Consider the following 72089-nt stretch of genomic DNA (forward strand, 5'->3'; position numbering starts at 1 on the left):
AATGATGTGCCAATCAAGTTGAATGATAGTTTGCGTGTTGCTTTAATCAAGCACACGCAAGAGAAGAGAATTAAAGCAAACATTGAATAAAAATTGAAAATATTTTTAATATAAAAAGCGCTTTGATTAATACGCTGAATAATATTTTCCAAACACATATCTGTTCAACTTTTTCCGATCGTACGTGTTCAGCTTGATGTATAATATTATACGATCAGCAATACAACCACGTCCGATACGATTTACTCGATACGCTGTATATGGCTCTACATATATCGTCGGGACTGATATCAAGGGGCATTAGGCAAGTTTCGAAATTGGTTAGGTAGTTATTGGTCACCGAGTAGTGGCTGTTCTCAAGCATCTCCGAGTTCGCTATAGGTGTATGAAATATTGTTAGCGTGCCGTTCATCGATCGTACAGGTCGCTTTATTCGGTCGGGCAAACGCGTTCTCAGAATTTTCGTTGCGGATGTTTTTCTCGCGCGCGAGAACGAGAAGAACCGATGTAACGCAAGAATGATTAAGCAATTTTATTCTGCCTGCGTTACCCCTATAGAAATCGTGCTATCGTGTCGATGTACTATTCGCTCTCAGTTTTCTTGGTTCGTGGATACAAGCAATATCTCCCAGAGGTCTTGTTCCAGCTTAGGGCGCATAAACCTTCACGTCTCGCTCAATATAGCCGATTGTTGCCCGCAAATGCCAAAATGTCAATATAATTTAACCCTTGCTCTTGAATGCATAACACGTTATTGATACAGTCCTAAAGTGATACTTAAGTAGATTGATTAAAATTTATATGTGTACACCGTTTCTTGATTTTTGTCACGTGTCTAATTATTGTATTAATATTGATATCTATTACAGTGGTTGCCTAGTGGGACGCATTACATCGATCATTCTATAGAACTTAGCTTGCGTAGGGAGCCCCTGTGGAGCCCTTAATGCACATCGCAATGTACGTTTCGTTGTACGTCAAATGTATTACGCACATATATATCGTAGTTAGTTACCCTCTGACCTCTTTTACGCAAACATATAGGCTCCTTAACGATCATTTACATATCCATTTACATATATCCCAATGTTACTGCAATTTCGTCGCTTGAATAATTCCATTTTGGACGGATCTGTATATAATTTCGCATCCTTACGTAATTGCTGTCTTAGGAAGATATCGAAAGCAAAACACACGAATCCTTCGCATAATTAATATACCATTTGACGCAATTACATTCCTTCCCGTGCAAAATTAATCCTCGCGGTTGATCAGTAAAATGATTGATTTCGTTATTCCGAATCTATTTTTTTGCTTGAGATTCTAAATTTATCAAAACATTTTTTGTGTATTAAATTCACTGTTAATTTTTATTCGTATAAAATCCTAGATAAAAGACATGAACATTTAAATTTATTCGATGTTTAGTTTGTACCTCTTGTATAATATTATTGTTTTGCGTTCGGGATATACAACAAATAAAATTTAAGCTTAACAAATTCTCTTAGACCAAAATATTCCTCTCCACCACTCTCCGCCAACCTAAAGCTTCTATATCGCGAACGCTTTACACGTCCCAGATTTATGGATGCCAGCCTGTCGACGTACATACAAGAAAAAAACCATTGAAGCTGCGAGGCACATGTATTTTTTTGTTTAGAAAATTGAAAATACTATAGTTTTAGTTGCAAACAATTGCAATACAATTTTTTACGTATAAATTTATAAATTGCTCAATTAAAAGTGAAAAAATCTGTAGGATTAAATTTTTTCTTACGCTTTTTTCTTCCCTCTTTATCTTCTACAAGAAATATATCTGTACTTGATCACAATAACGTAAAAGAAGTAAATTTATAGTTATTAATTAATTATTATTAATTTTTGACGAGTATTTTAAATAATATATTTATATATTGGTATTTTCAAAATCAACAATTTTTGAAATATGATTTAATGCAAACAAAGAATGCTAGTTTCTGTTATGCTCTCTTTTCTTCCTACATTTAGAAAAATCTGCCGCGAGCAGGCATCGAAGTATTATTATTCCGAATCGATTAAGGACGACGCATTAATCATACCGATGGCGATGAAGCGAATCGTAAAGAGTGCGTGCTTCATGAATAATATATAACTATTTTTCGCCTGCGTCGCAACAAAAACGCAAAATTACCTTTGGTTGATGTCATAAGAATTTCCTCGAATTAATATCTTGATGATGTATCTTGATGAGCATTCCCACACTCTTTTCACGCATATCCTTCTGTCTAACTAGTATATTCTTTTTCTCAGGAAAAAAGTGCGTAAAGTCGTGTATTTTTTGCTCTGAGTAATGTACGATGCCATTAAATAGATATACAACAGGCACTCTGAAGGGTAAATCTGCTCTTAGCTTTTAGGCGCGAAAAACAGCCGAGAGAGCGCTGACTCATCCTTTTCTCTGTACACAGTTTAAAAATATTAATTGTTCAAATTTAATTCTCCTGACACGTAAAGTACATAAATCTTTACAACTCTTTTAAATCTTTTAAACAAGAGAAGCGAGCCGGGAATTTTATTAAACATTTATGCTTGATAGTTGTTATGTTTTTATTAAAAAATTAAAATATAAAGTACTATCAACGACACTAAAATGATAAAGCAGCGACATATCGTAGCAACGTGCTCCTGAAACGAAAAAAATGACAAAACACAGCGTTTTCAAGATCATTGCATCAGCATAAGGATTATATGTGATCTTTTTGATATCTAAGTGGGACCTAAGAAGAAATCACCACGTTCCGACGACGACGGTCGAGCATTGGTCGAGCAAAGTGGGAATGAAAAGAGCGTTATAGATCATGTTTAAACAGGACTTAGTATTCAAGGTATCAACATTTTTTCCCGTCATCCCTCAGGATAATGTTTTTCTTAGGAAGCTTCAGGATAATACCTCCTTTCTAGGAATTCTCAAGACAGCGGCCATTCATCTTGTCCGTCGAGGTCGCCACTTCTTTCTCGTCGATTCTTACTTCTAGACAGGCAATCGGAAAATAATCCTTCCGAGAGATACAAAAGACGGGACAAGCACAATAAATTCGTTCAGCAGACCCAGCTCTTGAATCACTGAAATTAATACAGCTTATGGCGCAATAGAGGACATTGTATGTGTGTAGATTTTTTCTCAATATATATTTTACGCATTATTTGCAAAATAAAAGAGATATCAAATTTCATTTATACACATTTTTGCTCTGTAATTATTGATGCAGTCATCTGACCATCAATGCTGCAATATCAATAACGACGTCAGTCGAAATTGGGCACGAACTTGTGCATTCACCCACAATAGTTTGCCTACATACTCGCAATTTCAACAGCCGGTGTGAGCAATAGTTTGTATTTCATTTTAACAAACAAGCTATTCCACTATTTTATAAAACACATTTTATTAAACGATAAAATGGCATAAAATATATTTCGGCGTACGAGATCGATGCTGTGTAACATCTATTGACTTTGAGCGATCCTGATTAGCTCAAACTCGTGAAATAGTAAATCGATTGACGTCGGCGATTTTTAAAGCACGCTCTTTTCCCGGTAAAGCTATTACGCAAATTTGTGAGACAAATATCGAATTTGAATATTTTGCAAGCTGCCGCTGAAGAGGCGGTCATCGTTATTAATTCATCCGAAAACTGATTACGATTAACGCGATTATAGTTAATCGACATAAAATTATCGGTATTCATGCAACTGTGTGCATGCCAGAGGCATTTATTTACTTATTACATCACTACATTAATTTCTATTTTAATTTATTATTTATCTAGCTTCATCGATATATTAATCTCAAATATTAACGAGAAATACACTATAACGTGGGCGTTAGTTGCATCTTCGACGCGTGCACCTCATCGAGTCGATAACGTCCACCCTTTCCGTGTGGAAATTACAGGATGCATACCCCAGGAAATCGAATGACCTCGCTCTGCAGCTCGGCTTTGAAGGAACGTCGAGGTGAAGCGAGGAAATTACGGGTGCATTCACGGGTCACGGTGCGAACTTAAGGGCGATACCGCCGTGTACCGGCCTCATAATGTCCCTTTTTGCTAAACGTGATGCCGGCGTAAAAAGGAACTGGTCTCACTGATGATCGGAAATACGGAAATTCGTGTTTTGCAGCGGAACTTTAATCCGAGAAAACAGGCCAGTCAGTTGACTTAAATTTTTGCATTAACGATTTAGATTAACAAGCTTTGAATTAGCAATTCAGTATTTCTCTTTGAAAATTAAATTGCTATGATCATAAAAAATATATTTAAAAAAACATTGAAATTTAAGATAGCGTCGATGTCAACGCAACCGACATTTGCTTCACTTTAATTTTTATTTTTAACTATACGGAAAACAATCTGGTACATGAAACTAAAGCTTTACAAATGTTAAAAAGTTTTTTGTTCTTGTGAAATAACAGTTCCGATAAAGTTAGTTATGAAAACCATACAGTTGTGGGAAAAATCATATACAATCTAGTCTATAGTTTGTATTATCGTGCAATATGGTTGCTTTCTTAATACGTGAGGGAAAAACTGACATGAGAAATGCAATGTATTGTATGTCTTTTTAACCGAAAAAAAACAAAAAAAAAGTGAAAAATAGAGAAAGACAGAAAGTAGTTTTGTTATCGCTTAATTCAATTTGTAGAAAGACTCCATCGTTTCGTTCTCCGTCAGGTTCGCGTGCAATAGTCAGCTTGTCGCAAATTCGGAAAATGTGTCGGTGCGGACTGTCACCGCGGGCGATTCGCAAATCTCACAATTCATACGCGAAACAACCACTGGGAATTTCGCGGCAAGAATAACGCGAAATTTTGCTCGTTGCGTCATGGTACGGCGAGACTTGCTCAAGTCAACCGAATACTCGGGTACCGACTACCGTCGATATCGTCGCAGTGGTAGCAGGCGTTTCTTCTTGTTTATTTTACACTATGAAGTTTATTACGCAGGGAAAATATACACGCGTATGTTTACATTGAATTACACGCATTATCTACAGTAAACGAATAAGATAGTTCAATGTGTACCCAATTTTGAGTGACTTTTAGTGAGCTTTGATATTAATATTTGAATCATTAAATTAAATTAAATTAAATTAAGTTTAATAGTATAAGAGTTCTCCCTTAATAATAGAATAAGCTTATTTTCTAAAATAATTATGTTGCAATATAATAAGAGCTTTAAAATTAAAAAATCTTTAGAGAGAAAAGGATTTTTTCTTCTAAAAAGATCTTTAAAAATTTAGTACATTTAAAAATTTAGTACATTTAAAAAATAATAATGTAGAAGAAAATCATTTATTTTGCCATTTAATTAATTATTTAAAAGTCGAACTAAATATAGCAATAGTGGTCTGGAGACTCGGTAGACCAGTAAACGTTGCCAAGCTTCTAGATATTTACTCTCGTTAATTAATTTATACTCATAATCATCGCTCGGTATGTTCGGACATTTAAAATTCTATTTGCACAGTTGAGACGCGTTTGCAGAAACATACAGAGCGCGGAAGTACAGTCGCTGAGAAATCCCAAGAACGTGTCGCGGTCGAAATCGTCTACACAGGCGACGAACCTTAACGTCGGTAAATCTCACTGCTCTTGTACGGTACGAAACACCGTCCACAGAATCCTGGTGGGCGATGGTGAGCACGGGAGTGCGAAATTTCGGTCGCGACGTGATGCGCATAAAAAGGAGTCCCGTGACACCCTTAACTCCCGGGTTCGAGAGAATGAGAGAGGAGCAACAACCGGGCAGGACTAGGTTCTGGTTGCTTGGCGAATATTTATTTCGTTACGGGTGAAAAGCGAGCGACGTGAAGGAAAACACCGCGTAAATTACAAAGTCAACTGGCGCGAGATCCGTCTTTCTTGCCTCCTTCTTTCGAGAAGTGACATCACCGGAAGCCGTCACTGCAACCAGACCCGGGTGCGCGAACTGAAAACTTCAACCACATGCGGTAAATTACCTGCAGCTTGCTGATATGGCTAGCGAATTGCATTTTCACAGGCTTCTATATATCGTATGAATTGTATCTTTTAATAAAAAAAAATAGTAATAACAGAAAGAACACACATCATATATTTATAGGCGCAATAATTTTACGAAAAATTACCATTAAATAGTAAAACTAATGAAGAAACACAATAAAAAACGGGCAGACTAGTAATTTTCTTTATAGCTAATTTTCATATCAAAAACTTTGATAAAGTTTCAAACATCATGCTGTAATATTATTTTGAGATTCTTAAAGTAAAGCGCGTAATAATGCAGTTAAAATCCAACACTGATGAGATGTGCCGAGCGTGAGTATTATTGATTATGTCGTGGTGTTAAATGCTAGCTCTCGAAGACATACGGTATATGCGTGCGATATTGTGCAAACCGTGCTTCGCGAATAATTTCAACAAATTCTAGTAGTTCGATCTCCTTAAAACACACTCCAACAAGTTTGATTAAGTTAAATTTGCCGTCACTTACGTCTTACCGCTATTTAGAGACTTCGCTCATTCTAAACGTTTCGTTGATAGTTTCCTCCATTCCTCCGAATTCTATTCATTCAATACACATTTGTGTGCGCCAATTTAAAAACAAATATTTTATTGACGTACAAGTTATTCTAGTCGCGTGCTTCATCAAGTCACGATGAAATACCCATTTACACGTAAATATTTAAATTTTGCACAATAAATACCTGTTATTCTATGTAGTCGTACATCGTATTTAACGTGATTGTTTCATATTCAAACTATCGCGTAGCGACCATGTATATCGCACTACCATTCTCTTTCATGTAATACAACGCATAGATATTTTTTAAAATAAAATCGTGTCGGCCTATTTATTGGCTGGCAGTCGATAAACCGATGCAATTCGAAACGGAAAAACCATATGGGATGCCTTTTAAAACAACGCATAGTACGGAAGGAAAACCGGATGGTTACATGCGAGACATCGTGTACAAAAATATGATAGCGAATCGAAATTTTAGTATGTAATCGCTCTTGCGAAATTTTTCCGGGTTCTTATCAGAGAATGAGCTGAACTTTTTGATTTAACATCATCTCACGCAGTTACTGATGAGCTGGCAGAGATCCAGTCGCTTGAATGCTTTCTGGAGCAGCTTGTCGCTATTGTACTAACCTGGAAGCAATTTCAATAACTTTATATCATTTCTCTCAGCAATTCTCAAGTATTGGAATTTGTAGAGATTACTCGCACATTATACTAGATGCATGAAATGTATTTGTTGTTTGAGCCAAAAAATTTAGTTCTCTTTGAGAGAAACGGCATTATTTTTAATTTAACAAGAAAACAAAGTGAAATTAGAGTACGTCAAAGTATCGGTTCACGATTACAGAAATAAAATTAGCGCTTGGCTTTGTGTTCGACGTGCAGAGAAATCAGACGCGCTCGGTTTAACACACACGAGGGACAGTCTTTCGTATTGATTCCAGACTATATCCCACAATGAGAAAGGTCCTTTAATTGAGGGATTATTTACTTATCCGCACTTCTATAGTTTTTTATTTGAACCTTGGAAAGCTCAATGTTCCACGGAAAAAACTTTGTGAAAAAAGATAAATGCCTTGAAATAGACAAATGTGTGATCAATGATACTTTTGATATAAAAGTATTATCATCCATCATGAAAGAAAGCAATCCATTAATGCTACAACTGATCTATCGTGTAAATAACAAAATATTTAATGCTAGACATTAAAAATACAAACGCAATACTTTGTTTCAACATTTACGCTAACATGAGACAAAAAAATTATTAACTAAATAAATCAAATAGATAAAAAAAATAAATAAATAGAGAGAGAGAGAGAGAGAGAGAGAAAGAGAGATCAAAATTTAATTAAAATATTTGATTTACTTATGCTAACTTGATATTTTATTCAGTAATAGCGGAATGAAATAAGTATTTATTAAGAGAACTTGTTCTCTCTGTCTCAGCCTCAGGCAGTTGAAAAGTTTCAAGCCAGAAACCCCTTCGCATTTCGAAGGAGTGGATCGCGATGTAGCGAATTTTTTGCCTTTTCGCCGCATTTACGTTTAAAAGGACCAAGGGTTTCCAATTTCCATGCTTTTTGCCTGTCTAACCCGCACCCAAATATCCCGAGCGATCCGACTTTAAGCGATCCATTTGAACGATCGACCGGGCTACGTTATACGTGTAGATTCCGATTGTAGGGCGACGGATGATAAACGATGCCGTAATGTCCTCGGCAGGCCAGGTCGTGGCCACTGCTCACTCGATGTCGGACGTTTCGCTACGTTCTTTAATTTAATCCAACTGGCGCCATTATATTACGCTTACAATATATCGTGTCTTATTATTAAAAGCCGCACTGCTGGCGGTTGGACGAATTTCCCTGGGCGTTTCTGACAAGATGGAAATGTATGGAGTTACGTCCGCGTACCTCTGCGTCATTCCTTGCTTGGTAAAGACCACTTTTAAGTTCTTCTCTCTATGGGTGTTAAAGAGATCACTTAATAATCTTTAAATAATTGTTGTTAATATATTTTCATTTTTTTATCTTTAAAAATCTTTTTATAAATATTAGTTTTTTTATAAAAATAAAATAGAATTTAATTAATGTTTGTAAAAAACTTTACGGAAATCAATACTATAATAAAAAACAAACGCTTGATGTATTTATAATATTCATAAAAAATATTGCACGATCGTAATTTCGCATGAGACCGTATGACATTAATAATTTTTGGATATTGATATATCAATTGATCAACTGATTGTTTGCAATTTGATAAGTTTTATAGGTGGTCTATAAAATATATCATATATGTCTAAAAAAGCTGCAATAAAAACATTAAGTATGAGAGATATTATCTAAAAAAACCGATAAATATTATGATGATGATTATTCATGTCACAAAGAAAATTAAACGTCGATCAGTTCAATCGTCAATTGATAAAATGATTAAGGAGAGAGAGAAAGAGAGAGAGTAGAGTCAAATGCGTAGCCCTATATTTTAACGGACCATTAAATATAACGAACTCATTCTCAGAATGTCTAATCAGCGTAACTTTGTTCTGTTTTTTATGAAGGCCCCCGAGCTCTCTTACCGGACGAAACTAAGCAACGCCTCTTTATTTCGCCGCCGTCACGTAGATAAGAACGCCGCGAAATAACGGCCCTTTATTATATACGGTAATAGGCGAAGTTCAAGCCCGGAACTTAACCGCGACGTACATTTTCCTGAGGATAAGATGTTTCCTTTTGCTCTCTACCTACCATCATGACAACCCTTAGTTAGAAATGGATGGTGACTTTCCAAAGCTTCAAAATAATAACTTTTAAGAATTCTCAACAGCAGCATAATCAAGCAGTTATATCGAATATAACTTGAAAAATAAGAAAAAGAAAAATTATCTATATCCGTACAAAGAAAATTTATCTATAAACATTTAACAAAATTCTATAAACATTTTATAAATAAATATATTACTTGTAAAAAAATTTGATTTATTTTAGCGTTTGCCTCTTCATCGCAATCTCAGTCTTCAGCTAAAAATGTTTCTATGACGCGTATGTTGCTCCATCCAGATTCGACGGGCACGTTTACGAACACCCGTTGCTTGAGCACGTGCTCACGGACACGACCCGGACGCCACACAAATCCAATCCAGTTTAAGGTAGGGATTTACGTAGATTACCGTTTCCGCATTGAATCGTGGGATTAAATCGAAAAAAGGTCCATAAGGGTAGCGCCGATCTTGACTCGGAGAATTAAGTGCCTCTGCACGTTGATAGAATAAGGATACGTGCCGTCAATCGAAACATAATAGCGTACGCAAGCGACTATCACCTGTACGACTAGAATTTCGTAATAATAAACGAATTTTATTTTTCTCTCCCTCGTCATTATTAATAATAATCTGGGAAATTCTCTTCTTATTGAATGTTTCGTTCTGTACGAATCTGTTTCGGGAAATTTTTATAAATATGTTTGATATGTATGTGTATCTCTCTTATATTTAGTATTTTATCTTTTTTTCTATAATATTACATTTCCATGATATTTGAAACATTGATACATTTTCATTTTTATTGCTATTAATTGTACCACATAATATTAAGCAATATCATTATTTAGATATGTATATTAATAAAATTGCGAGATAAATGTAATATAAATTTTTCTGCTATTGCCACGAGTTATTTTATCTTTCTTATTCGCGTAACAAGATGCAAAGGGACTAACCTAGAACATGTAAGCTCTATTCTACTTCAGTGTCTTCTTTTCTTCATTTCCATTTTCGTCTTCGCTTTCCAACACGTAGCTTCGAATTCCGTGTGTTTCTTGCGCGGTGAGATATTCTACCGGGTAAACACACAATATAAAATCTCCGGGAAAACCGGCTTGAAAAGCGTCGGCATGTTTCGCGGCGCGCGAGACACGTTCTTCAAATAGAATCAACGCGAATAGACGACACCGCTCTCACCGCGAACACGCTCGAGCCAGCTTTGCGGTTCTACGGATGGCAAGTGGTATCGGTTATGCGGCACAACTCCCATGTCCTAAGCGATCGATCGATCGATCGATCGATCGATTGTAAGCCTATTATAAACTGCCGATGTACAGTAATGTAACTAGGTAGCCGCTTATTCGAAATATAATGACCATACGCGGTATATACATTTGTACATTATGTGTCATTGACTTATTGTATATGACTAGCTAATATATCTGCTAAAGATTTCATTCTTCTTATGTCAGGTTGCTTCGTCAATCATCTGATCTGATATAGTCCTTATTCGTAAGCGACAGAATATTTATACAGATTATTTTTAACGAATATCTTAAACGGACAAAATTAAATAACAAATTATGTGCTAATTATTAATAAGAAGTATTTTAGATTACAGATTAAATAAGAATATTTTGTTAATAAGCAATAACGTTGCTTATATAAATAATGTTGCTATATTCAATTTCCTTCTTACTTTAGACATTAGGTATAGATAAACGTTAAAGAGTGGAAAGCAAAATTAAACGATGATAAATTATATACTCAAACTATTAATAACAGGTTTTTTTGCTGATTAGTTAATAATTGACTGAATGTATAATTGTGGCGATAAATTAAAAGATAGATTCATCACATAATTTTCTTCAGACGATGAAAATAAAGCGATAATTAAATTAATTTACATAAATAGTATTTTGATCAAAATGAGACAAATTCTATTTGTCAAGTATAAATATTAGATTTTATACATCCTATTCATAAAATTAATTAATTAAAAATACAAATTACAGAATAGTTAGCGTAAACTTATATTTAAAAATTTCTATTATAAAACATTAAATATATTTTAGAGTGTCAATGAAATATTTCTCACACGGAGGAAGAATTTTGATCTGGTCAAATCGTTGAGCCAATTATCCATTGAATATGACAATAACGCGATTATTTTAAACGAGTATTAAATTCTGCATCCGCATTTAATTCATAAATGCACATTATGTTTGCAGACACAATCGTGAAAAGCGCTCTAAATGTCCATCGGAGCAAACATTTTTATTGTTGCATTAAACTATGAAAATTATATCATACATTATTTTGATTTTAGAAATTATGCATATCGCAATCGAGTATCGCGATTATCGTCAATTTATTTATTCGTCGCTTTTGTTCACGAATTTTAAACCGCGATTTATCTTCTGATTTAATTGTTGGTTTGTATTGAAGCTTTGCTGCGTATTAAAAGTTAAAGCGATGAATCGATTACTTCAAAAAAAGACAAAAATAAGGTTATAGAAAAATAATCATCATTGCACTTTTATTATTTTTTTCATTCAACTTTTATTATTTTATAAATAATTGGGAATAAGTAGGCATCGAGAGCTTACTTAATCCTAATTATTTATTAATTTATGAAGAACTTAATTAATATACTCATTTCATCATTTCTTTTTCTATTGTCAATAGTTCTCGAAAAAATGACAATGGATGATCTTCCTGGATCTGTATATGTGTAGCATTTAGAGTCCTAATGATAATTGAGATTTCGCACAAACTATCGCTTATTTTCATCTTTGTGTCTTAAACTAAAAGATTGAGATTGAAAAACACTGCTATCTCAATCACAATATTCGTTTTATATCGCGTTAATTAACCGACATAATTCACAATTTAACCTAAACGATTACCGTGAAGCTCTCCGATCAGATTTAATTCGGCGTTTCACGTGTAACAAGCTTAATTGTCCGACGAAAAATGCTTTCATCTCCAAAAAGAAACTTCTGAATCGTGACCCGATGGAAAAGCGGCCCAACAGCGCAAGTTTGTTAACTCTATCCGCTGTTCTGGCCAAGTATCTTTCGCAAACTTTTTTAAAGGACCACCCGGCCTTATCATGAACGTCGCGGAATTACCGTCCGGATCTCTGTAGTGCACGTCGCCCGGGACGATGTACGCGTCGGTGTCTTGAATTTAAATTGAACGCATCACGTACACGCGGTTGCTCGTGCATACCTATCTGCTTTTCGACATGAGGACTGTACATCGCGTGCAGGAACTCTCGATACATGCGCACCCTCGTCGTCTTTGAAACAGAGGGTGCAGCCTGCGTTAACTGGCGTATTTTCACCGATTTTTTTCCTTTTTAAGCAGCTCACTGTGCCGCTTGTCGAGAGCGCGATCGATGATAGTTTTCGCCTCGTGACTTTTCGCCCTCGCTTCTCGTTTTAGTCCACGCGTTTTGTCACAATGGATGGAGACTGCGGATTAGTTTGCGCGACATTCAGCGGAAGCGAGTGTATCAGTTTGTGCACGACGCTGATAAGAAAAATGAATGATCTATATGGCGGGAGTATACGGTAACTCTTGCGAAACGATTCAAGAGATTTCGGTGCCAACAGTCTGAAATAGATCAAGTCACTTGTGAATTTTTGGAGATATTAATACTCAAGCGGAGTATTAACTCAATTGAGTAATGGATGTGCATCTATTACATAAAAAAAAAATCGCACAGTTTTTATAATGACGGTAAAGTGTATAATAATGTTATAAAATACTAATTAAAATGTCGATGAAAAATTATCGTGAAAAAATATTATCATAGAAAACTGACACATTGATTCACGTAAATAATCAAGAAAATGAATATTTTTAATAGATTCTTTTTTACTTCAATGCTTTTTTTATTTGCAATCCGTTATTAATTGGCAAGCAAATATTAAAGATACATGGCAAAATATATTTCTTGACTATCTGTACGAATAATAATTTTATTTTTCTTACCTAAGACGTCATAAGACTTATTCTATTTTAACTTAAAAATAATCTATATTGTATTTATTTGTATTAATTTATATTGTATTTAATGTATAAATTTATTTAAATAAATAACTTCAAGGAGATCAGTGTCGCCAGAATGAAATTCCAAATAATAAACTCAACACTTTACTCTCGACCAAACTGGCATATATTACATCAAAATTACACTTCACAACGTTTCGACCTTCATTCAGGTCCTTATCAAGTGATCTACAATGTTGTTAATTTATAATTAGTACAAGAACATTTATTTAACAAAAAGAATTGGTTTATTATGTAAAAATAATAGGAATTAATATTTCACATAAGTCGATAATTAGCGAGTTAAATTTAATGGGAATCAATGTTACAAAATTTTAAAGAATATCGATATTTACTGATTAGATTAGATGTAACATGATAAACACTATTTTTCGTGTCAGTTAGACAGCACGTCTTATAAATGCAAATGTTTTAGAGAGACTAGAGGACATTCAATATTTTGTCATATATGATGTTTAGGTTATCCGTGTCCTTTTGTAAATTGATAGTGTTGTTGTTTATTTTTATAAAGAACATTTCAGCAATTTTTCTTTTTCTGACATGTTTTTCATTATGTAAAATTGTAGGTAATGTTCTTGTACTAATTATAAATTAACAACATTGTAGATCACTTGATAAGGACCTGAATGAAGGTCGAAACGTTGTGAAGTGTAATTTTGATGTAATATATGCCAGTTTGGTCGAGAGTAAAGTGTTGAGTTTATTATTTAAATAAACTTTATTTTTCCTTTAATTATCTTTAATTCAGCTGACACTAATGTGTCGCGTCATATGAGATATTTGAAAGATATAACGTTGTAGGCGGCAGCCAAATTTACTATACATAAATGAATAATTACATACGAAACAAAATATTTCTTCTAAAATAGATCATTACATGAACACACACCCGAATTCCTTGATAGCGAAACTTGCGGTTGACCTTGCGGTTTTCGTACGTGCTCTATATCTAGTTTCGGTTTAGCTACTGGCACGTACACGTACACGGACATACCAATAAGGTATTTCGTCCCACATAAAAGCCTTTAGACCTCGATTTACGCGATTTGACGTACACGTATATATATATATATATATATATATATATATATATATATATATTTCTTGTGCACTTCTAGTCCTAAAAATAAAAATATTCCCGAGCAAGTAAGAAGGTAATCAGAGGTACAAGATGTTTGCACGTCTCTAGAGTGTGCAAAATCTGTCCAAAATTAACCGGGAGCACATTGCACTGCCATATGTAGACATCTCCGAGATATTCCATTAACATTCCCCGAGAGCGACCAAAATCATCCTTAAATGTCCCAGATGGCCCGATGTGATAGCTGTAGGATACAACTGACACACCTAGATGCGAGAAGCTTGTTCGTGTAGGATTCACGTGCTCGTATTTTGCAATAATTAAGGATTTACATACGCAAAAAATAAAGATAATTTTAATTATATTGTTTAATTTATAAAATATTTATGAAAAATTTATTTTATTTTATTTTAAAAAATACTCACATAAACTATAAACACATTTATGTCTCATAAATCAAATAAAAAAATACTTAAGATAACGCAACACATTAAAGATAATTCAATGATGGCTCATATATTTCCATTATACAAACAGATCAAGATTATAAGCCTGAATCGATGAATAGCTTATAATTCTACGTTGTCAGCATCGACGAAGAGGCAGCTAAAGCATTAGGAGCCGCATTAAAATTGACGATAATAATCCGAAATCGGTGGCAAGAGGTTCTGTCTGCAATTCGAAGCCGGCAGACGCTCCCCTGACGAGCCCACTTCAGAGAAACAGAGAGAAACAGAGAGAGAGAGAGAGAGAGAGAGAGAGAGAGAGAGAGAGAGAGAGAAAGAGCAGAGAACGGCACGGCTGTCCGGAACATTCACGGAATCTGGAACACACACGGATGTGCGCTGTCTATTGATCTCTCTTTACGACCGCGCCATCGTAACTCGCCAGTCTATCGCAGGGATCCTTGACCAGAAGTCCGTATGAAAGTTACGGAAGGAACGATCGTACATCGCCGCGACTTCGACTAGTCGTATTCTTGGAAATGCGAGATAAATGCTTATTGAATTGGACGGATAGCGCAACATCGTCGTGAATTCCAAACAGATTGGCATTCCATACTGGACTGGCGGTCCTTTGCAAGGGATGTGAAAATTATATCTTAAAGTCACGATTGTCAATGCTTTCTTCAAACGACAACTTCAAAGTTCGTCCGTCAGTTGACATTTACGCGTTGCGGATCCGAATTTTCATTTCTCTACTGCGAGTATTGGTTTTTTACAGTGTAATGCGCACGAAATGATGTAATGACACGCACGCCTATAGATTTAATATCGCAAGTATTTCGTACGTTCGAACGAGTTGGTTTGGTTATCGCGTGTCAGATAATAAATCGTGATGAACGTTTTTAAAATTCACGTGCGTGGAAATATAACTATCGATCTGTCTGTATGGTTTGTCGTGCTTTTGTCAACGATAAGCTCCACTATTGACAACAATCGAGCCGTGTGAGCTGTAAAAGCCATACACAAAATTCACGAAAAAATCCATCACAAAGCTATCATATTTTTTTATTTAAGTTTATCTGCCTATATATTATATAATCTCAAAATTTATATTATTTATAACTAAATGTGAAAGATTAATATAAGCACGATGTAAAGAGATATGCAGTAATATATAAAAACGTACAAATTTATTAAAATGTATTAGACTTTTTTATAGTTTCAAAATCTATGAAGATAAAGCGAAATAAATTTTTGTTTTATGATAGAAACTAAAAAAATGACACCTCTCTTGAAATTTAAATTATTTGTTTGCAATAATAAAGTAAAAAAAAAATAACTATCTTTTTAATATATACTGAAAAATTATAAAAGTTATAAAGATTATATCGTCTTTAAATTACTTATACTTCTTTAATGGGCTAAAACTGATCTATCTCTTTAACAGCGATAAAACATGGTTTAATCATGATCAGTTCAGGAGCATAATTAAAACAATGACTCAATTGAAACAAAGCAATGAAATTACTCGTAAGATATGAGAGGAAACGATTGAAGTAGAAAGGTGGTACATCCACTTGAAGTCGATGACAATATTCACAACACGTCGCGGGAAGCGCTATAATGCGCTCTTACCTCTGACAAAGCGAATGCTAATCAAGTAGTACTACTCTGCGGAGTTCTGCACGCATTAAAATTCATGGCAAATCGATATAACAATTAATCTTAGGACGCGCAATGCATTGAATCGTCGTAGGTCACTAATCGATACCCGATAGAAGCTGATCAAGATACAAGACTTGGCGTAGAAATCAGAATACGTGTTTTTGTACCTCGCGACAAAGATTGCCTCGCCCTTTCCTATATAAATTTTACTCCACGCTCACGATTAATTGTTTCTCGTTTGTACATTTTTACGAAGGTACATAATCCAATGAAAACGCACGTCCCAAAAATCGTCGGAACTTTTACGAAATTTGCACAAAGAATCCTCCCGTAATCGCTAGTCAATATATGTATTATAAAAAGATGAAAATCGCGAAGCAGTTAATTTTCCTCGAACACAGTATGGGAATATCCTCGGAATTCTTGGCGTATTCTCGGAATGCTGAAGACGCGCGGGATATGCCTATTGATCTTTCCGCAGTGGATTTCCGAAGTAGTCGGTGACACGTGACTGCAGTCGGTACGCTGAACACGGCTGAACAGATCGCGTCGAGTCCTTAACACGATAATTCCGTTCCGCTTTCTGCCCATCTGTTAAATGTGGCGTTCAGAATAAGAATATGACATCCTGTCTATTTCTTTAGCTAAGATTGCTGCAAAGTCAAGAAAAAGCGAAACGAATAAAATCGATCGTCGAATCCATGAGAAAAATTCAAACAAAAATGGAAGATAGTAAAAAGATGAAAAGAAAAATGAATTGAAATTTGAATATAAAAAAGAAATACTTATATGTATAAATAATGATGGCAATTTAATTTTTGTCATTATCAAATGCGTGTGACATGTTTTCCATCTGTTCACCGTTCATCTGCGCAACAGTCTCGAATATATTATACATACGTGACAATAGGTCTTCAGAATTGCAAACGTATGCCGGGGAGAATGGTCAGGAAGTTCTCGTAGAAACTCGCCACTCTGCTCCGAGTGATCTTTAGCGACCACCAGTCAGCACGGATAGACGATCAGCTCTCACTGGTGTTCGCAGGTCGCGTAAGAAGATGACAGGGCCGGTACTCCATTATCGTTCTGTAACTCCTTTTAATTATCTCGGCCATAAGTTATAACCGGATTCGCGCTTTTTCGCGCCCTTATCGGACCGAAGCTGCGATTTTCTCCGGCGCCGACGAGAAGAAGAGGAAAAAAGGAGGCTGAGATAGGAGTAGAAGTGAGGAAGAAGTCGGTGAGGGAAACAAGCAGAAGAGGAACAAGGCGTGGAAGAAGAATAAGAAGAACAAGAAGTATAGAAGAAGAAGAAGAAGAAAAAGGAAAGGGGGATGCGCGCGAGATAGGCGACAGGGTAAAAGGGTGGCGGCTCCCACGGGGGTGGGGAAACGCTCTGATATACAACCGAGGGATATGGGAGGAAACTCGCGCGCGCACAGGCGCGGACACACGTACACACGTACGGGTGCTCACACCATCGAAAAACAGCCGCACACAGGCGCAGTTGCACGGGCTGTACGGGGCGGCTGCGTGCTCGACGCCCGAGTGGCGCTCGCGCAATGTAGTCCCTCGGCTATCCTCGACGCGGGAGCATCGCCGTTTCGAAAGAGCCGCGACCTTCTCCCCGTTGCGTCGCGCGCCTCGCGTTCCCGTGGTTGACGGTGGTGTTAGGGGGTGAAATTCGCGCGAGGGGCCCGCTCGCTTTCCCAAGGACTTCTTCTCATCCGCCAACTCTTTTTCGCGACGAAGGAGTGCGCGATATCGCATAGCGACGACATGAAACCCCAGCCTCGCAAATTCCGTCCTTGCGCTGTTCTCCGGAGTTGACGGAATCGGTACGTCCGATCGTTCTGTTTTCTTCGGCTCCACTCCGTTCGAACGTTCTTCTGTCATTCGCGTACTCTGGAACAAAAAAAGACGGCACGGGCAAGTGCATGAGTGCACCGGGGACGTTCTCATATTGTCCCCGATTCCACAGTGGTGTGATAATATAGTGAAACAGTGTCTGCAAGCAATGACTGTGTCGAGCGGATCCAACCATTCGTGAATCGTTTGACCGAAATTAATAAAATCAAAGTAGAAAATGCTAACCATGTCGGAGCATTGGACATTTTAAAATTTACATAACTTGGAACGAGTCTTTCGTTACCCCAAAAATATCATTCAATAACTGTCCAGCAATAAATCCATCACTGCCAACTTGGAAAATTATAACAAAGTTTGCTAAGAAAAAAAAAAAGGAAAAATTATAAACCATTATATAGAAAAAAAAGAGATAAATTATCAATCGCAAGCGCATGCAAATTTCATCGCAAATTCCGTCCCTTGCTGAGAACAAATTTTGCGTGAAGCAGCTTCATGCTAGAAGGCCCTTTCTGAACATTTAAAGACAGTCTCTCGAGGATCGACATTTAATTATCGGTGGCATCGGTACGGTTCGTACAGAAGCGCGTCTCGAAAGGAGAAAACAGAGAAGGAGAGGAAAAAGTGCAGTAGAAAAAACCACATCTAGTACGGCTGAGAGTTGTGCGGCGGCAGCCGATGGGGAGATGTTAAAGTTAAAAGCCGCTCGTAAAACTCGTCTCACGGGTGCTACAACGTTATCGGGATGCAAGCGAAGCTTGTTTATCTCTGCCGCGATATCGGCATCGATGCAGAATTGAAAGACTAGTAAAAATCCACGGTGAATTCTTTCTTTCTCTTTCGTCGACGTACCAACGAACGAAAACGTTTTGTGCGGCGTGAAACTGCGGTCGTATAACGAACGGATCGTATAAACCGATCGTCATGCAACACCTATAAAAGGAACAAAAGGAAAAGGAAGTAAAGTTTTCTTGAATTTCTCGTTTGCGGCTACTATCGAAACACATTCGAAGTCAATCGTTGGAGAGAGAAAGAAAAATGCGGTGGTACCGCGCCCACGGAGAAAATAACCACAGTGGAATGATCGATGGAACGTCCGACGCGTTGTGTAGATTGCATTAATAACGATCAGCCTAATGCATCGCGAGCAATCTTATGGATGTCGATGTAGCGAAAAGCACGAAGACGCAGCTTAATGTCGAACGGGACAATCCTCCTCCCCCCCCTCCCCGTATCGATCAATATGGATCATACAGGAGTAATCTGCGTCGAAAAAGCGAGTGATAACGGTGATATGGAGGTTGCCTAAGTGGGCGTAAGGCCGATAACACGCGGCCAACAACGCGGTTAAAGTTGAACGTTGATACGACTGATTTTAGAACACCGAGATGTGAAAAACAAGCTGTTCCCCGCAAATCACCAAGTCATTTTCAATAACGATTTTCGACAGATGTGCGCGTGAAATAATATATAACAAATTTAAACGTCAGATTAATTAGTTAAATTCCAATTTTCCAGTTTAACCGATGTGGTTGTTATCGCGAAATACGTAACTCGCGAAACCACGATACGTTTCCGCATTACGTCATTAACAACGTCGCTTCGTAATTGGAAGAATGTGGTATCATCGTGGAATCAATCTGTGCTAGTGAGCGAATTATTAAGCAGTGGTCGTTTCCATTTAACGAGATTCTATCGACGAGGGAGAACTAATTAAAAATCTCTGTTTAAAGTATATCAAAGTGAAATTACGCGACATTCATTCGCGCGCGAGTGGCTGTGCATGCATCTATCTCTTGTACGAAGTGGTTCTATCCGGTTTTGTTCCAATCGGGAATGCCACAGTCATCACGAAACGTGGAATGTGTCAGTGAAACTGTTTTTATCGCCGATTAGCATCTCCTGAAAACGACTGAAATGCGTCTGAGATAGTATATCAGTATGTGAATGAACCACGCCGGGGAAAAGCGATGTCTACTTCTCTTCCCACATTTGTCTGTTTTATAATTTGTTTTGGTAAGTACACTATATATTATGTTGAAATTATAATAAACAATAAAAAAAATCGAAACAATTATAAGTTATTACAAAACAAAATACTCTCTCTCTCTCTCTCTCTCTCTCTCTCTCTCTCTCTCTCTCTCTCTCTCTCTCTCTCTCTCTCTCTCTCTCTCTCTCTCTCTCTCTCTCTCTCTCTCTCTCTCTCTCTCTCTCTCTCTCTCTCTCTCTCTCTTTAAGAATTCAAAAATTCAATAAAATATAGTTTTCTGCTAATAAATTTATATATATATATATATATATATATATATATATATATACATATATATAATATAGAATATGTAATAATTTTACTATATAATTCCCAATACATAATTCCTTTGATTTGTGTATTTAACGTAAAATCACTGTTTATATATACTGATTAAGAGCAAATATTTAAAGCATTAAAGATTGATTAACTTATTTTATATATGTATACATATATATGTATATGCTATAGTATATTTCAACCATGTTTAAACATATTAGTGTTTAAATATGTATTTAAATGTATCAGGAAAACTCAGATTTACAATAACTACTACATCAAACAGATCACGATTCTCGAGCTATCGATGCGCTATGATATATCCGATGTATTCGCATTAATTGCACACATAATTATTGAGGCACTTAATAACGATGGTATATTACATGACTTTAGCGCCTGGATGTTGTTACGTTTAAGTCTCATGCACGTACGTCCCTTTATTAATGTTTCGTGACTTAATGCAGTCAAGTCATCTATGCAAAAACAAGGGTTTTGATGATGACTGCAATGTGTCTATATATAACAATTTGCATACACATATATGCACATTTATAATGATATACGTTGACTACTTCTAACGTGAATTTTCATAAAAAATTCAGGAAGAGATTATGGGGGTATATTTCAAACGAATATATACATACCTTGAAATACATACAGTTATCAAATATTATTTGCATCTATCTAAAAGAATTACAAATTCTGCTGAATATTTACAAAATTGAGGAAAATAAAACTATCATGCAATATACAAAATTCTAACTGAGCTCTACATGTTATAATCAATTTCAACTGAATATAAACATGAATTTTATGTCAAGATAACAAACTTTATACTTGGGATAGCAAAGGCAGAATTAATTTGCATAATAAAATTTGTAAAATATATAATTGTAAGAACGAAAATATAGACAACTGTCGCAACCCTGGTATGTAGAGGGTCTTCGATGTATGTAAGATTACTTCATTTTAATAAATCACAAACATGCTCGTAATTGTCGCAAATTGTTTATACATAGAAAAAGATTTATTCTGTATATTTTTCATTATTTTTTTTATTTATATAAATTTTTTTATCTGCATAATAATTTTTTACATTTTTACCATTTTAATTTTGTCACAGTCTCTTTAAGTTTTCTATGAGTTTCTTTTTTGTGGCATTATTCATATATCTTTCTTTCAAAAAATTTATATACTATTTTTTATTTTTAACATTCCATAATGCTTTGAGCACACGTGTCCGCACGTTTTGCTAGAAACAAGAGGACCGAGAATTCTCTCGGAAATACGCCAATACTTGGCACTCGGCGCAAACGACGTAGATATCTCAAACTTTCTCGTGGAAATACACGAAGCATGATTTCACAAAGTTCACAACCAGTACGCTGACGATAAAAAAGTACTTTGAAAAAAGGACAGATTCTGCAAACTACTCATTCAAGAACTATAATCAGATATCGTCGAGATGGCCGCGCAAAAACGTATCGGATAAATGCAAAGCTGGTAAAAATTTGAATAAAATTTTCATTCATCGTAGAAATGGCATATACGCATAATAGTTTATGTGCTCTAAGTTATTTCTATTTTTATGAAAATTTATGTGACAGTACATATCTTGTCGAAATTTCGCGAAAAATTTAGTTTTCATCTCATTTAAATACTCGTAAATCAGTGAACATCTTGACAAAATTATTTATAAAATGAAAAGAATTGATTGTACAATAATAATGTATGCATTATGTATGATGTGCGTTTAATCGATTTAAAGATAGCCACAGTTTTGATTATGTCACGCACATATACACATATATTAAGATATCATTAACGCTTGAGTGACAAGTACAAAGTGACACTTAAAGTATACTTAAGCTGGCAGTTTCATATTTTAAGCGTTACTCTATGCATATCAGCGTTATGAAAAATTAAAAAAAAAATGCAAGAATGTCATAATAACGATTATGATCCGATTCAAAAGATCGTGTTATATCATCGAGATAAGACTTGAGATTTATCGGATCGTTCAAGGACTGGATTCATCGGTAAAGTTTTGGCAAGGCGGAATTACAGAATTACACGCGGATTAACGTGGATGTAATTTCCGTCCCTATTCGCCGCCTGAATTCGTGCTCGAATTTCTTGAATGTTTCTTGAACGAAATTAACGTTAGTGAGAAAATTCACGGCAATTCTCCTACATATCGCAAATGTATTCGCGTTTGCGGCAACTGTCACAGCTCGATTAAAACCTCGTTCGAAGAAGAAGGAAAAACGTGACAGTATAACCCCGTTTAATGTCATCACGTTTTACGCACTTTCCATCGTGAGACGTGATTTTTCCATCCTCAACCGCGCGTCCATTCATCTGTTTTCACGTGTGGAGTAATTAAAAACAACGACGGCGATGAATCGCGTATCGCGGCGTGGTCCGCCGTTAAAATTCAAATTTCAGTTAACTACCGTCACCCGGCCGAAAGATGTAGTTTTAATTCAACCATGCCGGAACATAGCACAATTTATATTACCGCAAAAAAAAAGAAAAATTTGCAGCGCGACGAGAAACATGCGCTTCTAATTTTCTTAAAAATTATACGACAAGCTAAGTTAATATTTCAAATCACAGCGTTGACAACTCACAAATAATGCAGAAGCTCAATTTAATAACATTTAACATTTTTTTTCACAATTATGAAAAACAAATAATTATATTTGACTCGCTTTAATTGATTGGCATTTCGAGCTTTGATGATCTCTCCGAAGGAACACGCCGCGCTACCCCCTTTCATCATATTTTATTTATTATCCGACGACTCATTAACAGCCCTTTGCAACACTCTTTGATTCACGATTCGCGTGAACGCGATGCACCATTATTAACGCTATCAGAAAGAAGGAATATCGCACGACGCAGACATATCGACCGTGTTAAAACTTAACGAACTGAATCACCGGAACATCACTGTAACCGCGGGTTATCGCGACGACGTTTGTAGATACTTTATACATATGTTCGCTGCTCGTCCTCATTCGCACAGAAACGACGCCATATAAACTCTACGTGTCAGTACGATGTGTTTACGCAGTCATTGACTTCGTAGAATTTATAGCGGATTTTTATGGAGTCGAGATTCCACGTTTTCCTCCCATACTCGTTAGCGCTTTTTGATTAATGGATTAACTGGTAATTATGCTAATCAGATGATATATATTTATCAACAATTGTCGCAATCTATTTGACAGAAATATTACAATGTGTGACATTGTGTATATATTATTCGTAAAATTACTTGCAAGACAAATAATTAAAACGATCAGTAAAAGAATTAAACAAAAAAGAATTAAAAAGAAAATAGAATGAGATTTGTACGCCTACTTTTGATTCATTGATTTAAAATTGGCGACGACACTGACAGCTGCCGGATGATAAATTTCTAGCGAGCTCATATAAGTGAACGCAACTTCTACCTTCATATTTCTAGCTTATGAAATATATTATAGCCGGGAGTAAAAGCGACATAAAGAGTTCTCACGATAGTTATTTACGCCCCATCTTCTTTCTATCTCGGGAGTCCCGGAGCTTGCATTCGATGGAAGACGGAAAGTCTACTAACTTCTAGACGAGTAAAAGTAGTACATCAAGTAAATAGATAAACAGGTAGATAGATGTATAAACTGAAGAGTTTGCTATACAGATAGAAAAATGAATGGATATATACGAACAATTCGTAAAAGTTTGAAAATTTGGTTCAGAAAAATTGAAATCAAGAAATTAATTACACTGCAGATCTATATAATGAATGTTTCGAAATAAACGCAAGAATGCGAGTCCCAACGAGAAAGATTCATCAAAAACATAATGAACTGAAATATGAAATTACTCGACTATTTATAAAATTTCTCTTGCAGCTGCAAACTGTTTGGCGAATATTTTCTAATTGTTTTGTAAAAGTTCGTCGGAATATGGTTACGCTTTGAGATCTGCAAAATTAAATAAAGTTAACAATGATTGTTAACTTTATGATATGACATTTTACTGCAGCGCAATTTACAGTGCAGAAAGGTTTTCATTATACTATATTACTAAATTCCATTTTCATGTTAATATTTAATATTTTCTGATGTTATAATTAAAAGTAATACGAGTATGAATGAAATATTTAATATAAAAAAATAAATAATAATTGTATTAATATTGCATATATATATTAGAGCAAAAAATACATATATATTATAAAATTGAATTTTATCATTATTCTATTAAAAACCTTTGTTCAAATTTTTATTTATATCTTTACACGATTAATAACACAATTCTATTATTACAATATTTGGAAAAATTGTTACTTTGCGCATAAGTATTAATTGTTATCGAGTAATATAATTATCCTAATATAATAATTATTAATATTAATTAACAATTATCGTTAATAGTAGTACGATAAATCTATGGTTCTTTAAATATAAATCAGAGAACTCGGTGTAATCAATATATAGACAAATCTTCTTATTTATATTACGATCCATTTTTCAAATAAAATTCTGACAGCACCATTGCTAAACATACTCGATACAAAGATTCTTGTAATCGTAGCGGCTTCTTTCGTGCTCTGTTCTTTCTCTTCTTTATCCATCGAAACGTAACCGCAGAAGCTCGCGCTAGCTGTCCATCAGAAAAGAAGAAAAAAAGAACGATGGACAGAGGATTCGAGAGCCAGGAAACAAAGTTGGCTTATCCAGCCACGAGAGGAAAGCCGATTGCAGGAGAGAGGGAAGGGTAAAACGACGGTCGACGGGAAATAGGATTTTGCGGCCGGCTGACCAAACCAGCTACTGTCCTTCAACGTCCGAAAGAATCTACCTCTGGCTTGACGAATGAGCCGTGATAGTAGCAACCATCGGGTCCTTTTCGCGAAACGTTAAGGTCTGAAATAATTATAACGGTCGTGTAAAAGCTGTCCACACATTCGACCCTATTCTTGTCGGGTCGGAGCAACTGTCTACAATTTCTGCACAAGCTGGGAGAACAACATCAATCTAATAGCTCTGTGATTGAAAAAAGGGGGACGTTACTAATAGATCTATCGCCGTACACGACCACCCACATTTCTATTATCTTCTCCTCTAATAGTTGACAATTTGAAGTGATTCCCATTTCGGGATTGATCAGTTTACGCTGATATGCTTTTCTCCGTAGTATCAAAACGATTTCGTCCAAAATTCTATCACGGGAGATCGAGAAGACGACGATGATGCGCGCGACGGGCGGATGATTGAATCCGCGCAAAAATCGTTCCTGTGGATTCGAGCGCGAAATTAATTTCCGGTGAAGGATCACGGGTAATCCGTTGCCTATGATAAGCTTGTCCCGCAAACGCGTCTTTATCCTCAACTATCTTCCATATTTATCTTGAAAACCGATCAGATAGATCTCTGAGTTTACTTAGTGTATTTGACAGACAAGAAGTGACACCGAAGAGATAAAGTTGATTGTATGGAGATGATAAAAAGTGAGATCTGAAAGATTGATCGTACAAAGATTGGAAAAAATGCAAATGTTTGAAGATTAACCACCTTTAAAAAAGCTTGAGCGATTTATCAATAACGCGAAAGATAAAAGAAAATATCACTGTGAAATATTTTTCAAGTGAAATCGCGACAAATTGCGAAAAATCAAACTTTATTTGAAACTTTAATAAAGAAAAATTATAAATTAACTTTTCTGAAATTATCGGTACGTAAGAAAGAGAAAATCCATGCTCGCACCTTTCGGGACAAAATTAATTTCTAGTATAACAGAACCTCTTCGGTCGATCCGATAATCAGGGGTGAACTTGTTTCAGCTCCCTCTCGGCTAAAAGGACCATAAAACTCGATCCACCAACGGTCGTTCGAATCAATAGCAAGCTCATTGCGTCAACAACGTAATTCCCTATTAAAGAGATTTTAATCCGATCGCTTTTCACGCGTCGTCAGGAAGTTTACTTAAATCATCAATAAATCCCTGTTCTCTTGTATTAATCATTATAACAATCATCGCTAAGATGAAACGTATGTATTTTGTCATACGAGAAATAGTTCTGTGTCATTTCATCGTGAAATATAAAATATAAAACATCTAACTAGTTATTATCAGCTACTTTTACATCCGTGTAATCTAATTTGCATATAAAACAAAGTTATTAATAATTTAACATTTTCCTTTCGTGTGTCCATCAACGCGCAAACATGTATGCATATGCATATTTAAACATTCTGTTTTGAATGTAAAACGCAATAGCGATTGCATAAAATTAATGCAGAGCAATTATTCTAAACAGTGTGATGTGTACATAAAGATAATTTTATTGTCATTTTAATATATAGGCGTACAAGTAAATTTAAGAAGAATAAATACGAAAATGTAAATATATATATATAATTTAATACAATATAAATAATTTGTAGCTAGAAGCATATTTAAATACATATATACAAATAGTCGTTATAAGAAGTATTCAAGTAGCTGTAGATATTCAAAACTGCATAAAAAATAAATGTTTATGTAGCTACGTAATTTATATCTAATTAAATCGGTCCTAATTGAATGCGAAATTGACACGAAAATAAATATCGTCACTTTAATTTGTGCGCATTTCTTGCTCGAAAATTTTGATGAAAGGATGTAGGCGAACTTTCTTCGCGTGGAGTACGGCAAAGTTTTCGCGAAAGAATTCGGGTAGAAAAATTAATTTCGCGAGCGGAGAATGAATGATGTGTAAGTTCGCCTGCATCGAACACTTTCGAGGGAACCGCCTTCCATCAGCGAGAAACCACGGAAACGGACTCAATGAGTGGCAGTCTCGCGAACGAACCTAAGTAGAACCTTAACGTCACGAAAGTGCTTATATCAGCGGCAAGTTTTGAAAGGCGGGCATTATTTTATGACAATATTGCGCGAGCGGGAAAATTCATTTGTTACAAGTTAGACGCCGAAAAATCCGTTCGTTTACAAGTTTTGTATTATCCGCAACGGTATGTCGCGATACGTTACGGCCAAGTATTTCGAAAAGTTCGACAAAATTGAAGAGTAACACGAAGAGTAACAGGGTATGCCAGCGGCGATTATGCTTAATCTCATCATCGATGAAGTTTGATATTACGCGCACATCGACGTCACCTTTAAACTTCATAGAGCTTACGAGCCCGGCAGCTATTCTCCCGTTAAAGTTCATGGATTAACCGTTGTCTTGCCGTGATGTTAAAAACGTGAAAATGCGTCAGTTTTCTCACGCAAATGCAATTTTAAAAGAAAAAGGAAATACCTCGGGGGGGGGGGGAAGAGAATCAGCATTAATTGTAATCATAATCGAGCAAAAACAATTATGTTTTATTCTACTTTTCTAGTCTTTATTTGTCTCACAGTTAATATTTCTTTACTTCTCTTTAAAAATATTACTTTGCTGTGTAGCTTAACGTGTACAAAACTTGCTTGATTAAATTACTATAATTCAAGAATCTTCGAATCTCGAAATGACATCGTTGACAAAGAACAATGAGGAAGTAGAGCAAGTATCTCTATCCCGGTTGAAATTAACTCTGGCAACGAGCAAGAGAGCACGCAATTCCGTACTAATCGTGAACTCGCCCTAAACATCGCACAGGAAATTCGTGGCGCACGGCTGTCTGGCTTTGTGAAGCACTTGACGAAATATAATTCGTAACTGAGAAAGTGCTTGCCGCACACGCGGCTGATCCGGAAGTGCAATTCGAAGTTGGTGATAGTTCGTGCGTGCACCACGGATAGTCTGAGCTATTGCAGTTGTATAATTCCGCGTCTTAATCAAGAATCGCGAATTCGAATGTAAGAATGCGGATTATATGAAATGAGAACGAAGGAATTATTATCAATGTGCCAGAGAATATAATTGTGTTAGAGTTATTGAAATACCACGCAATATAGCATTAAAATTTAGTATTTTAGATTATACTAGAAATTCATATTCGTGCCTTCTTTTATATTTCTCTCTGGAAAAATATGCTTTCCATATAATATGCAATGTAAATATGCAAATGCTTGTTTATTCAAAACGCAGCGGCATGAACATTTCACTGAGACGCATTTGGAATGCATTTATTACAGAGATAGAAAGATAATTAATTAAATTGTATTTAATAATAATAATTATACATCTCACACACACACACACACACACACACACGCGCGCGCGCGCGCGCAAGATATATGTTACTGCATCGTTTTAAAACTATGGTATAATAACGCGAATAAAAATTTAACGCTAATAAAAATTTAACAAAAAGGTTTATATGGATATTTGGTTAAAGAAACATTGATGATAACTTGATAATACTATAATATAATATATAAAGCGAAAAAAATAGTGATCAATCAAATATTTACATAAATTGCAACGACAGAGCTACGAATACTGCTAATGATGGTTTCTGCCATCCGCAAAGGCTTTTTAAGCAAAATAAAAAAAAACAGCATGGACCAGTGTAGAAACTCGTTATTTTCGCATTCGTTATTTTGCAAATGACATTTGTCGATTTTTATGTCGTAACGAAACGACTACGTCGAAAACTGTAGTTAATCAAAGGCGTCCGTTGCTGGAGTTAACGAAATCCAGAGTGACTGAAAACAAAATTGGTCGAAACTAGGACTACTTTTGCAATTCTTTTTGAGTTTTTTATTTTCAACAAAATTTCCACATCGTCAATTTATATTTTTCCTAGTACATTTTTTTCTAATAAAAATATTTAATATAAATATAAACATAATTTTCTCGAGAAAGAGATATTTTATAAATTAATATAGAAATAAATTAATATAAAAAATTAATATAAAAAAAAAAAATATTACGTTGTAAAAGTAGCTATATCACGCATCAGTGGAATATTTTACAAGTATTGTAAATGTTAGGTGCATATTTAATCGCGAATTTAATAAATTTTATATTTTGTGTATTCGTGTAAAATATTGATATTACCATCGGTATTTTAATTTGCAATATATAACATGACAGAAGCATAAAAGAGAGATTTTATAAAACTATTATTAGCAATTCCGTTGACTGAACCAATTTCAATAGAATGTATGTAATTCTGAGATTTCAATGGAATAATCTTCTCGTATATTGTGCGTAACATTGATAAAAGATCTGCAGGAGAGAAATATCTTTCAAATAGTACGCGTGATATGCTTAGCAACTAGAAAATGCACGTACGGTATACGTGTACACGATATCGCGCGCGGATTTCAGAGGAAATCCGGCTTTAACGTCGCGCTGCCGTCACGAAAAGGAACGTTACCGTCACGTCAAGATATAATGTGATGTATTTAAATGGGTCCGTTCACGTACTGCCACGCGAACTTTTACATGAGCGACTGACGTGACGCGACAATCCGTGACGTTGATGTTACATACGATCTCCAACGTGACGCGTCGAGAACGTTAACGGTCTGATGCCCAAGTTTCCGCCTGGCTCTTCGAGAGTCAAGTGGCCTTGTAGAATGTGATGCATCGTAAATCCGCCGAAAGTTGGCGGGTACTCGGAGAGTCCCACGGGTGCCAGTTTTCGAACTATCCTTATAGAACATCCACGAGTGTGTTATAAAAAGTTACGGGACATTCAATTATTCCGTTGCCGGTCGTAACCTTAGTCACGTTAAAAAGAGGATCAACCATCCACGACATTAGCGTCATTCTTATTGCTGAATTATAAATCAACAGACGTACCTAGTATAATAATAATACTAGTATAATACTATAAAATATTGATCGTTTGAAATATATTCTTGTATGAAGACATTGATAAATAAATTTACTTATGTAATTCAACGCATTTATTTTAAATTGAATAAGAAACATTTTTTGTCAGAAAAAAATGCGCTTCTTTCGACAGATTAACATAATCATGATAGAACCATTTCTGTTTTCAGGTGGTATAGCATCATGCTTAAGAAACTTTCGAACCGATTTCTTGGAGGAATGGCCGACTCCGGGCACCGGGCCCCACTTCGACACCTCTATGCAATCGAACTTCACCGGGCTAGTGGGGAAGACGGTGCATCTCGTGTGCAAGGTGAAGAACTTGGGGAATCGAACGGTAAGCCATCGGAAAATCCAACGTCTGGTTCGTGACCAGTGGTGCTATATCTTAGCTCGAAGCGGACAGCGCGCTGGCCAACTACCCCACGCCGCTGTTGAATAATTTAAGGGTAGGGCCGCACGAACGACCTTGCGACCCTTCCTTCGCGATCGTAGCGGATACTTTAACGGCGCGTCACGTTGCCAGATTCGCCCGCTCACTCGCTCGTTTCTCGCCACCAAGAGGCTTGTTAAACGATTTTTTAATCGATTAATGGCCGATGGGAAGTTAAACTGTCATTTTCACCAGAATACGATAGTACAAGTAGAAAAAGCAATATTCACACTAGTGCGAGAAAAGAGATTGAATTTCTTAAATATATAAAAAACTATTTTGAGATTTTAGAACTAAAGGTTCTTTTTCCTGAGAATTGCAATACATTATATATAATATATTGATTTGGTTTTAGCAAAAGATTTGACAGCATTCAATACTTAGTTGCCGAAATCGCGATTGTGAACATATAACATATAAGTTGTTTCTAACGATAGATAACCAATTATCTATATCTATTATTATATTTAATCTAATTATATATTAATGCAACAATGATGCATGCATGTGTAACGTTGCAAAAAAATGCGTCCCATTTCTTGGGACGCGCGCTTCGCTTGAAATATAAAATTGCTCTTTTTACATGAAGTCCATAGTGTAGTTTGGCCAATGTAGATGGGGGTATTAAATAAACATTACTGTTCCTTCATCGAGCGTAGTACCGGCGTCTCATGAAAAAGGCAAGCGATGTTAACGTTTATGTTCTTACATTATTAACCGCTCTTCTCATGTAGCGAACGGAAGTATTTTTTTGTATATGGCGCATCTACAAATTACACCGTTTTAGAAAACTTCTGTATAATATTCTCCAATTATATATCATTAAATTCTTTAAATGCGAACTGTCGTTTGCCTACTCCGTAACAATTATTTACATTATTTACCGTTTCTCCACTGCACATTTAGATTGCAGTTAATTTCACTATTTTGATCGAACGTACTGCTGAATAAACGTATGAATGTTAAGAATGAAGAATTAGAGATATGACTATGTAAAGTATAAAATAGCCTGACTACTTACATACGATTAATCGATCTGAAATTTTTTAAAAGAGCTGCTACACTATGAAATGATTTTGCATATCGATAGCCCTTCCTCTCTCTTATAACTACACATTTATTACGTCTAAATCTCAGATTTGCGTGTGCTTGTAATAGAACTTGGGCAATTTTCAAGAAATTACCTGCATATTTTCTTTGTTCGAACGTCCTGTTGATCGCTTCTGTTTAAGAATATCGTCTGATATCACGATTATAGTAGATATGACGTTCTATTGCACCGCTCGATGAATCGCGAGGAGCAGTTCTCTTTTCGTTTATCATCGCAGAATTGAGGTCAAAGTATTCACTCCCTATAGAAAAATACGTTTGAACATTCGTCATTCGAGCTTACACAAGCCGTGTTACACTCTACGTTTACAATGTAAGCTTAATCCATCCTTTCGAGCTTACTTTGTTGATGTAATATCGTCAATGATCTGTTATGATATATGATGCTGCTATCATATTCCTGTTCTGGAAGATCAAGTGGCACTGCTTATGCGAAGATACATAATTACCGGCTGTCTATCTGGGCCAGCTAAGAAGCCGCTGTAAATACAGCGTAAATATGATAATAGCCATCTTCATTAGCAAATGTATAGGGGCCGTAATCCGTTGAAGTTGATTTGAATTCAGCTTATCTTCCCTTCGAAAAGCGAATCAATATTGCTAGAGATTGATTTTGATAACGTCTATTATCTCACTAGTGAAATATAATAAATGCAAATAATTAATTCCAAAAAATTTTAATAAAAATTGTTGAACTTTCATGTTAAAAGATGCTTTTTTCTTTTGTTTTTTTGCAATCTTTTTCGTCAAATTTGTTTTCCAAAGACAGATCAGCTTTAGAAAAAAAAGAAAGAGATGGCAAAAATAATCACATTTTATTTAATATTTTAACTTTTTAACATTATAATATTTACATTTACTCGAGATTAATGAAAATGGAATATGAAATATCCCAGCCAGTTTTCTCTCACGTGTTATGTTGCAGTATGCTCTGCATTGCAAATAAATCTGTCGATTTTGAACAATAACAATATAGCCAATCATTGAGAGACCGTAATTATCTTCTGCATTTTCAAATATCCATTTCGTGGCCTTCCGACAATAATTAGTGATCACGCAATACATTCGCTACGCAAATACGAGAACGGTTCGCGATTGCGCTCCACGTTTCGAAAACACGCGGCTTAAACATCCACAATGGAACGTTGATTAACAATGGATTCGATGAGTAATATAAAATCTTTATAAACGAAGCGCATAATCGTGAACACGGGCTACAGCTTTTCACGCTCGTGCCATTCAATGTTACACACGGTTCCCCTAATGATTTATGAATATTAATCGAACATTATATAAGAGCCTCCCTTTCCATCGATATTCGAGCTACACATAATTGAACGCTGTCAACGGGTGGCTCTGATCACAAAATTAAACGAACGAACAAAACGTATATTGAATGCATTTTCATAACGAGGAATGTCGATATACCATGCACGATTCTGAAAGATAAATGATCATGTTTCGCGGAGCGTGGAACTAATAATTGCAATTATTATATTGTCTAGTAGAGCGCACTAACACGAACCTAAACAAACAACAATCTATGCGTCTGTTAAAAGAATATGCACTTATATTCTTTATACGTAATATAACTTGAAAAAAATCAACAAATATCTCTGAACAAAATTATTCTGCGCGACTCTCTGACAGTTGGATCCCTGAGTTTTTATAAATTGTCATACAAACCTACTCTGCAATTTTATCGCTCAAAGTGTGCGTCGTTGCGTGCTTTCATTCTGTTTCAACTCCACTAACTCAAATTACTACTGTCAGTATGTTGTAAAGTTTTTACCCGTTTCCTAAATAAAACCTAGTATATTGCGCGCGCATTGCTCTGCTTCAAAGCACTCAAGATTATTAGAAAACGTACCACGCGTTTGCAAAGAGCCTGCTGTTGTCTTTTTTTCTTGAAGGTGCGAGCATCGACGTATCCTTAGATCATGAACGTGTCGATCAATCACAGTCTTTTCTTCGACCGACGAAAGCTCATGAATAAAGGGTCGATCAAATAAAAAGGCTGTGTAAATTTACAATGCTCTGTGATTATCGGCTTTAAAGTTTACTACAAATTAACATTATATATGAATTATTTATATTCTAGGCCAAACGCTATTGTTTTATTAAATTTATTAATATTATATAATTAAAATATTTGTTATTAATATTACATATTAAAATATCAAATTAATGTATATTATACACGCATATATTATACAATAGCTAATAATTATTCATTTATGATGATACAGTTGATACATTTATTAAAGATTAAAAATTTGGCAAATATATATATTTGATATTCAAAACTATGAAAAAATACGCGAAAACGTGCAATTCTCTAGAGATATATAAATATAATTTTCATATACAACGTTGAGTTCTGGCGCATCGCGCGATTGTATTTTCGCTCCTCGTAGCTTAGCTTAAAGTCGTATAAAGGATACAGAGGGATGCAGAGAGGTACTGCCACGCATAGTATCATATATACATTCCCATGCAAAGGTTGAATTTCGCCAAACAATATAGAGGTTAATGCCAATGACACATACGTATCATCTCGAGTACGCGAGGACTAGCGTAAGTGCCAAAATTCCATAAAATGGAACAATGCAAAATTTCTATCGTGGTTTATAGTTATTATCGTCTTGTACAGGCAAATCTAGAAATGCAATTCAGTTATATAGCTTTTAATAACGCTTTATTATTTTAATATAAAACTTATGAATTGAAGACGACATTGAATGGACCGTCATATGAACGATAGTCTGTAAAATAAACATATATCTTTTAATGTGCATTCTAATATTAATTTATGCTCGTACATTGCTATTTTAATATTATACAGTTTTATTTTAAATTAATTCTATAATTTTCAGAATCATAGAAATTTGTTTCTATTTGAGATAATCGTAGTTTCCAATTTCGTCTATAGCGATCGATTTTATTTCTGTCATTCCTGTTAGAGAGTGTAATCCTTCCATTTTGCAAAAAGCGCGCGTTAAAGCTGCATGAAGACGGAGAATTTAGCCGAATCCAGATACAGTGGAACGATGGCGACCGAAAATCCCACAGCGCCAGAGTCTGCAGAATCGATTTCAATAGCCGACTATGAAAAGCCGATTTTGCATTCGCATAGCGTGTTAAGTGCGCGTAGCACGACAGTTGCGACGCCTCTGTTTTCCTCGTCCCGTTCTTCAGCGTCAGCCCTGGCAACTCCGTCGTTTCGTCGGGATGGATAGATTTTGTTTGGCTTTCAGCCGGCAACGCTAATGCCAATAACACGGTCGTGTCATCTCGAGAGCTCCAGCTGGCGCAGGTGCCGCGTGCAGGACGAGCCAGGACAAAACGAATCTCTTCATGGCGACGTCACTCCCGTCGAGAGGGCGTCAACCAGTGATCGGTTAACACAGCTTCCGTAAAATGATCCGAAAAGCGCGATCAGTTTATTTCGCAATCGTGTAAATATATGTGCACTTTTTTATTTCCGGTGAAAATAAAAGAAAAAAATCGCATTAAACCTTTATACTGAGTCGTGTAAAACGACATTTCAAGAAATTATAAAATTCGTCAAGAATTTTAAAAGAAAATAAAAGAAAATTTTAATTGTAAATGTTTTATCTTTTGTTCAAATTGTTTTACTTAATGCATTAGAAACATTGCTTTTTTAGTAAAATTTGTCAGATCCATCCGTCTTGATTATGTTTCAAGCAGATTTTGAAGTGCCCTTATTTTGTGCGACGACTTGAAAAATTTTCGCGCAAGCATAATTAAAATGGATGCCATGAAAAATATATTCCGTGAAAGCATTATCCTGGATGAGCCATAAGAGATAAAATATGCGAAACGAGATGAGAATTCGATAGCTCTCACCTCGTTAGCTCGATCGATTTTACTGGCATGATGGCAAAATTAATTTCATCTAGAATTAAAGGACAAAAGTTAATTACTCTGCTGGCGTTTATTCGATATATATTTTATGAGCCACGATATCGATAAGTTAAAATTTGGAACAACTCATTAACTTTTCCGCAGAAATATAATATTATTACGCCTCATTTTAAAAAATCTTGTTAAATTAAAAATTAATGTGCAGTAATAAACACGATACGTTTAATAAGTTAAATAATAAGTAATAAGTAACATGTTTATGCGTTTAATTCATATTACGTACACAATGACCAGAATTATTTATATATGCATATTTTCAATTGGATAAAATTACACTTTGTTAAGTCAACTTATATTTCGTTTTCTCTTTAATTTTTTCAAATCATTGGAATATCAATAACGAATAAAATCAATCATGTCGTGAATGTCGGTCGTTGTGCGGTTGTCGCCAATTTCCAGAGTTAATTAAGGTCAATCAAATGTAAATGTTACTCAAGAGAATGTAGTCAATGAAATTGCATTAACGATCTATTGGCTTCGCTCACGTTTTCTACGTGTGGATGCGGTGGAATTAGTGTACATATTTTACTGCTTGCACTAAAACTTCAAACTTACATGTATTAAATTTATTATCCGCAACAGAGTTAAATTTAAGACAAACTTAATTTGTTCATTTTAATTAACAACTTTACCAATTGTGACATTATATATAAATATTCACTAGCAAGAATATAAGATATGAAACAAACAAATAAGCTTTTAATTTAATCATTGATGTATTATGCAAACAATATATTATGCAAATGTCGTAAGGTAGATAAACATACTGCAGGATGGCAACGCGAAGATTATATAACTTGACAGTTTGAATATTGAAGGAATTAATAGAACGTGAATAATTTTATTGTTGATTTATTGTTTGATTGCCAACTAAATACCACTTGCTACCATGCTTTAATACACAATATAAAAAATACACTTCTCTTGCGCTTGCAATAATATGTCAAAAAGCTGTCATCGAAGAGATCGCCTATTTTGACAGCTTTTTTTGTATCAAACGCGCGGCGACCAAAGTTTGCTCGCGGCGCAATGTGCTACTTTCGCCGATATATATATAGATATATAGATATATAGAATATTAAACATAAAAATTATTTGAACAAAAGAAATAGTTTATAAAAAAAAAATTCGAAATAGAAATAAAAATAGTTAAAAAAAATTAAAATTTTGATGAAATTTGAATCAAACTATTATTATGATTTATAATAAATGATTAAAAATCTATCAGAGACGCTTATAGACAAAAACTTAGTGAATACTACTTGGTGAACATTTTAATTAAAAAAATTATTTGAAAAGTATTTTGTATAAGAAATTGTTATAATAAAATTTTTTAATACATTTATATTTATAAATAATATACATATAATTAATAGAACACATTGTATGCTAGTGTTCTAAAAATTACGCAATTTCATTAATTGTACAAAAACGAATTTTATTGCATTATTATTCATAAAAGAGAATAAAGAAAAATCAATTATTAAAAGGAATATTGGTTATTAATATTTTTTTATATATGTAATAATCAATTGCATAAAAAATAAGGCAGTATATTAAATGATGAACGACATCTTTTCTGTTAGGTTTCCTGGGTGAGGCACCGAGATATACATTTGCTAACTGTTGGTCGTTATACCTATACCAGCGATCAACGTTTCGAGGCACTACACTCCCCTCACACAGAGGATTGGACCCTGAGGATACGATATCCTCAGCGCAAGGACTCCGGGATTTATGAGTGCCAAATATCAACGACCCCACCCATCGGTCATCCCGTATACCTAACGATAGTTGGTAAGTAAATGAACTTTTTATGACAATAATTGTGTAATCCATTAATCTGTTTTCGAGATAGAAATATCAAATCTGAATAATGGCTTATACATAGTCAATGAATATCATATTATATATCGCTAATGATCTTATCTGCGAGAATCACGAACTTGTAATTTTCTTCAAGATAAAGTTTACAGTTCGTTGACGGAACTCTTAAACAGAATCGTACTTTATTCAAAGAGTCGTATTTATTTGGACATAAATTTCGATATAAATTTCTCAGTAAAGTGTCACGAGTTTGATTCAAAGCGTTTCACTCGATGCAATATAACTTTGAAAGTTTTCCGCTAGTTTAAGAAAGTGCAGAGCTTCTCTGTAATTGCTTTGCATGCAATATAAACCTTGTTTAATTAACATATCAAGAAGAATTTAATTGAAATTTATAATCGTTTTTTATTTTATATTTTTTTACATACAAAAAATAAGTATATCATACAAAATATCTTGTATTAATCTTTAATCTCCGATATTAGTGAAAATTCGATTGAATGTCACATATATATATATATATATATATATATATATATATATATATAAACCTTGTTTAATTAACATATCAAGAAGAATTTAATTGAAATTTATAATCGTTTTTTATTTTATATTTTTTTATATACAAAAAATAAGTATATCATACAAAAATACCTTTAATCGTTAATCTCCGATATTAGTGAAAATTCGATCGAATGTCACATATATATAAATATATATTACATTTTTCTGAAGTTTTTTAATTTAGTATTCAGCAATTTATAAAAGAATTTAAAATCTAAGAGATAAAGAGTATATATATATATAAATACTTTATCTTTTAGATTTTAAATTCTTTTATAAATTGCTGAATCCTAAATTAAAAAACTTATATATATATATATGTATAAAGATAAAGTACATATATACATATATATATATAAGTTTTTTTAATTTAGGATTCAGCAATTTATAAAAGAATTTAAAATCTAAAAGATAAAGTATTTATATATATATACTCTTTATCTCTTAGATTTTAAATTCTTTTATAAATTGCTGAATACTAAATTAAAAAACTTCAGAAAAATGTAATTTGTCAAATATACGTATATCAAAATAATGATATAAAGACATTCTTTAAAAAGTGCCTCATAAGTAAGCGCTTGTAAGGACAAGTGCGTCGCGCATTTATATTCAAGTAGAGCGTGTATGTGAGGTCATATATCCTTGAAGATATATCGTTAATGACCCTCGTGATACTTTAAACAGGCCGTACAGGCAAAGAGAGGATCTTATCGACACGACTTGACCCAAAAGCTCGCCCTACGACGTAAAACGGGCTCGGTGCTGTGTGTCGCACGATAAAAATATCGAATATACGACAAGATTTATATCGCCGGGCTATGGTCGTTTAACCGATCCACCTGCACGATCCTTGAGTAGTTACAGGCCGCTCAAGCTGACCGTCCTTCTTGTTTTAGAGCCGATAACCATTATAGTCGGAGCGCCGGATCTCTTCGTCAATAAGGGCAGCACCATCAACCTGACGTGTGTCGTAAAATACGCTCCTGAGCCACCCCCGACGATGACTTGGAGCCATAACGCGGACGTGAGTGTTGCCCTCGAAAATAAATCACTGGGAAATGATAGATTTTTCACAGAAGCGAAAAATCTCTCAATTTTAACGATTCTGAGTTCTGAACTCGATTGTAATAAAATTTTTTTAATGAAATTCTGTTAAAGTCCTGATAAAAATGCTGAGAGTCTGATTAGGATTGATTTTCTCAATTTCACATTCATTTTTTACATTATCTTTTACATGAATTACACATGAGCATATAATTGTTGTACAGAATAAATGAATTGAAGTAAACTCAACAAAATTTATTTCTGTAATCGAAGATTAATCATAAAATTTTCATACAAGTGTACTCGGAGAATTGCAAATTTTAGGAGTTTGATGTTTTAATTTCTAATTTTTCATAATTTATCTCGCGACTAGGCGTTCTTTGTCATGTCGAACGACAGCAGACACGCATGATTAATACAGTCTGTTGACGCGTATTTTCTTCCCGTCTGAAACGCGTTTTGCTTTTAATACAATTTTGTACAACAAAAGTTACATCGTAAACGCGCATTTCGCAAGACACAAAGAACGCATTATGCCACGGAACTCTTTAATATTGACGAACTCGTTAAAATAATTTTGCAACGTAACGTTCGCGGCGTCCGTTGCGCGGTTTTATTATGATGACGAGATAATTATAAATTCCTCTTTGCAATACCGATATTTGCAATTCCAGTATGATATCGGTCGAGCGGAGATGATTCTGCGCGCATTAATGAGACGCTCGTACGTGTACGTACATGCGACTGTCGGATTAAAAATTCTCATAAGCTGATCGATAAAAAAAACAATAATTTCTCGGCTGATTGGCGATATATTGGTACGCCATCGATACGCGCTGCACTCGACCGACTCTATGTACTTTTACTAGAATGAAACAGCAGATAACACGATTTTCGCAAGGCACTATCGCGCTTGTTGATCAAAGTAAAACGCGAAATAGAAGATCGCTCGCGCGAGTTGGACGAAATTATTTTCCAATTAATCCTTCACAATTTTCGATTCACGGATAATCATTTAGTCCATAATACGAAACACAGTAAAACGATTCTACGTTTATTCCATCTCATACGAAGGAGTACAAAGCGAGTTACTTTCTATAAAAAAAAAAGAAGGAAACAGGAAGAAAAAGAAACGAAAGAAGCAATGTGGTAGATATTTTTCCGTTCTGTTCAGGGCGTGCCACTACGCGTATCTATCCTCAAAGGGAATACATAAGAAACGTATATATGTGCTCCCTATTCTTTACCTTGTACCTTGGAGCAAGGTGCCTTTTATCTTTCGCCAAAGAGGCTTCATTGCGTTGTCGGTAAGAGCGGGGATTCTAAGGAAATGTACGGAAACAGGCGCGGATTCTTTGAAAGATTGCGGATGAAACTATACGATGCCGCGCCTACACGTTCAATATTAGGCGACACGAATCAAAAGAGGAGTTAGCTCTATTTCCGTTACTACGAGTTCGCCTGAAGCTACAATCTCTCAGAGTTCAGAATCCTCAGAAATTTACAGTAGTAAAATTCAGATAGATGATATTTCATGTCCGAGACATATAAGTAAAAAGAACTATAGCTATCAATTTAATTTTTCACAGAATTATTTATCATTAGTTTTTACAAGGAGCACCTAACCTTTATTTCTAAGATTACATTTTGTTTATATCAAATTTAGACATAGATGATGTAATATTTTCAAATCTATTTAATCTTAATCTATTAATAGAAACTTTATCTATTTGTTTCTATTAATAATTGAATCATATAATTATTGTTGCACATCAAATAATATTATTATTACTACCAGCATACTATTATATTATATATGTAAATTTAATATCTATCTCGTTAGCTTCTATATATTTGTGTCATTGCATTTTGTTCCTCAGTTAATCGCAAATACATTAAGCATGTAATTTCATAATTTTAAAAAAATACAAATATGTTGTGATTTTGCCCAGGTTATCAATTTCGATTCGCCGCGCGGTGGTATTAGTCTCGTTACGGAAAAAGGACCCGAGACGACGAGTCGTTTGATGATCCAAAAAGCCGTGCCAAGCGACTCCGGGATCTATCGATGTGAACCGAGCAACGCGAATCCCAGTAGTATAAAGGTGCACGTTGTTAACGGTGAGTTAAAGTTTATGTATCTTACAATTAGGAGTACACATGGGAACAGGAATGTCTTAAACAAATATAATTTTAGACATATATAGTAAGCATATATGGAAAATGTATACATGTTCTGATATATGCATCAGTCCATGTTAAAATTCCTGCATGTATGTGTATGCCCTCTTTTTTTGTGTGTATATTATATGTTATATAAAACTATTATTATATATATTTCAGTGAATGAGTGTGCGTATGTGTATGTACGTGCGTGAATCTCTCTCTTTCTCTCTCTATTTTATAGTACGTAATCTGTTTTGTTACCTTTTTTCAATTTTCCATGTCGATGCAAAATTTTTTTTTTCCAATTTCTGACCAGCATTTTGCTTCCAGTAAATTGGAAAAAAATTCGAGATTCAAGCGGCTTTACTTCAATTACAACGAATCGAGAGAAATGGCGCCCGTTGCGTGAAGAACTGTGGAGAAGTAACATTGATTGACTTCTCTGTAAATATTGCAAGCTTCGAATGTACCTGGGAAGTCGCGCGTTAAGCCTGAAATCGATGGCTACGGCGATTGCTCGAACGCGGAACACCGCGAATAAATCTCTCGTACATACATACGAAGCTGCGAAATGCGGCGGATTTCGAAATCCTGTTTCTTTTTTTTTGTTTTAATTCGTTTTTCTCACCAAATGCGATTCAGTCACCGCGATATGCGTCGATTCCCGATGACAAAGCGATTTAAAGCCTGATTTTCGCGCGGAATCTCGTGCAATTTTCAAGCGCGTTCAGTTACGAGCGAAATAAAATCAAATGGAAGCAGATTGTTTCGTCTATTCTGAAAGAAGGAGCTTTCTCGTTTTGTTCGTAACTTGATATATTTTTCCAGCGCATAGAATTTACGAGTTTGCTTCTTGCACTGCATGCAATCAAGCGTACAATGCGACTTTACGTAAAGCTTACAAGTTAATTGCACAAATTATTTTATCGTCTCTAAATATTACATTTCTATTCCATGATCTAATTTATTGCTTTATTTAAAAGACAATTTAAGATACTTAAATAAAGAAAGATTTATGATGTAAACGTGAAAAAATTATAATTGTTCCAGAAATGATAATTATAAACGTTCTTTTATTCCGAAACAATTCATTTCATATTTATTTATCTTTTTATATTAATTATCTCATCTGCTTCATACAATGCGTGATGAATAATTGGCGTGCTAAAGAACGGGCATTTTAATTATAAACTTGAAGCATTAACTACATTTAGAACAACAGATGATGGATAGGACTGTTTATCGATGTAAAACGATACACGTATGGTGAATGATACATTAGTGTCATCACATAATATCAGTATTATTCATCATCGACACATCACTGTACGTCGCATATGTTTTCTTTCAAAATTTGATACCAAATTGTATCCTTTTTAATTTATTTTTTTACATTTACTTGTTCTTTTTCCACTAAAGACATAACTATATGTACAATACATTCACATAACATTTCAAAATTTGTTAATGCAAAAATATTTTATTTATTATTACAATACATATTCGGTAAAATCCACTTATGTACATAATTTATAGAAAGCTCACTTCAACTGATGTATCGATAGAAGCAAATTATCAAATTAACTAATTTAATGCTATTTATCATTTAAATTAACTAATTCAATAATTATTAGTTTCCGAATTTGTACCGGTTTTTGATGAAATCAATTATTTACTGTTTTCATTGCAAAAAAGAGGGAAAAGAGAATTAATTATTTAAATTTTATACAGTAATATTATAAGATTGATAAGAAATCATTTGTTATTACCTAAATTCCACATTAACGCATGCAAAAATAAAATCAGATATGCTTTTATCTATTTATATTTCATATACATATGTGTGCATGTTTTCTCTTTCCATTTCGCAGCTATAATTAAACATTTACATAAATATGATATGTCAAGTCATATATGTATTATCTGCCACGTATACGCTGCCTCCTCTATCTGTCATGATTTTATAAAATCACATAATACAGTCATATTACTAAGGCACCGAATCGCCATATCGAATAAATAAAAATTTCTGTTGCAGAGGAACACCCAGCCGCGATGCACCATGGGGATGGAAGCTCGTCGTACAGCAAGACACGGCCGATTTGTTTTATAATTTTAGTGATAGCTAATATAATATTTCTATAAGGCGAGAAGTACAGAAACACACTTACCCCGACACACATGACGAAACCAGGAGCGCGATCGCCGAGAATCGCGATTTGCCTATTTAACGTCGTTAACGTTTCTTGGATAAATATTTGTGCAGGGTAAAACAGAACATTACCATTTACATTAAAAGAAGAGAAAAAAAAAACTTCCGTGACCAAAAAGATTTTCAAATATCAGCACGGCACAATAATCGGTAAGAGTGTAGTATTTTGTTAACATATATCATCAAGAACGAATAACTTACGACGTCAAAATTTATTGTATTATTTGTAAATAAATTTATTGTATGTACATATCACACAATAAAACGATTGTCTTTATCTTGATTGTCTTGGTTCTTGACTGGTATGACTTTATTGTAACCTTTTGTTGAAGTAACGTTGATTCCAAACTGATTTGCTAAAAGATTAATTGGTTTAGAGTATCGAGTCATAATTCTCATATTTTTTATTCTCTCATATCATAATATGTTAAATAAGTAATAGGTTCTCTGCTGTTTTTCTAAAAAATATAGATGCAAGATTATCGTCGACAAGATTATGTATCATAAATTTTTCTCAAAAGTATTGCTTTGATTGCTAAAAAATTTGCCTCATTATATTTCGAACAAGTTTCACTACATTCAATAGAGCGCATCTTCATGCCGTTCTGATTTTCCTCAGGGATTCAGAAAGAAGAAAGAAGCGTCGATGAGCGCAGACACAGCCGCTAATGACAACATTAATTACATGCGCTATCTCGTGCTCGTTAATTACGGCGCCGCACTAAATTTACCTTGAAAAAATACGAGCGCGTAAATTCCGTGTTCAATCGCGCGGTAGCGTTCTCGATTAATCAGAAACGGAGGTCCCGTACCTCTTCACATCTATCCTCTGAATGTCTATTTTATGTTAATATTAACACAATCGTTTAAATTTTAGTGTCAAATTCATCGGAGACTAACGGAGATGGACGTATTGAAGATAAAATTTTATGCGACAATATCTCCTGAATTAGATAGTAACTTTAGATTGCCACAATTGGATTCGCATCTTCAAAGATCGAAGGAATCTCTTGACATTTGCGGATTGCTCCCATGCTGCCGACTAAAAGGACGTCACGTCAATTGGCTATAGTGCATCATGCTATATTCAAGTGGTCAATAAGGTCGACGTTTGGCTCTCTCCGAACGTAGGAAGGGACGATCCTTGCACGTTGCTGCTTACTCTAGGGACCGCAAATGTTTGCTCTCTTTTCTTTCTTCGGCTTCGTCTCTAGCAGCTCACGTTGCGCTCGTACAATGTCATCGACTTGCCGGCCACGAAAAGGTAAGAATTGAGGTAAGGTTGAAAGTCGGGTATGTGTCCTGTTTGTAGACTAGACTAAAACCACATGGTTGACACAAGCATCCGCCGGTACGTCCATTATCACTGAAAGCATTGACAAAGAGATCGAAGAGTTTTCACCGCGCTACGAAATCGTTCTTAACTAGATTCATGATGATGGAATTTACAGAAAGCAAACCAGCAAACTAGAAGAATCATGCACTACTATATGTCTCTTTTGTTAAAATTTTTGTATCAATTTTTCATTGTAAGCAAAAATGTTTTATAAATTTCTCTTTGATTCTTCTAAAATTAATTTGTATGTAATATTTTTTGGAAGTGAAAAAATTATTTCTAAAAACTATTTTTTTTTTTTATTATTGAGAAATCAAGTCAAACATATTAATTTTTTATATTTATTTAGATATTTATTACAAGAATTGATATTGCAATTTGTTTGCAAATATATAACATTTTTATTCTTTTGATATAATCATGCTAGATAGAGAGTCAAAAAATTAACTATTCCAAAATTAAAAAGGAACCTATATATGATTTTATTATTTAACGCCAAATTTTTGTATTATACCAATTTTTTGAAATTTATATCTAAAGATTTTATGGGTCGCTGGTGACTGAGAAGTCAGATTTTTAAAATCTAAAAAAAAATTTTTGTCTGAAATTTTGATTTTAAAAAATTCGTCATATTGAATAAGCCACTTTGAATTAAAAAATGTAAAAATTCTAATCTCAGATTTGAATTTATTGACTCAAAAAACTCTCAAATCATCACATTATAAGAGATATTCAAACTATTTATTTCGATTTACAGTAAAAAATATTAATTTTTCCATGACTTTTCAATGATTATTAATTTATAATAAAAAGCAACCAATTTAAAAAAATTCTGAAAAATACTTTAGGGTATCCTGAATAAGTGCCTAATTAATTGCGTTTCAGCAATAAAATTGATAATAGTTTAGTAGAAAATACTTTTTTTCAGGAAAGTATAAATTTTGGCTATTTATTTATTTATAATAATTATTCAAATAAATGTACAGTTGCCTACTTTTTTACACTTGTTTATATACTAAAGGCTCTGTAAGAGCGAAAAAACCGATACTTAACGTCAAGAAATTAAAATAATTAAAAGTTATTATAAAACAGATTCCCATTGAGATTATAACATTATAGCTCGAAGAATTAACAAAAAATCATACGAAAAATCATATATTAATACTTTTCTAACGAAGAAAGGCCAAATATAGAATTCAATAATAAAAAGCCATTCATATGAAAGGAGAAAAAATCAGGGGAAATAAAATTATCTTTAGCCTGCAGACTGGAATATTCAGGAATTTGAAAGAACTTATGAAATATTTTGATTCGCATAAAGCTCTATTGTTTAAATTTATTGATAATTATACAAAAGAAATCCAGCTTTTATTATACAAGCTCAATATTTTCACTTAATATTATTTGATAATCTAATGTCTCTGCACATATTATTTAAAAAATTCTTTCAATATATTATAAACACACTGATGTAGTATATTGTATATATAATATTTGGTGAATATTTCGTATATTATAATTTTATATAATTATTTTTTATATACATTGACTCTTTGATAATTTTTTGCATTAACTAAAACAATTATTTTTAAAAGTTTTCTAGTGTTTGTTTTCTAGTTATAGATTTCTAATATATGTACATATATTGTTTTATAAAACAACATTGCGAGCTAAAAATCTATTAAAAAATAGATACTTTTATTTAATGCAAAAAATTATTTCAGTTTATTCTATTATCTCACTTAAATCTTTATTATTTAAATAGATACAATTGAAGTACATAAAAGATATAATCCATAATCAGGTGTTTGATCATTTCAAGCTCGATAATTGCGCCCGGGAAATCTCGCTAACGCGGTTAATTCCTCGCGTAAATCCATCACGTAGGGCACGTGGCGCTTATCGGTGTTACGTCGCCGCGAATTATGGCCACCGTTATCACCCTGCCAAGCTGAGAGAGAACAAGAGAAAGAGAGAGAGAGAGAGAGAGAGAGTCGTCTCGGGTCGGCCGAATGAGGCGTAACTCGTCTAATCGCAGAACCGCGATTGTCGATACTCGCGAGCTTTCTGAACCTGATGTGAGACCAAGTGTCGATAGCAGACCATCATTTCCGCTATCGTTCATCCACATTCCTGCTTTTATTCGTCACCACGGAAGGACTTTCTTCTAAACGCGATACTTGACAACTTTAATATCCGGATCGTATTTCCTTTACTCTCCCCTATCACCAAACCCTCCAACGTTGGAGTAGGGGTGTTCCATTACCCTCAAGCTAGGCAAGTATGTACGAGAATTAACCTCGATCAGCCAAATCAACATATCTTCGATAGCATGAAATCGCTACATAATTTGAAACTGTAACAGTGTTTTTTCATATGACTCTGCGTGGCATCATCAGGTCAATGACCTTTGCTTTTTTTGGATGAATCAAATTGTAATACAATTCGCCCACATTCAACAAATCATATAATTATGTTTGATTATTGAAGACTTTAATCTATGTATGGTCCTCGAAAATCACGCATAATTACATGATTCATCGATTAAATTATTATCTAAATTAAAACAGGAAATTACAATATTATCCAAATTAGAATATTTTTGTATGATTTGAGTAATACAATGTCCTGTATATAAATAAATGAATTTTTTCTATTTACATACATAATATTATCATTTTAGTTTTGAAGCATTGACACTCATGTCTCTTTTCCAGATAAAATTTATTACTAAAAACAATCGAGTCGTATTACATTTTTTTTAATTTCTCATTAATTTTTTTATATCTGTCAGTTAACATAAATCAATAATGTTATCATTTAAATTAAAACAATATAATCAATCACATAGTGTGTAATATGACATGGGAAAATGTCTTGTTTTATCTTTAAATACAAAATCAGTCACTCAATGTCACAGCATATCATACCGCAGTTTGCATAAAAATATGAGAGATGCGTTACACAAAAGTGATTTAAGTGAGTTTTTAATTCAGATAAAGCTGAGTTGAATAAAACATATTTTGTATGCATTGGACAAATTTTAGCGGAAAAAGCTTTGATTGTGCGGTAAATTGAAACATTTATAATATATATATGTAATAGAGAGATTTACTCAACTTCAATAATCAAAACAAAAGCTCGTATTTCATTGAATAGTGCAATTATTGTAAATAAACTATGGCTTTACAAACCATATCTTCTTTCACAATTTAATCAATTATTAAAATAAATAATTGATTATAAATATTGTAATAAAGTATATACCTAAGTATATACATAATATTATACAACATCAAAAATCTTTATCTATAATTTAAACTTATAAGAAATTAGCATTCATTAAAAAATGACTTCAGACTATCAAGGAAGAACATGAATCATGAATAGTACGATATTATTGTAAAAAATAAACAACTTCTAACAATTAAATTAATTAATATCTAATTAATAATCAAATACGTATCAAGGCTATACATATTAAGATATATTTTAAAATTCATGTATGCAAAATTTAAAAATATAAAAATATTATAGAATAATATATGCAAAATTGAATATGCATGTCCATGGAACTAATAAAATGTTTCCATTTTTTAGTTTGCCTTAATTTTTATTCGGATATTCTAATCCTCGATATCGGAACCGTCATCATTTACTATCTGGCTCATCCGCTTCGATAAAGATAACTGACAACAAAGTCATTACGTCAAAATAGAATGACAGCGGAATCTTGAGATGTGAAATGCATCTCCTGTTTCGAGAACAATCTCTTTCAAGTGACAACGCTGTGCCATTCGCAAGGAACATTGCGGATAATATATTTCTGTTTTATTCGCAATAACTCGAACATCAAATAATACATTGTGAAAAATCCAGTTCGATTTGTTATCCGGAAAAGAAATAGCAGAAAGAATACAGAAAGGCCATTATCATCGATGAAACGACATCCAAACGAGTGCGTTTTACGAAGAAGGCGTATTTGCATACGAGCCCTATCAATTTCCTTGAAATGGCCCGGCAACCGGGCAGTCGCAGTCTGCCAAATGGATAATTGAAACGTTTCGCGCATGAGAGAGAGATTTTACTTCAAATATTCGTTCAGCTTCTCGAAGTCTCATTGATCGCGCATCGATTTGCTGCTAACAAGATTTTGGAGAAATCCTGTGACGCTGGCTGCATCTCTTCTCGTCATCACTTTTTTTGAACAATGGTATCATAAATATAGATCGAGAAAATACGGCTTTGAACTAAAACGAAAAAGCATTTTTCTATAGAAAACGAAAGCGTGAAGATGAGATATTTATTAAGTCATAATTTATTTTTAGACAATTTTAATTAGTTTTCAATTACAAATCAAAGAATATAAAACTAACATGGAGAAAGATATGCATTATAACAATAGTAAATATATAATATAATAATGTTATAAATTTTTTTCTAATATAATAGCCAGACTCTAGCAAGAATTCTTGTGGACCTAAGTAAACGCTACTTTAACGTTACTTTAATATAATTTATAAAAGGACAACATAAAAGAATATCTTTTTATGTTATAAAATATTTTATAAGGTAAAACAATTTAATTAATGTAAAACATATTACTTGAATAGCAACATTATGAGGAAAAAATAAGGTATCACAGTCTTATATTGAATTTGATTTGTTTTATTAGCATAGAATGTTCTAAAATACAATATGCGTCTACTGACAAATTAAATGTTAACTTTTCAAGGCGGTTGTATAAAAATGATTACTAATATATTTTTGCATGATATAATTCTTCGGCTTTTTCTCGATCCTTCGCAAGATATCTTTCAGATTAAGGGATATAACGATGCCATTGCCGCGACATAGATGGGCTTCAAAAACCAAATGCCTCTCATACCACTCATCTCGTATTGCGGATCGATGGTCTTTAATTTCTCCAAAGTCGCGACGAAAGAGAAGGAGACGATCAGGGAGCATCTCTACGAATGACCGATATTGATATCGATTTATGCGAGAGAATATCAGGCTTCGTTGTGGGGTCGCGGCTACCAACGGAGTGGATCGACTTTAATTCCGGAAAGTTCGAATAAATTCATCTGCCGGCGAATTGGATCCTCCGTTAGCGGAGCCACATTTCGACGGTCGGCGAAGCGAAATTAATTTAATGAAATCACGGAACGTCTCGATCGAGGGATCACGAGAGAAAAAGAGAAAGAGGAGGAAGAAGGGGAGAGAGACAGTTTAGTCAGAAAACATCAAATTTCAAGAAACCACTGGCGCTTATTTGCTTTCCTCCCCAATCGGAGAAGGATAAGTGGAAGTGACGATGAAAAGGATGAAAAAGGCGTATGAAATTTGCCGCCTGCTGGAAGGTGGTCAATACGTGTCCTCGAATACGTGTTGCACACTTTCTTTCACTGAAATGCTTCTTCTTTAACTGAACCGATAACTTAACTAAAAACTATGATAAAAATGTATTTGACACTTTGTAATTGATATGCGACCTCTTAGAATTGCTGATGTAATAAAACCAAGGATTTCTCTCGCTTATTTTAAAATATAAAATTTTAAAAAATTTTTATTATTTAATCAACTAAATGAAATCTGACAGATCGTAAAAAGGATTGCTATATTTAGCAATTGTGAAAAATAAAACAAGATGATAAGAACGAGAAACTTCTGATATATATAAAGAAAATAGACAGAATCAATATGTAAACATTAGTTAAGGATCTCATATGTCTTTCCAGCGCTTGTACGACTTAGTATTTCGTTATCAACCCTTTAATTTTGTTTCATCAGTTAAGAGTTAACGGTATCACGCGGCAGCATCTCGAAACATGTTTAATGCAAGGATGTTTTCGTGCGCCTTGAATAATTAACACAGTTTGGTTTTGTTGCCTACGCTACCTCGTAATCGAGTCTATTATTAGCGCGAATCAGGGGATCGCGTAATAAACACGCCAGTCTAACTCAATCGATTGTTCCAAATATAAAACGCTTCTGCCTAAAGTAAAGCGTTATTTTTCTTCAAAAAGCGTGGCTTTTACACATAAAATGTCAATACTGTTCAAAATAAGTAAAAATACATAAAAATTGTTAATACAAGTCGAAACAACCTGATATTACTATCTGTTGATTTATTTTTAATTGATTCACGTGTCCAGCAGCGAGATGATTACTTATAATGGCAGAAGATATATAATAAAAAATAAAATATTTTAGTCCAGAAAATTTAAATGGTGATATAATATTTTGTTATAAAATCAAACATATAATTTATTGATATTAATGAATTTAAGTTTTTTTTATTTTTATATATTATTATTAATTTTATTATTATTATATACTTGATATTTGAATTAATTTAATGTTGAATATATTGCGAGAAAGCGTGGCGAAATGAGACATGTGCAAACAGATACACATTATTATTAATCATGCGGCAACGATTTCTCGCGATAATTTGACATTAAATTAATTAATATGAAAAGAGTAACATAGAGGAAGAGAAAATTGGGTTATTACAATTAAATTTTTTTATATCATCATATATACTGAAAAATATCAAAAAAATATCATTCTTCTCTCTCGCATGTGTTTTTTATTATTATTATTACAGTTTATCACGCGAATCTTGTACCTAAGGGTCTTCGTAATTTTCTTCAGACGAGTTCCCAAGATTCATGGTGAAGCATCGTCGTGATCATCCAGAAAAATTTCACATTCTTAATCGGACAATCGCTCGATATTTTCAACATCGATGTTCTTGTGCGTCGCGACGACAAATTCCTTACAACGATCTACAGCGGACTGTTGAAAGAGTCTCGCGAATCAATCATTAAGATCTTGTCGACTGCGCTTATAACGTGAATGAGCCACTTGAACAGACCTGGCGCGGTCAATCGAAAGTCCTCCAGAAAATCTTATTGATTTGTGCTGAAGTTGTAGCTGTAGTAACAGGACGCTCGACGTTTTCCTCGTACAATCAGTACTGTTCTTTAACGAGTATGTAATTCCAAACTATACACGTGTGGTAATTCGAGAATGTTTTATATATTGAGTGTTACGCGACGGCGGTGATTCCGACGTGATTTTGCATTTATTGCGAAATAGTAATAATGTCGAGTGCATCGGAATTCAAAGGACCGCGAGGGCTTAGAATAAAATGATATTTTCGTATAACAGTTAACAGGTGAACTAACTACATGATAGGAATAGAAGCCGTTTCTCATAAAGTTTTTCATGAAGTCCATTCATATGTAGGGGAACGTGGGGTAGAACGGTACTGCGGGGTACAATGGTGCAGAGTCGATATCTTTTTACAGAGATGCTACCATATCATAAAATATGTTGCAATTATTGCTATTAGGTGTCTCTTTCTGCGTGCTGTTATCAGTGATCGCAATATTTTTAGTTGAAAGTTGTTATAAATTATTTAATGCATTTGCTGTGCTCTCCGCGACTGAGTTGTAATTCTTCGATATATTTACATAGGGTAAACAATGATAAAATTCTATTTTTTATTACCGTAAATACATTTATGTTTTAAAATGATCTTTTCTTATTAATTTCATACTGTGTCTATGTAAATATTGATTAATTATAATTTTTTATATGATCAAAAGTAAATAAATACGTTTTGAGACTTAATGAAATATTAGCCCACAAAATGTTGTACTTTTTATTTTTATACGAGAGAAAGAAAGAGAGTATACATAGATGCTGTCTTTCAAAATTAATACCAAAAATTATTACTGTAAAGGATATTTTTCCATGTTTTAAAGAGAAAAATATTTATTATAATAAGAGAATTGTTTTTATTTATTAATTTATAGTTATTAATTTATAGTTTAAAAATATAAATCTATATTCTTATATTCTATATATCATATTATAATATACAACTTTTAAGAAGTTTTAGACATCAATTTTAATGAAATAAACAAGTTTTGGAAGTAGTCCATTATACTCCGCATGAAAAGCATATCACGAAAATCTAGGCTTTTACTAAATCAATAATCTCGTCTATTTAAACTATTATTTTATAATAAACTTGTGTTTTTTCTTAGTGGATATTCCAAAGAATATTTTTAGTAAAAAAAAGATCGATTTATTTTTTTTAATATGTTGAAAACTTGCTCAATGCTTACGTTGGCCGTTCTACCCCACGTTCCCCTACATAGGTAATATCGAGATTCAAAGAAATTTTTCTTTCTTGAAACATTCATATTTCTCACTCACTAAAGATATTCGGCTAGTTAGAGGAGTAAATATAAACAAAAGTTTTTAAAATGTAAACAAAGAATCTTTGATCTATCTATTAAATGTTGCACCGAATCCGCGATACCAAAAAATTGTTCCTGCAAAGTTCCATGTAAAATTAAACTACTTGTAAAAAGTCAAAATCACAGGTCTCTCGTCAATGTTCCATCTGCTTGCGTGATGTCGCCCAGGGAGTGAGCTTCTGAATTAGCCGCGGTGCCTAATCTTCGAAACACACAGAAAATGGTAGACATTAGCGACGATATTTCATTCTCTGGCGACTAATGGCAACATATTCTACCGGCAGTGGGCATTAACTTTATCGTCCGCAAACAATCTAACCGTATGGCAGAGTTCTCGTCGACTTGTACTTTACACTTAACCTTACGTCTCAAACTCTTCCTTCAGCCTTGGCAGCTCGCCTCGTCTGAGGAATATTTTGTGTCTCTGCGTTGATATTAATTACAGAAATGTATGACGACACTTAATAATAGTAAAAGTACGTTAAAGGTGCGTAAATAATTTAATTTAACGTTAATCTCTCAATCAACTGGAGTATCAATCATAAGCGATTACATCATTCGAAGAAATTAAAATCTAATACCCTAAGAACACGCAAGGCGATGAAAACCGTCTCGCTCAACTTATTTCAGAAAAATTACCTTTACAGCATTTTCTACTTTCGCCTTGATTTTTTCAGTAAACCTCCCCCATTCCTCTTTACAGTTTATTCCCTACTCTCTCACCAATTCCTCTTTATAGTTACTACGATGTCTCGCGACGGTCGTTAAGTCCAAAGGATCTCTATTTAAAGCTGAACACAGCGGGAATATACACGTGCCCGTATAGGAATTCGCGAACATACCGTACTCGAATTCCGGCAAGCCGCTAATGACGCTGTTTCTCATTGTTGAGCGAAAGGGAGACGTTTACTTCGGACATGTCATCATCCTCGCGCGGATGGATCAATGGTAAAGATTCATCGCGCTGTTCTTCCTCTTCAGATTGGCAGAGGAAAGAAGCAATTTCCAACTGAATTGAAACTTCTTATCTTGCTACGTGAACTTCATTGTGAGGGTCGGCTGGCTTGCGAACGTTGCCCCTCCTAATGTCCTCAAGCAAGCTATGTTAAATTACTGCGATTTATCGTAATTTGTCAACGTAACTCGTCATTTATAATTATCAGACAGCTGACGTGGCCCGCGTGAACTAACGCTACGGTCCGCTTCCATGCGGTGGCAGTAATGCGACTTCGACTTCGGAGGGAATTAAACTAGGACTCGAGCGATATCTCAGTCACTCGATTAACGGCTAATTGCGTTCATTTCGCGCGCAACGGCCGCGAATAGCGAACGACCGCACGTCTACCATGTATTTCGACGAAATGCCTCATCGGTAATTAATCCGAGAAGTCCACCCCATCCTCTCTGCGAGGTAATACGTTTAACGAACTATGCAAACAATTTTAGGATCCGTTATATGTCCGAGGAACGACGCTCATCGTTATCGAAAGGACCCGCGTGAATTATGTGGAAAATGTGGCTTAAATACAACGATTAGGATTGAATAAATATTGACCGATCAATAATTGAAGTGAAAGATTGCATTAGCTTAATCATTTGTCAGCTTAATCAAATTAATGAAAAATGTATTTATGTTTCCAAATATATTTTTATATAATCGTAAAAATGACATGAAATAAGACTTTTTCTAATTTTTATATTTACATGCATTATATTTATTTACATTTACCATAAATTTATATATATGTATATGTATATGTGACATACAATGATGATGATGATGATGATGATGATGATGATGATGATGATGATGATGATGAACATGATCGATGATGTCTTGAAGGCAAATTCATTCAAATGACATTCTAATGAGTATAATCCTAATGTTTGTAACGCACGTGTGACAGAAAGAAAACGATCTCATATACGTTATGATGTGATAAATCTCTCAAAGGGAATGAAAATCATCGTAGATTAAATAGTCATTGCATGTTAATTTAATAATTAAAACAATTTTTGAAAACATTACGCGTCGTTAATTCAATTTAAGCACTAATAACAAAGTTCGCAGATAAATTTTTTTTTATATGTGTACACACAACTTTTTGCCATGTTTTTGCATTTTAGCAAAGATTCGAGTCTCGCGAGAAATTCTGCAACATTCATTGCAATTATCTCTAAATATCTCACATAATTTTCCGATTTAAAATTTTTAGTACTTTAAAATTGCGTGTCGGATAGAGATTAAATAATGAATATTTTCTCAATCAACAACGAACAGTATGGGAGATTTTTACCACAACTCCGATTTGGACTATAAGATTTAAATCGCAGCTCATGAATTTTGTGTGCCAGAAGTGTGTGAATTCAATGCAGGTAGATTTCTATGGTACAGTCATGTGTATGTTTCTTCTTCTATTTTTATACTCATATCATCACAGATGAGCGGTTAGATTCAGGCAGTTCTTATTTTGTTGAATATTTTATTATTTCTTCCTGTGCATACTACTGCACTTTTCAAAATCTTTTCAGAACAAAAATTATTAGACGAATCTCGGAATAAAACACACGTTTTGACGCAAAAAAAAAAAAAAAAGACAAAGAGAAACATGGCATATCACAAAAATTTCATAGTGTGTCGAGTTATATACACTTTCTACATATATCTCCTCCTATATGCTTTTAGTTGGACAAATCACATTTTAACTGCATAAAAAATATATAAGAATGTAGAATTTAGAATGAGTTATAATCATATTTTAAACAATATCATAAAACTAATGAAAAAATCAGATCAAATTATATTTTCATAAGTTTGACATGTAAAGAAGTTAAATATATAAAATGCAAAATTAAAGATTTGTAGGTACTGTATATGCATGATCTCTTTCCCGTTATATAAAATAAAAAAATTAAAAATTAATCAGTATTTATAAATAAATAAATAGAAGATATGTGTATATTATATAATTTGCATATACAAATTTACAGCAAATTTCAAGAGTGAGAAACAAATTAATTAGAAAATTATTGAAAGTAGGTCATTCGATATATTATTTTAGACGTTCCTAAGGTGAATCGTGAAATTTGAATTCAGACTAGAATGTTCGAAATGAAAATCAGAATTTCGAAAGCATCGTAACACCCGAATTGAATTTCATAATCAAATTTCAGACTCCTTCGACGCTTTAAATATGGGATGTGAAAATTCGCGGAAATAAACGTTCAAAGCGTGTTTTACCACGCGTAGATTTATGACACCGTTCTCCATGCGCGCGCGCGCGCGCGTATACCGTATTTATTTTCGCCCAAGCCCATATACACATATCCACTGTGCCGCACATAAATTCCATATCTTGCTTCAATATTTTATCGCTGTCGGATTAAAACAGCGCGAGATCCAATATGAAATGTTTTCGCGCGCCGCATGCGAAAATGCGTTACATCGATTCGATGAAACGCGAAATAATAAAACAAATCCATTAAGCGCACCTCGTATTTCTCATTGTCGAAAATGTCTTTTCGCTCTTCAGTTCCGAGACCAAACTGTACGGAAATAAGTCCATTAAAGAGAGAGAAAGAGAAAGAAAGATCCGTTCGCGGTTCCCGGCTTTACATACCGAATTTTTTCGTCGCGAAGCAATTACTATCAATAACTCGGGATTATAACGAGTCGGTCGGGGAACTCAACGGATCAGCAGGACGATTCGGCAGGGATTTTCGGTCGTTGCTTAATTCTATTTTAACTAATATATCTCGCGAGGTTCCTCCTTCTTTCCACCGCCTCATTCTCTTTTGCTATATAATTAGAATAATGGAAGGTTTAATAGAGAGAAAGAGAAAAAAAGAGAGAAAAAGCCTTTATATGAATAAGGACATAACGAAGGAAGGAAGTAGAAAGGTTTAAAAGCACACTCAGTACTTTTGGTGATTAGAGAGAGGGTGCTGGTTACTTAACCAGCTCTCGTACCCTTGTATTCTTGTATCGTTTCTCGACGTAGTGCGTCTCGCGAAGCGCAGTGCGACACGATGAGATTAGCAAAACAACATTCACGACTATTGCTCGTCGGGTTCGTCATTACCGTAATGTACATTTCACGAGAAAAACGAGCCATCTTGCGCTGGTGGTTAAGGAAGAACTCGAATCGCAAGCCTTGAATCAGAAATAAACGCATGTTTTCCATCTCGCAGTTGACGTAGTAAGAAAAATTCTATTCAAGAAAGAAGTTCTTTCACAAGAAAATGGTCCCTTTAATGCAAGTTACGAAAGAGCCGATAGTAATTTTTAGCTAATTACACCAATTCCGTAAAGAGTATCAAGGAGTTCTTAGTTCGACCGTGTAAAACACCGACGGTTATCTTGTAACTAATTTTCCACTCTTCTATTAACTGTGATAACAATCAAAGGATAGTGTAACTTAAATTTCTCGGCCCGATGTATCATGCTTTTCCAATTAGACGTTATCTTATCACCTGCCTTTCGAAAATGTTAAATAATAATCATTGTTATCGCACGCTACGGCAGTCGATAATTAGTAAACGAATTACATACATAGTTAACTTACAATTTTGCTGCACATGCACGACACCCCGCGCTGTGTATGCTGCCGTGGTAAGCGACGTGCCGTGCAAGCGAAATAGCTGTAAATTACCGAAACACAACTTCGCGGTCTATGGATACCGTCACGTTTATTAAGCTAATGCACGTTTTCAGTCGAAAAACTTAATCCAACGCAGACGCCGGTGGTTTCTTCGCTTGAAGGAGTAACACTGACATCGTGCGTTTCGCCTAATTACGTATGACTGTAACTTATCTTACAATTAATATTAGCAATTTTATATCAAGTGAGTTACAGTCATCTGTAATGCGCCATAGGAGATTAGATTTGAATAACGATAATACCTGAAAGAATAGGAAAGAGATGAAGATATGAATAATTTAAGAATATTTCAGGAAACACTGAGAAAGAAATCCGTGAGTGAAACAAAGTACGGATAATCCGGAACGTATCCTTTATACATCATCTCGTTGACCCTTTTCTCGCGTAATCCACACGAAAAGATGGATATAATATCCCCGATTCACAAAGAGCAAGACGAATAATCGGCCTTCCACATATGAGAATTGCGTCTCGGCATGGTAGAGGAGCAATTCTCTCTATCCGTGTAAGAGCGTGTTACACGAATGGGAGCCAGTAAAACCAGCGGTTGACGACGACTCGCCTCGATGCCGGATGCCGGAAAGGCAAAGCTATAACGCCCTTAGCCGCGATATGTCATTCGCGATGAAATAACGGTGTAATGATGTTCGCTCTCGCGTTACGTGCTGCTGCCACAACAGCGGCTTACAACGAAACGTAATTCTGCGCGACTGCGAGAGCGCGATCGATATAGGTGCAGGTAAACATCGCAGTCCAGTCAGCTGTGTAACGTACAGGTCCGGTAGGGATTTAAATCGATGTCATTTTACTGAATTCAATCCTCGACACGCGAAAAATTTATCTGACGTCCAACATCAGCGATAAGGCAGAAAAAAGATTCTTTACGTTTAATTAAAATTTATATATTCTTTTCTTATTTAAATTAACTTTATTATTCATTTAGATTATTTGTTGTTATTTTTTTAAATTATATTGTATATCAGAGAATAATACGGTCGTCAAAAGAAAGAATCAATGCTTACAAATTAGATATATTTTTTCAAACTTTTAGATAAAATCTTTTCCATAGTATATATTATCTATATATTTTAATTTCTCCATTGACAAATCACTTTGCATCTGGCTTGATAAGCGATCAAAAGCTCGCGTCCAACTTCTTCGTCGAGTTTTGCCGGTTAACAAGGGAGAAATTGCGACAAAGTAAAGGCAGGATCGAGGACCGGGAAGGAATTACTGAGTTGGCCGGATTGAATTCGTTCGAAGGAGGAGAAGCTTGATTCCGAATTGGCGCAGCTTGCGAATACAAAACTTCTGAATATTCAGAGTTAGCCGTCGCAGATATGTCTTCAACGAAGTGAGCAAGGAATAAACAGAACAGAAAAAGTATATCAGCGCGAAAAATCAATTTTGAACATTCATCAGTGTAGTCTATGAAGGCAATACTTTCAGAGAAAAGCCACGTACAATGGCGTCGATTTAATCGTAAATTAGGTAGGAAGGGTTCAGCCAAGCCCGTCGGTTAGCTTTGGTCATAAATCAGGATTGCTCACTCGTAACCCGCGGGTGAGTAGATTGTCGATCGACTTCCTCTTCCAAGTCTGTACTTTTCGCTGTGCATCACTTCGCATTAAAGTTACATTGTAGAACGATTACTTCAAACAAGTATAAAGTTAATATTTAAAAATATATTTTCAACGTACAATAATAGTACGAAATGATATTATTAATTTCATGCTATTATCTATAAAGATATTTCAAAGTTTCAAAGTTTATCTCGATTAACAAGAATATAAGTCAATTTATTTGATATACTTTTATCATAAAAAAGAACTGAAATAGAAGAAATTCTTCATTTTCTTGCATAGTAAGTAACTATCTTCTTAGATTATCTTCATTAAGATAGATGATGTTGGTTCATGAAAGTACTTTGTGCTAAGTATTAAAAGACAAGATGAATGATCATTTGCCATATCACAGATAGATTCTAGAGGCAAAATTCGATTTAACAGAACGTCGAAAAATATCTCTGGTTCGTTACGGAGGTGTCGTCTCCTCGCATTTATTGTTATTACAGAAGCACGCTCGTCCATTACCAGCTGTAACGAAAAATGATGAAGAGCGAGGTGGATAACAGGAAAAGATACTAATACTGCTAATCTCTCGTGGTGCTCGCTGACGTGGTTCACATCGCGACGGAACGTAATTTTCGGCGAAACGAGCGGCGCGACAGCCCAGGTCGCTGCTGATGGGGATGGCGGTTGCACGGCGGTTTAAGACGAAACTTTATGGTATTACAATGCGGGTTAATAGAATTATCGGATTATCCTATCCGTCTATAGCACTCGACCTCGCGCCTCGCTACAGAAGTCGACTAATCGCTACTGGATATCGCCCAGCTGGTGAACGAGCGAACAAAAGTATATCGTCGACCGTGCTCGTTTAACGGAGAAACTGGATAAAGGCAATTTGCAAGTCGGTTAATAGTCACGCAGTATAAGCCCAGCCGAGCACAGGATTTCTAATCCTATAGAGGGGCCAAAGACACCGTAATTGTTCCGGTAACAGCACGCGCCCTAGGTTGCCTCCGGAATCGCTCGATGTATTTCCGCTATTTTCTCTCCTTTTCTTACCCTACAATCCGTACAATTTAATAACAATGTTTAACGTCGTTTCGACATTTTTTTACTATCTGAAAATCTAAAAAAATAAAAAGTATAAAGAAGAATGTTTTTACATGCGCGCGATATGAATGATTCTTTCGGTCTTCAATATGATAATTAACTTTTCGTTTCCATTACTATTTCCATTTACATTTCAATTGAAGTAACATTGCAGATCTTGCGTCTGTTAAAGTGTCAGCTACTTTACTACTTTGAGTAATACGTACTTTCAATTTAGAACAATGCGCCGTGGATAATGAATTCCTTCAGTTCTGTATTTGCTTCTTGGAGTTATAACAAGTACTGTTGGAAGTAACGGAATAACTTAAATAAAATTAAAAACTCTTGTAGCGTCCGTCTAGTGGATATGACTATCTTCGAAGTTTAGTATCAAACATACATTTTATTCTCCTAAATGATATATCTTATTGCGCATTTTATTTAACACAAATCGCATTTCAAAAATAATAATATAATCCATCAGCGTTTAAGCAGTTAACTTAAAGCTTCTTCTTTATCCATGAATATTTACAGCTTTAATCAACGTGCTATGGTACACTTTATTCGCCTAATACGTGTTATAACATAATACAGCGAAAGAGGGAAAAAAGAAAAGAAAGAGAGATCGAAGTCTATATATCTGCTACCAAGAAATCATTTTGTACCACTATAGCAATAACTCGCGCGTCGTAGAGGGACTTAGCAGCTGATCCTAACTCCCGGAGTGTCCGCCCCCTCGATGGATAATATCACGTCAGCTTTAGGAAGACGCGAAAATCCAATTCTTACCTCTCCCTTCGTTCACCGTCTCATTCCCACCTACCTCCGTTCCTCTCTTTTTCTACGTTTTTCTGCTTTCATACGACTTGGCCCTACTCCGGCCACGAAAGATATTGAATCACCATCCGGAAAGAATATGGAGTTCCTCTGTCTCGAGAGTTTCATAACTCTAGAATGCTTTCACTCGAAATCAGAGACAAAGCGCAGCGTGACCGGTGAAGTCGAGGTAGTCGATGGTGCCCGGAGTTTCGGGTTGAAATGCCCGCTTTAACTTTGCGACACACTGCACTCCGCAAAATCCTGGTCACGCGCCGATCTTACGTGAACCACCCTTTCTTACTGCTGTGGCTGGCACAATCCAGAAAAAGAAACATACGAAAGCTCTCCAAACATGATTGTGTCTTGAGGAACGATGAGGTTTCTAATTGCGAGCTTTAACGACAATCCGCTACACCGACACTGCAACGAAGTGGAATAAAATGAATTTCACATTGAAAAGAAAAGCTAGAATCATGTATTATGTCTTGGAACAATTATCTTTGAATAAATTGATGGGTAATCGCAGTTTTAGATGTACTCGAGAAAAAATATAAAACTTAACATTTTTTTTTTTTTTTTTTAATCAAATATAGAAGAGAGAGATAATAATTGCAGAATTGAGAGTAATAGTGAAGAGAAATATAACATAAAAAGTTTAAAAATCCACAATTTTTTACAAATTTAGTGAATAATACAATTAAAAAATTTTAGAACATTAACGTGTCGAATTAATGATATTAAAGCTGTGAAACAATATCAGTTCAATTCATCCAGTATCTTCTTGTAAATGGAAATGCAATCAAAGACAATAAAAATAAAATCGGAGACTTTTGTGTCTGTCAATGCCTCCTCGCTAAAAATACTTTTATGTAATTCGCGGCAAAGTCGTACATTACACGCAGTTCACTTTGAGACTGTTCTTCCGCACGAAATGTTCCGCTTTGACTTTCGTTGCTTCCACTCGCGTATATATAAACTCGAAACTGGTCGCTAAACTTCTCAACTGCCACACTGCTGTTTGGTGAATAGTCATGAATTAAATATCACTCCGTATGTCTATCCGTGAGACCGCAATATCCGTGAGACTCTACTACAGAGAAATTATTTTAAAGTCAAATTTAAACCTCTCCTCCCTCGATAGTTTTCGAACAAAATAGAAAGATTCGATATCATTATTTCCACCTGTCTCATAAATTATATATATTTTACGCTTCCAATACGTGATATAATGCATTAGAGATATAATTAAAATTATATGTATTATTGCAAATAAATTACATTTGAAATTTTTTTTTCGAGCACTCTCCTATTATAATTTTATTTTCATATTTTACATAATTTTACAAATACAATTAAGCACCCGTATCCATTTTAGCAGATTTTTTTCTTGATATAACTTAGTAATCATGTTGAAACACGTCGCAGAAAAAGAAATAATCTCACAATAGTTGGTATTCATAATTCATCCGCATTTATTTCTTCTTCCTTGCTTTCCGTCGTATATTACTCCGTAAAAATGTACTCGGAGAAAATCGCCAGCGATTCGAATTCCTCCAGGTCGGTATGCGTGGCTGTTTTGTCGAATTAAATTCCGCTTGAGAGCGCCCTTCCGACGCTTCTCGTACGTCCTTACAAAAAAACGGAAACGCCGGCTTTTACTTCGCGAAACGATGGTGTCCTGTTTCTTTTATTACATCTTTTAAACGTCGGAGCGAGAATCGTGTAAGACTTGATTTTTTTGTATAACGAAAAAACGGTAAAGTTAATTATTTTTCCTGCCTATCTCGGATCCCTTCCGTATCCCTACGCCGTTTATTCGAAAGATCTTTTTACAGCTAATAATTACGCGACAAAAACATACCTTCATTTCCTGCTTACCCGCATTCTTTCAGCTGCCTTGAACCATTCTTCCGAAATAAACGGTATTTATAATTACCTTATTTTAAGAATTTAAAAGGATGGCAAACAATCGCGCTGTTATTCTTCTTTCTTGCAATTGTATGTACATTCTGCATTTCGTACTGGCGTCGCGCGTGTTGCATCTCGACAAACGTCTTTTCGAGAAGTAGCTCGCATAGTATGAGATTTCTTCGTGGCATATTACAAGAAACCGAGCAAACACTGGCGCGTTCGGTGTAATCGTTCGCCTCATTAGCAGCCGCAGTCGGCCAAGGATGAAGAGCGTCTTTCGCGTGAAGAAGTATTCACCGTCGACGGGTAATTAGCTACTTATGCATTTTTCAGAGCAGTCACATTAATCTCCGCCGTAACAAATGCTCGACAGGCACCGGCTAGCGAACAAGCAAATAATAGCCAACTGTCAGCTCCGATTTAACGATCCGTACCGGCATAGATATGTTATTGTATATATTTGCGCTTCGGAAAAAAAAATACAAGGTTTAAAAATATTTGTCTTAGCAATTTTTTATACACACATTTCATAATATTATTGTTAAATATCGAAGCTTCAAAATCAATTTAAACTTTCGACGAGAGATAACATTCTCTTTTTTCCAGAGTGTTCCCTTCGTCGAGTGTATCCAGTGGTTTTCTTATCGCAATAATTTCACACCAGATCGCTCCACTTAACAAAAATATCTTTACTTCAAAAGGAAAATTCTAGAAAATTTGATAATTATAAATAAATCAAAAGATGCGATAATTCCACTTAAGATTGTAAATTTGATTTATATCAAAACTAGAGATAAAGCTGTGTACGTAACTTGTAATAACGTTATTGACTCTACAACCTACGATAATCTTATCGTAACATCAAAGCTTAAAGTATTTGGTTGAGGCAGTATATATTTATTTCTCAAGAAAGCAAACGTTACGAAGAAATACGGAGCACTTGCCTTTGATGATAGGCTCGATGAGATCGATATACGAACGACGAGATCGATACGTTCGTTTACGTGAACTAAGGGAGACGCGCCATGCAATTCGGAAGTATCGTCTACGCTTATTATCGCCATGCGTTCACTTTGCCTCAACGTTACAAGAAAATTATTACCAATTTCCTTTATTACTGACATTTTCACCCACCCTTCCTTGTTAACGTAATAAAACCTGATTACCGCGGCAACTACTGTCATAACTACGGTTCTACATGTTTGATTCTCAAAGTATCTTTGATATTATAACATGATGTTGAAAAGTTAATATGTTGATTGCCATATTATTTTCGATCTCTTTTAAAAAGTCGAAATTTTGACTTTGCAAAAGTTTAAATGTATGTACATCAATTTTATATTATTATTATATATTACTATGTTACAATATTTAAAATCGTGAAAATATTATTCAAAATATTTTCAACATTTGTACATGTGCATATTGACTTGAATATTAAAAGAAGAAATATCTCAATGTTTCTACACATATATTTTTTAGAGATGAAAAGATGATAAGCGCACATGTATTCAAAGATTTGAACATCAATTTTGCGGACTTTATAAACGTGTAGTATATGAATAAATCGATGCAAACTTTGATGTCAATGTTAGTTCTGTCTATGTATTGAGAAAAAAGTTTGTTGTGATCGATACGAATTGTTGGCGTTTACGGCTGACGTAACCGAAATATTACCTCATTTCCATACATTTATGCAGAGTGACGACTGACACATCATGTACGACTAGTTTACAAAATGTTATTTATACTATCAAAACTGCTTTAAAAGAACATTAACGGATTAATGGCTGTGTAAAGATTTAAAGTGCTTATTTTTTTAGGATATTAACAAGCTGTGATTGCGTGTACAGTCGTCGTCAAATAAATATCACAGATGATGACAAATTAAAAATTTTGTTTCTCTTTCTTTGTTATTCTCTCTGTCAAACACATTTCTCTGTAAGGTCATTAATTTTTGAAAAACATATAGGTATAATAACTTTATAAAACGCGTTCCTAATATTCGCAATAGTTTCTTCAAATTGCATTTCTTTAATTCATACGATTAATTTGACGTTATTATTATTCTTATTAATTAGTTGATAACAATTCCAGGTTCCTAATCTTCTTACGGTATTAAACGAAGACATTATAAACTTGGCATCCCCTGCTGCGAGCAAAATGTCGCACCACACGGCGATGTACATCGTGTTGCGCGCGTTAAAAATCGCAGCGCATTAGTTACAATGTAATACCTTACGCAGACCGAGTTGCGCTGCGCTACGCCACGATATATTACGACGGGAAAAATAGCCAGGCATCAATTATGTATGTAATACCACGCACTGCTGCTCTATATCGCGGTAAGCTCGCAGGATGGCATAAAGCAACCGTCCACCGCACCGTTTCCATTTGGACGTCATTCATCTGCGCTTCAGTATGGAAATCTATCCTGGGAGCTATGATAACTTTTTTCCCCAGTGACATGGAAGTTCAACCGCGACAATCTCTTAACTTCGCACAATGAGCTACGCCGTGCGACGGAACATATTACAAATTAACTCTTTCTCTTTTTTTCCTCTTTCTTCCTGTCAAGCGTAATTCTCTATAAAATGTTTTCTTAATTTTTGAAAAATGTAATAATCCAGTCCTTATGAAACGCGTTTCATAGCTGAATATTTTCAAATTCGTGGTCAATTTTCATGCGTCAATTGCTACCGTTGAAATTTAAATGCCATATTCGGCTCATTCCATATGAGGAATTCAAATGGATAACTACTGCATAATACTCGTGATATCTTTGCAGCCGCATAATACGAACGCATTGCTCGAACAAGCGTGTCTTGTTTCATTCACGCGGTTATTTCTAGCAAGCGTGACGCACGCTTCCTGGCAATGGCGTCGGCGATGATAAATGTATCACTGCGTGAAAAAGCCACTGCAGTTTGCCGCATAATAACCGGGCGAACCGGGAGAAGGGACATTTAGTGCACTTAGACGGGTAATCTATCGGCCGCGAAGCAGCCGAAGGCATCGAAGCTAGATGTACTTTTTCGGCGCACTAACCCATTTCCCCTGATCTATCGGTTTCTTTCGAATAGACTATCCGTGTAATAGCTTCCTGCAGTACCGAACAGGATCCCTCCTTTTTCCCTCGTGCTTCCGAATAAATGCTAAATTCGCAGCACGTCAGTAATCTACAGACATGATTCCACGATACGTGTTAACAGATCAACGCGTAAAATAATATAGATCTGAGATATCTTGTATATAAAATTACTCATTTGGATACATTTGGAATTTAACTTGTCAAATTTATATTGGAAAATAACCATTAATAATTTCTAAAAAGTCAATGATCCGAAAATAAATATTCATCGATGAATTTTCAGGAATATAAAAATACAAAATGTAATAAAACTGATAAAAGTAAATAATGTACCGCATTTAATATAAAAATTCCCGCAAGTTCCACACATTTAGCTCAGAGAAAAATAGACTTTCGTTTATAAATGAATTTTATCGTCTATAATGCAGACCAGATAATTGTAGCTTTAAACACAAAATATTCAAATGATTTTTTTTGGAGGTGAATATTAGAACAGAATGTTCCTGGGCACTTTTGAATATTTTCATGACGTATACAAAGAACATTGATGTGAACAAAATAAAATATAAATGTATCTTAGTTTTTCAAACGTAAGTGTAATTCATATAATATATACTCGGATAAAAATATAATATAAAAATATAATAATTTTTTATAGGTATGTAGACCTATCAAATATCTCAAAACTCATCTTAAACGCGAGTACTCTCAAATGCATCTAAAATAAGCTACGCGATTGTTGATAATGCTATAATTATTTTTATCCGATTTAGATGTACTTTCATATAAGAGATTATTCTCATATGATAATTATAATTATAATGGCAAAACGGCAAATATTAACGTGTCTTAACGGCGCGAGATCGATCGTTCGGTTTGCTAAACGTGTTCATTATCTCGCAATCTTCGTTGCGTGCACTCGCAAAATATTATTATGCACGCACACATTCTCAGAAACACAACAAATGCGAGTGGGCTGTGCTTAAAAATGACTACAGTATATTCACGATTAACGAAATAGACCTTGTTACACAATTTATCTCATTTACTTCCGTCGTTTCTTGAATATTAATTAATTTTTTTCTTGTTTAAAAATCACATATATTGCGTTATAATTTAATAGCAAGAATGCTTTCATACCTATCATAATTTTATTTTACCATATTATGAACTGGAAATATAGAATATCGTGTAAATATCTCAGTACCATAATTTACTTTTTTTCTTCGGAATATAGGTATAATATAATATCAAAATTTTTTTGTTATTATATATATGAACAAATAGTAATGTCTCAAAAAAAGTTACAACCTACTCTTCACATTTGCATCAAAATACACGGTAAAAATTATTTCGAATAACAATTCGAGCTATTCGGAGCTGTGCTTTGATATAACAATGATGGCACGCCTTACTCAAGGGGTGGATTATCCGCCAACCATTAATCACACACATACACACACCGTGAGATTCTTGCGAAAAGCCGGCCAAGAATACCTCGATGGGTACATGATTGATACGCTCGGACGAATGTAGTTTGGGAGAAAAGAGAGACGCGCGTCTCACGAAAAAGCTTGTAAGAAGTACCGAAAATTACTGATTCTCTCACAGAGAAACACTCATTGTCAGTAAAGCGATTCAATCAAATTTTTTCATATTAATATATATATATATATATATATATATATATATATATATATATATGTATATAAATATTTATATGATTAATATTAATATAATTTTCAATATGTCAGATAACTGAAAAATGCAGGTATACATAAATAATTAAAAAATGGCGATAAATGTGCAAAACAAAATATTTCGTCATTGATGCACGTTGGAGATTTCGATCATTATGCAAAAGAAGCGAAGATTCATACGACGTTCGCCAAACTTCTGCCAGTCTCGGAGCACCGATTGTTCGCTCTTGAAACAGCGAACGTTAAAGTAGATACAGCCATCACTAGACGGCCGCGACCGCCCCAATTTTTCGCGTATCGTTTCCCTAAATATGAACACGTACATTTTTGCTTGATGTGAATAAATCGTGAATTCTTATTCTGCTGGACAAAAAAGTAAGCGTTACCCTTTTCAGGATGTTTACAATGCAAATGCATATCATTATATAGACTCAATAATTTTCCTGACAAATAAATCCAACCTTTTAATTCTTTTTGCATGAGAAAACATTATATTATATCAGAGTAGAGAATAATTCCGTTTTTATAGCTTTCAAATAATGTACATTCTGCAATTAAAACGTATTTACATATCGCTGCATTTATAAAATCGCCTACAACGTGAGAAAGGCAATTTCCTGTTACACAAGCTCGATAGTACAGAATAGATAGCATAGAAAATCTCTTAAAAAATTACATTTTGAACAGTTTGCAAAAATTAAATAAAATATTATGGTATATTGTTGTAAAGAGTTAATTCGCAATATATACATATATGTACAATTTTCTTTCTCATGCAATAGTTTGTTTTTTTAGATAATTGTTTTTCCCTTTATTTATTGTTATACAAATTATTATTATTATTTAGTATATAAACTTTTCTTTTACATATCAAATTAAATTATATGCAATTCAAAATGAGTATTACACGCTTCATCCTACGAAATAAAATTTAACATCCCAATTTCTCTTCTATTTTCCTTTATGACAGAAATTGTTAAATTATCCGAAATTACTAACAAGTATTCTTCATAATAATGTAAATCTTTCTATTTTTATTTCACTGAAATATATTCTAACTAATCATTCTAACATATATAATTATTGAATTCATATTAATAAAAAGATTAATTATATTGTATAAAGGACTAAACAAATTAAATTCGGTAAACCGTTTATATAATTTGACTTATGTTTATAATAATATAATTATTAATTATTTAATTATTAATTATTTACACAACAATTTAATTTGTACCAAGCCGATTATAAATTGAAAGTTCAGCTGTGTGTGTATGTGTACAAAATTTATATGTATGTATGTATATATGTATATATATATATATATATATATATATATATATATATATTTAAATTCATTATATCTATCAGTTATTTTAATAAGATTATAGTTTAGTAATGCTTCTATTGATTTTGATCATTTTTTTATTCGAAAGGGCATCAAATTTGCTAGAACAACTTTTTTTACTTTTTCAAAATTTCTGATCAAGTTATAACTTAAAAATTTTCAAAAAACACAGTTTTTTTATTGGCGCACTATCTGACCTATCAAAATTCATGATATTTATAGATATTATTACGATTATTATTAGCTTTAAAACAAAAAATTTAAATCAGCCATTCCGTTCAAGAGATATAATTGATTCAACTGCGACATTCCAACGTTGCATGAACAATTTTGTAATACTTAGATTACAGAAACATAATCAAACATTTTAGGAAATACCTCGATAACTAACATAACCATCATAATATAAAATTCATTCCTGTAACAAAAGATTGAGTTGAAGTTATTTATGAGCAATGTTTGCTGAATGTGATAATTTGTTGCAGGAATAAATTTTATATTACGTTAGTTATCACAAACTACTTTCTTATGTTTGGTTATGTTTCTGTAAATAATCAATTGGAAAATTATATTTGTTATTGCCATTACATCATGTAATGTTGTGGAATATCGAGAATGAACAATTATATTTATTGAACGGAATGGTCGACTTGAATAAATTTGTTTGTTTAAAAGCTAAGTAATGATAAGCGTAATAATGTCTGTAAATATGATGAGTTTTGACAACCCAGATAGTTACAGCAAAAATGGTGTGTTTTTTGAAAATTTTTAGACTATAACTTAATCAAGAAAGTGAGTTTTAAAAAATAAAAGCCATTTTAGCAAATTTGATGGCCTTTCAAATAAAAAAAATATTGATCAAAATCGGTAGAAACATTATTAAACTATAGCTAATATACAATTTCGCCCTATATTGCTTTATATTTCCTTTACTATGCTTTGTGATACATAATATTTTTGATTTTCTCCTCCAGAGTGAAAATCTATAAATGCAAATCTATAAATGAGATACCGTTAAAAAAATAACTCGTAAAGTTGTACAAGACAGAAGCAAGAAAGAAAATTTTGTAGTACATCGGGTTACCTTCTGAAATAGTTGTATATAAATTATTGTTATACATATAACATATCATCTTATAATACTAATAAATATTTATTAATAATTGCAAATAATGTATGATATTATTAATAATATAAACTAACACCGAAGTATTTTACGTTTATTAATTTATCAAGAAATAGGCTATTTAGGATTTATAAATTTAACGACCATTATATAATTTTCTTAAATTTTGTTTAGTTATTTTCTAAAATTCTGGTAAATATAAGCTATCATATTTGATAGCCTATCCTCTCACACCCTATCCCCTTCTCTTGATTTCATCCTCTTCACACTTTGTAATAATATAAAAAAATATACGCTCCAATGGTCAATATGTTGTTTACTCCAGAGTGGGCACGCCAAAACATTTATAGATTTTAACTCCGAAGGAGAAAAATATTGTGTATTACAAAGCATTAAAATAATAAATTAACAAATATTGCAATAATACATGTATGTATTTTGTTAGTGTAACAGAACAAATACACTACGATAAATTTCTAAATTATATCACTATAAATTAATTTCAACGTTATTGTTCGATTTTCACATTTTCAGAAATGCTAAAAAATATAAAAAGCTCGAGCAACACTGAGCTATTGTTTTAAGCTTCTACAAAAATAAAATTTTTTTTCTTTCATTTTTTATTAGATTCATTAACAAAGAGGAAAAATGTTAAATTCGCCCAACATGCTTTTGGCCTTTGCCACATAAAAACAGTCTTCCTTCCATCGCGCGCTGTTTGCGCAAAAAAGAACAATCGCAACGATCCATTGTACAGACGCGCAAAGCAGATCCGATTAAACTGCCCCCGCGCGCTTTGTTAACGTAAAAAGGAAAAAAAATTTCGACAAATAGCGGCAGTTCAACGAGATGCGAAAACGGAAAGCCTCTCTAGACGCGGCGCAATGAAGCTGAAGCCTAAGAGGATTGCGACTCAAGCCTCTCGCAACTTTAATACTCTGTCGCAGTTGCAATCGATCGCCAAAACTTACCAATCGTCGATTAAAGATATCGTCCTCGTCCTCGTCCTCATCTTTGTCGAAGCCGACGAGGCTGACGATGACGATGCTGACGTCGGCATCCGGGACTCATGCGCGCGATGAATGCTCTCCTACGCGCAAAAGAGAGTGGGTTTAAACGAGAAGTAACTTTCTTTCAATAAGCTTTCTTTAGCGATCTTTAAAGAGCTCTTGAAGCATGCGAAGCGCCGGGCAAACTTTTTTCCGTGGACTGTTTTATCGGGATGTTGCTTCATGAAAGAAGAGCTGCGATCGGCACAACTGACAATGAGTTCCGTCTCGTCTGGTTCACGAGGCTCAAAGAAACGTAATTACGCGTTGAGTGAAAG

At 34.3% G+C, this 72089-nt stretch overlaps 1 protein-coding gene across 1 annotated transcript; it reads left to right on the forward strand.

The window, feature by feature from the left end:
- Positions 1-18140: 18140 nt before the first annotated feature.
- On the forward strand, positions 18141-44064 carry LOC140664458 (zwei Ig domain protein zig-8). Its single transcript, XM_072889584.1, has 6 exons — positions 18141-20466; positions 30698-30864; positions 37605-37815; positions 39306-39433; positions 41406-41574; positions 43658-44064. Exons 1-6 carry the CDS (start codon positions 20421-20423, stop codon positions 43762-43764), a joined length of 828 nt encoding a protein of 275 aa, XP_072745685.1. The 5' UTR covers positions 18141-20420; the 3' UTR covers positions 43765-44064.
- The last annotated feature ends 28025 nt before the right edge of the window (positions 44065-72089 follow it).

This window comes from Anoplolepis gracilipes, chromosome 1 (assembly GCF_047496725.1).
Source record: "Anoplolepis gracilipes chromosome 1, ASM4749672v1, whole genome shotgun sequence".
Taxonomy (NCBI): Eukaryota; Metazoa; Arthropoda; class Insecta; order Hymenoptera; family Formicidae; genus Anoplolepis; species Anoplolepis gracilipes.

Coding starts and splice junctions, on each gene's coding strand:
- LOC140664458 (XM_072889584.1), top strand. CDS start 20,421: ATGTCTACTTCTCTTCCCACATTTGTCTGTTTTATAATTTGTTTTG. Junction 20,467..30,697: donor CTGTTTTATAATTTGTTTTG/GTAAGTACACTA, acceptor TTCTGTTTTCAG/GTGGTATAGCATCATGCTTA. Junction 30,865..37,604: donor AGAACTTGGGGAATCGAACG/GTAAGCCATCGG, acceptor CTTTTCTGTTAG/GTTTCCTGGGTGAGGCACCG.